At 47.4% G+C, this 72,089-nt stretch overlaps 1 protein-coding gene and 1 long non-coding RNA gene across 2 annotated transcripts; both read right to left on the bottom strand.

Annotated features, from left to right (window-relative positions):
• Positions 1-15,309: 15,309 nt before the first annotated feature.
• LOC148431073 (uncharacterized) lies at positions 15,310-19,060 on the bottom strand. Its single transcript, XR_015877270.1, has 4 exons — positions 18,942-19,060; positions 17,233-17,361; positions 16,739-16,860; positions 15,310-15,484 (listed from the first exon to the last, which is right to left on the bottom strand). It is a non-coding gene; the product is annotated as an uncharacterized LOC148431073 (long non-coding RNA).
• Positions 19,061-27,636: 8,576 nt separating this feature from the next.
• LOC148431074 (ciliary microtubule-associated protein 2-like) lies at positions 27,637-37,126 on the bottom strand. Its single transcript, XM_088466366.1, has 6 exons — positions 37,109-37,126; positions 29,281-29,368; positions 28,629-28,731; positions 28,429-28,551; positions 27,726-27,861; positions 27,637-27,659 (listed from the first exon to the last, which is right to left on the bottom strand). The coding sequence occupies exons 2-5, from the start codon at positions 29,361-29,363 to the stop codon at positions 27,748-27,750; spliced, it is 423 nt and encodes a 140-aa protein (XP_088322492.1). The 5' UTR covers positions 29,364-29,368; positions 37,109-37,126; the 3' UTR covers positions 27,637-27,659; positions 27,726-27,747.
• Positions 37,127-72,089: the final 34,963 nt, after the last annotated feature.

Raw genomic sequence — 72,089 nt, forward strand, 5'->3', positions numbered from 1 at the left:
CTGTTGTCCATAGGGGCTGTGTCCACTCCTCCAAAGTCCATAGGGGCTGGCTGGACTGTGTTGTGCAGTCAGTTGTCCATAGGGGCTGTGTCCACTCCAAAGTCCTGTGCAGAGTCCCAGTCCTAAAGGGGTGCTGTAGTGTTGTCCAGGGGGTGCTCTGTCCATCAGGGGTGCTCCCCCCAAGTGCAAAAAAAATAAAAATTTTCTGTGTTTGTGAATTGTGTGCGCAGTAGCTGCACGTGCATCAACAAAGTAGTGCCAAGCGTGCGCCTGTGTCATAAGTAAAGGGCCGGCTGGCTTGACCGTTAAAGGGTGCTGTAACCCCCAAAGTACACTCCAAACAAAATAAAAAAATATTTTCTGTGTTTGTGAATTGTGTGCGCAGTAGCCGCACGTGCATCAACAAAGTAGTGCCAAGCGTGCGCCTGTGTCATAAGTAAAGGGCCGGCTGGCTTGACCGTTAAAGGGTTCTGTAACCCCCAAAGTACACTCCAAACAAAATAAAAAAATATTTTCTGTGTTTGTGAATTGTGTGCGCAGTAGCTGCACGTGCATCAACAAAGTAGTGCCAAGCGTGCGCCTGTGTCATAAGTAAAGGGCCGGCTGGCTTGACCGTTAAAGGGTGCTGTAACCCCCAAAGTACACTCCAAGCAAAATAAAAAAATATTTTCTGTGTTTGTGAATTGTGTGCGCAGTAGCCGCACGTGCATCAACAAAGTAGTGCCAAGCGTGCGCCTGTGTCATAAGTAAAGGGCCGGCTGGCTTGACCGTTAAAGGGTGCTGTAACCCCCAAAGTACACTCCAAACAAAATAAAAAAATATTTTCTGTGTTTGTGAATTGTGTGCGCAGTAGCCGCACGTGCATCAACAAAGTAGTGCCAAGCGTGCGCCTGTGTCATAAGTAAAGGGCCGGCTGGCTTGACCGTTAAAGGGTTCTGTAACCCCCAAAGTACACTCCAAACAAAATAAAAAAATATTTTCTGTGTTTGTGAATTGTGTGCGCAGTAGCTGCACGTGCATCAACAAAGTAGTGCCAAGCGTGCGCCTGTGTCATAAGTAAAGGGCCGGCTGGCTTGACCGTTAAAGGGTGCTGTAACCCCCAAAGTACACTCCAAGCAAAATAAAAAAATATTTTCTGTGTTTGTGAATTGTGTGCGCAGTAGCCGCATGTGCATCAACAAAGTAGTGCCAAGCGTGCGCCTGTGTCATAAGTAAAGGGCCGGCTGGCTTGACCGTTAAAGGGTGCTGTAACCCCCAAAGTACACTCCAAACAAAATAAAACATTTTTTTCTGTGTTTGTGAATTGTGTGCACTGTGGTTGCACGTGCATCAACAAAGGAGCAGCGCCAAGCGTGCGCCTGTGTCCCATAAGTAAAGAGCTGGCTGGCTCATTTCTTAAAGGGTGGTGTAACCCTCAAAGTGCGCTCCACAAAAAATAAAAAATTCTTCTTTTTTTACTGTCTTTGTGAATTGTGTCTGTCTGTTAAAGGATTACATCGGTGACAGCATCCAAGTAGGCATGTCAGTCCTGTACCTGTACTGGCAGGAAAAAGAGGCAATTTGGAGGTCCCTGTACAAACTGGCTCTATTTTACCTGAGTTGCCCCCCCTCCAGTGTGTACTCCGAAAGAGTGTTTAGTGCAGCCGGGAACCTTGTCAGCGAAAGGCGTAGGAGGTTGCTTCCACAAAATGTGGAGAAGAAGATGTTCATAAAATGAATTATCAACTCTTCCAGGGAGACCAGCCTCCAGAACGTACAGAGGGACCTGTGGTTGTGGATTCCAGCGGGGACGAATTAATACTCTGTGAGGATGAGGATGTACACAACACTGAAGAGGGTGAGGAATCGGTGGATGAGGAGGATGAGGACGACATCTTGCCTCCGTAGAGCCAGTTTGTGCAGGGACAGATTAATTGCCAGCTTGTTTTGTGGGGGCCCAAACGAACCAATCATTTCAGCCACAGTCTTGTGGCAGACCCTGGCGCTGAAATGATTGGTTTGTTAAAGTATGCATGTCCTGTTTATACAACATAAGGGTGGGTGGGAGGGCCCAAGGGCAATTCCATCTTGCACCTCTTTTTTTTCTTTGCATTATGTACTGTTTGGGGCCTAGTTTTTCAAACTGCCATCCTGTCTGCCACTGCAGTGTCACTCCTAGATGAACTATGTGTTTGTGCCGCCCACTCGTTTCGCTTAGCATAGTCATCCAGCTACCTCGGTGCAACCTTTTGGACATAAAAACACTATTGTGAGATATGAGGTGTTCAGAATAGACTGGAAATGAGTGGAAATTAAGGTTATTGAGGTTAATAATAGCATAGGCGCAGAAAAACCAACAATGTACTAGTTAAATGATAGCTACACTCTTAATTGGTTGCTACAGGCAACACCTGCACTTTTTAGAAGTTTTAGTAAATCTACCCCCAAGTTTCTGCCTCTGCTTTCTTAGTAAATCCTACATGTCAATGCAGAGAGAGCATTACAATTATTAAAGGGTATTCTGACAATTTAAAGCCGCTTATAGAATTGCTTTACAATGACTATTTGTGAGATCCAATGACTATGAATGGGTTACCATTATGTACTTGTTAAATGTACTCACTGTGGACTTGTTTTAGAGTTAATGTTAGTTGGTTGCAAGTGCAGCTGCATTGTGTGCCCGGAGATAAATCCGGATCTTGTCCCATATTCAGAGTTGGGCGCATCTATACGACTGCACCTATCCATCCTACCGTGAACGTAGCCGTCATCACTATCAGCGTCAGTCCTATAAATGGTGTAAAAGATCCGTCTGCTATCAGATGGACCTCTGCAAATGCTCAACACTGCTTAGATCACAATTCTGCATATACGCCAACGACACGCCCCTCTGTAAACCTCGTCTACATGCGAATGCCCAATTGCTACCCAGTTACACCCATTCAACCTCTAGTAAAACGTGACTGAGATTTGCATGGCCCAGAATCACCTATAGATACATTTCAGCTCCTGTTGCTAAAAATTGTAAGATCTGTCTGTGAAACTGACTCACATTTAATTCTGAATCGGGTCCTGTCTACTTCAACATTGGAGAGGTGTAATACCAGCATATTGTAATGTTTTGCTTAGGGATTTCCCATATCTAATATTCTTTTATAAATTGTCTTATTTTTTGACCCAAACCTAATCCTTAACTTTTTTTTATTTCATTTTAAAGATCAATAATATTGGAAATTATTGGAAACCTTGGTTTTTCCAACATGTTAAGTCTTATTTGAAGAGTAACCGAAGTGGAACAGAGTACATCCCCCTACGGCATTACTATCACAGACACACACAGAGTATCTTCTGGGAGTTGCAGGTAGGTGTCCAGCTCCGCCAGTGCACAAGTGCTCTAGAAAGATAGGATTGTACCAGTGCTGCTAGTAGGACTAGATTTGTAATATCATGTCGATAAACATCGCCTGTTCCAAAACGTTACAGAAGTATTAAGAGCTTTATCGTTTATTAATAAATTATTTATTAACCGTGTGTCAAAAAATTTGTAATAAACTTTTCTTTTTGTTCTCCCTTTGTTTTAGGACATAGGGCCTGATTCAGACCCACTCGCGAGTGGCTGTCCGCTCGCAAGTGGGTCGATGGTGTGCACTGCGCATGCGCACGACGGAGGGAGCTCCATTGTGCGCATGCGCGAGACGCGACGAGCGAAGGACTTTCCTTCGCTCGTAGTGTCTGATCAAAGGGGGCGTGCTGTCGATGTTGATTGACAGCACGCCCCCTTTGTTGGGCGTGCCAGGGGCATGCCTGCCAGACGGAGGCGTTCCCAAGGGGACGCCTACCGTCAGAAGCCGGCCCCACTGACATCACTAGTGATGTCAGTGGGGGTGATTTTGGCTCTGATAGAGCCAAAATCACTCCTGGCCTTGCGGTTGAGAAACTCAACCACAGGCTTCTGGTCGCACTGGCGATGGTCACGATGGTCAAGACCATCGCAACCATCATCCTGCACGCTTGTATAGGCTGTGGGTGGTGACCCACAGCTATGCGAGCGTCCAGGAGGACGCTCCATAATTATGGAGGTGGGCCCTGATTCAGAGCGAGCGCTCTGGTCAGAGCGTCCGGCTCTGAATCAGGGCCATAATTCCTTTGGGTAATCACCCAGTGTTCCGGTACCTGTTTGGTTGGATGGTTCCTCCAAAAATCTCCTTATTAAAGCTCACCCAGGGCGAGACCATCCGAAGGCTGTATGAGCAGCACCACGTGGTTCAGGATATGCTTGTTCCCATGAAATGCCTACAAAAATCCATCACTGCTTTCCACAAGGAGATTAATGTGAGTTCTAAACAATTATTACTGCAATGTACAGAGAATATGGCAAGCTTCAAAAAAAATACATTTTTGTTATTGATAAATGATTTCCTCTGTGTCCTTTTTTTTTATTGTTTTGCAAAAAATTTTTTTTTAAATGTTCAGACTACTGGATCTGATTTGGATGCTTTTCTTGCCCCAAAACGTTATGTCCCACAATCCTTGAAACAGTCTTCCATGATTATTCCCTACCAGTTAGGAATTGGTAATCAGGGGTGTTCGAGGAGTTTAGGCGCCCAGTGCAAATCGAAAAATGGCGCCCCCTCCAAAAAAATTTGTGGCCTGGTCCTATTGCCCAAGGTCACTTACAGGAGCATGGGCCTGATGCCCACTAATCAGTGCCACAGACCTAAGGCCTGATTACAACCACGGGTCTAGTGCCCGACAACCTGGTGGTCTAGGGAGGGGTTAATGACGGGAAGGCCTCATAGAAGGCTTACCTGTCTGGCGGGAGAGGCTGCAGTGGAGAGCTTCGTTAGCTCTTTTACTTTCCCACTCTCCAGTCCTCTGCTGCATTCTTCTGCTAAATCAGCCACGGCGATTGCATATGCAGCTTGAGAGCCCACTGTGTGCTAAGACACTTGCAGTGTCTGCATCAGGTCAGACCAGCTGTAAATGCTGCGTGAGTGGTCGATGTGCATCAATGGTACCGATGTTTATACAGAAGACCGACAGTGGACGGATGTGAGATAGCAGCAGTGGGAGTCTTTATGTCGGCGGTGCTTTGGCAAGCATTAGCCAAATGCTTGCCAATTAGCGTTCACAGCTGTGATCGCCCGCTGAATCAGGTCCACTGTCCCAGCGCCGGCCACTGATGTGTCCCACTGGGGACACCTCTCACTGGACTGCTGGTGCTGGAATCACACACTCGATCCCAGTGTGTAGCACATCTACACACTCTACATTGCCCTGGCCGGCGGCGCTCCTCTCTTCCGGGCCTGTCATGGCACCCAGGGCACGTGCCCCGCTCACCCTGGCCTCGTTACGCCACTGTTGGTAATGGCTCACCTGTAGACAGATGGTGCCCCTCCTGCTACCACAGGAAGGAATACTTAATATTTTGTGAGAAAGTGAGGCTAGTAAGGAATGGACATTGGAGGTCAGCTGAAACCTGGGTTTTGACAACCCTCATGCACTGAAAACCTGAAATATATCGGATCCCAGAGTCTGAACCCTTTCCAGAAAGAAAAAAAAATTGTGTGCGACACCCCTAATGTGGACAGTGGTGGAACTTGCACCCCACCACCCAGAGATGGAATTACCTCCACCTTTTAAACACACGTCCAATTTTCGCTGGGAGTTCTGCTTGCCCTGTCTACTAGGCCCCAATAGAGCCACACTCTGTAGCCTGTTAGCTGTTGGAGAAGACTCTCTGCTAAATCATTCCCTTATCTATAGTAGGAAGGCAGGTTGCCCTGGGTTGCTATCCAGGACTGCAGGAGGATACAGGCAGGACAAAGTCCTGATTAATCTGCAGGTAGTTTACTCTGACATTTGTCACAGCCATTATCTGCATCAAGCAAGGATTAAGGCTCAAGACAATCCTGTAGATCACTAAAATGATTTAGGCTTTCTAGTTGTCAGAGTAAAAGGACAAAACCCTTCCCTGAGTAGGTAAGAAACAAACAGGAGACCATCCTCATTGGGTAGTTACCATTGGTCCGGTCCATATGCAGGCTGATGTGGCAGGACAATTGGGAGGAAGAAGCACTGGGAGACTGGTTATAGATAGTAGGCACATGCATCTGTAAAGTGCAAGGTCCCCGACCAGTCCGAAACTGCTTCTATAACTCCTACTATTGAACACGTCATGTGTGCAAGACTCAAATGCTGCTGTGTTTATTTGTAGCCTGATTTGTTGCTAACTCTTTTAAATGTGATATACTTAGATATTAGTGAGAGCTTATCATGTTGATGGATCTTTGGTGCAATATTTCTACATACAGTATATCCTGTTTGTATTTCATTTCAGTTGTAGTCAGTGTTAGTGGTATATTTACTGAAGATCATATTTAATCGATTGAAAATCATTCAAAATCCATCAACATTTTTATTGTGTTTTTAAGTATTAGTAAATGTGTGATTTAGCCCCACACACAACATCGATGGTAATCTATTTTGAGTGATTTTCGAAATCAATTAAAATCAACTTTTAGCAAATATACCCCTAATGCTGGGTACACACTAGACGATTTCTCGGAGGATATGGCGAATTGGACGGACATATCATCTGGATCGTGTAGCGTGTATGCACTATGCGCACCCCTGCACAGCGACATGGGGGTCATTCCGTTGACCGTGCATGTATGGCAGATGGAGCGAGCCATCTGCCGAAGCCAAGAGGGTGAACAATGTATCGGTCGGTGGGACACCGGATAGTGCAGTGTGTACGAACTGCCCGGTATATCGTTCCAATCGTACCATCAGGTGTCGCATTGGCGGGTCGGGTAATGTGTACCTGGCTTTAGTGTCAAGAATTCTAGACTAAGGGCCTGATTCCCTACGGATCGCTATTGCGATTACACACACATGTCTGCTGTGAAAATATGCTAATGAATGCAATCGCAAAGCCGTCGTACAGCCAGCATAGAGATGCCCACTACCACTATCTCACATCTGTAATACCTTGCAGTCCTGTGTCTACATTGGGAACATCGAGTAACATCGGCCCCTCACGCACAATTACAGCAGGTCTGACCTTACTCGGAAATTGCTATCCGCATTGCACGCAGTGAGTACTCAAGTTGCGTATGCTTTCGCAGTGGCTAATTTATGCACGCCCATGCAACGGCGTTCAAAAGGACTGGCACGCCTGCGTTTCTCCGACCACTCCCACGTCACCACCCCCAAACACTGACCTCCATCACTCACTCTGCGATGGCTTTCTTTCTGCGTGGGTGATCACTGTGCGATCACAATGCTATCACGCACACGGCGTTTCATACGCAAGTGCAGTACGCCCCATCGACCAATCTGCGCACGTGGTTGCAATTGCGATTCGTGATCAATCAGGCCCTATGAGTTGAGCTTGATGCAGCTATGTCCAGGAGCAATTTTGTTTTTACACTGGAATTTAAATTTGAGCTAGCACGTGCTCTTCCCAACTAGGGGATAAAGGGCCTGGTTCAGAGCTGAACGCTCTGAATCAGGGCCCTCCTACCTGTTTTAGGAGCATCCTCATGGACGCTCGCATAGCTGTGGGTTACCACCCACAGCTTATGCGAGCGTCCATGATGATGGTCGCGATGGTCAAGACCATCGCGACCATCGGGCTTGCGACAGAGACCCTGCAGTAGGGTCTCGCTGCCGCAAGCCCTGGAGTGATTTTGGCTCTATCAGAGCCAAAATCGCTTCCACTGACATCACTAGTGATGTCAGTGGGGCCGGCTTCAGACGGTAGGCGTTCCCATGGGAACGCCTCCGTCTGGCAGCCACGCCCCCGGCACGCCCACCAAAGGGGGCGTGCTGTCAATCAACATCGACAGCACGCCCCCTTTGGTGCGAGACCCGGAGCGATGGAGAGCCCGTCGCTCTCCGGGTCTCGCGCATGCGCACGACGGAGCTCCCTCCATCGTGCGCATGCGCAGTGGGGCAACATCGACTCGTTTGCGAGCGTCCTTTGCTCGCGAACGGGTCTGAATGACCCCCAAAGTTACTTATGGTCGTTTTTAGTCTATTAAAAAAATCGATCAATATCGATGTTGTGTTTCAGAGACTAAATCACATATTTACTAACAGACAATTTTTTATATACATTTTTCAGTGTTAGTAGATGTGTGATTTAGCCCCTAAAATCAATCTTGATTGATTTAGAATTAAAATCGACCTTTAGTACATTTTACCCCTAAATCTCTCTGCAGATTAAGGGCCTGATTCAGAGCCGCTCGTAAGCGGCCGGTCGTTCGCTCCGAGCGATGTTTGCCCAACTGCGCATGCGTACGGATCGTTATACGCATGCGCGAACCAGTCAGTGCGGCTGAAAATCGTTTGTTCGCTAAATAGCGAATGCCTGCTAATGAGTGACAGGAGGAGGCGTTTGTGGGTGGTAACAGGGGAAGGTGCTTGAAAACGGGGAGTGGAGATCCGAACGCAGGCGTGCTTAAAGGTCAAAACGGGTGTTTTAAGGGTGTGCATAATTAATACTGGAGCGTCATTGACCACGTCACTGGGTTATTTTATAGCCAGAACTGCTCGCAAATTTGTGGTAGCAAACACCAGCCACAAGAATAGCAAGCAGTTCATACGCTGGTCGATGTACTCGATTAATCTAATAAATAGCAGACATGACGTATGATGCGAGCGGCCAGGGGGCGTCTCTTTCAAAATTACAACCGCAAGTTTTGTTCGCTCGTTCAGACATAGAGGCGTGAACAGACCGCAAAGAGCGAACGGTTCATTTGAATAGCCACCCCTTTTTGTTGAACGAACGACCGCAAATAGCGACCGGCTCTGAATCAGGCCCTAAATCTGCCCTGTCTGCAGTGCAATGTGGTTTTCCAAGGCTCAAATTCCTTTTTTTGCTTTGTTCCTAACCCTGTATCAGCCCCTTTGTTGGGTTTTAAATCATGTAAATCTAGGGTAATAAACCGTGGTTCTTGGGCTTTTGTCAGGACTCCTGAGTCCCAGGTTGCAGCACATTTATCTTTCTGCTCTGTAACTGTATATTACATTTTGAGGCATATGTTCTTTTCTTTATTACAGGTTTACCCACTTTGGCTTTGTCCATTCATATTACCAAGTCAGCCAGGCATGGTACATCCCAAGGGCAATGAGGCTGAGCCTATGTAGATATTGGAGCATATGGGGAACCCAAGACAAAGCACTTTGATGCCAAGGCTTCAATGCGCCAGTTAGAAATGTTTGTCAGAGATGCTCATGGGTAAGTTACCGATATAAATTCCAGTTGTAGCCTCATTGGGCAGTTACTTTACCTGTATTATTTGCCTGGACTTATTTGGTCAGTATCACAAAAAACTATATTATTCCAGTACAAATGTGCAATACTACACTATTTTACCCTTAATCACTGATCTGCCTATTGAGGAAATGGATAGAATTTTGGGGCCTATTCATCATCGATAAATGGCCCGGTAATCATGTGGAAACGCTAGTTTCCACATATTTTAGTTACCGGGCCATTCATCATTAGGGGTCCCAAATGGGCCACCTGATATTCAGCAAACTCCGAAAACTTTTTGGAGCTTGCTTGCAAGAACAAGCGCCATGTTCAGATGGCGCTAGTTTTCTGATCCCCCGCTCCTTCATATGGGTTCCTATGGGAAGGAGTTCCGGGGATGCGAAGAGGGATCCAAGCGGATCCCTCTGCCGCCTTCTCGCTACCTTTGCACATGCGTAGCCGCGCCAACGTGGAGGAGGTAAGTAATGCAGCTACTTCTCTAGTTGCGATACTAACCGAGGGGACAGTTGCCTTTCAGAGCAGTTGTCCCCGCACCGAAGAAATGATGAATTAAGTTTTCCCCGCTGCGAGTTGGATACTTAAGTATCCCTTGCAGCGAGATCAATACTTAATCATCAGGGACCATGCGGCCTCCGATGATGAATAGGCCCCTAATTGCTGTAGCATCTGTTGTACAGCTGCCGGAAGCATAGAGTGTGATTTGTTTATTATAACCCTCCTGTGGTTGCTTTAACTGGTGCTTTAACTGATGTTGCAACATTAATTTACTTGGGGTCTGATTCATGAGATGTACGGAAACCCGTTTACATACATCTCTGATGTTTTTAGATCTGCGCAGAGACCGCACTACGCATGCGCAGATCTGGGGCTGTGATGTTGCTTGCAGTGCCCCACATGCTGCAGCATGATTGACTTGCTGCTGGCATTTGGGGGTGGCAACAGGTAACGTCCTCGGATGCATCAGCGAATCAGAGAAGCCTACAGGTGACGTCTATTTACAGAAGACGCCTCCTGTGGCATTAGTCTATTATCACACAGCTGCTGAGTACAAAGACGCGGCAACTGTATGATTTCCATCCGTTTCTGACACAGGCCATTGGTGCGCATATACAAGCAGACCAAATGCATATTTACATCCTGTAGTTGTTTATTTGCCTCCAAATGATAATTATTTCTTTCTCTGTTCAGCTTCCAAATGCTGTATGCAGACTGTTACATGAGCCGTGATGAATTCTGGGAGATGTTTGACTCTTCTTTGTATCAGAAGCTGCGAGAGAAACTGAACTGCAAAAACGCTTTTCCAGAGGTGTATAATAAAATCTGTAAAGCCGCACGTCATTGATGGCAAAAGACATAAGCTACAGAAATGGACTGTATACAAAAACCCATACTACAAGCCTTTTCCCAGCCGCTTGTAGGGGCTCTGAGCCTAATATTGTGCCATCACTGACGCAAAGACTCTTTAGAAGCTGCACCTTGTACAACCTTGTGCAATTACACCTTGGCAGTCCCAGAGTAACCTATTGTTGTCCAACGCCACAGATTTTTAGGACCCATGTAATTCAGACATAATAATTGTGATAAGAGGTCCAAAACGGAACACAAGTTTGGGAAATGAAGACCGAATTTCTATCCGGGGCTGAATGTGAGTTTTTTTTTTTCAGAAATGTGAAACCAAATAATGGTAATGTTTGTGTATTGGGAAGTGCCAACAAGCATAATGGTTTAATCAAGTGCTTTGTTTGTTTCTCTATATTTTATTATGTCATAATAAATATTGAGTTGTGTGTAGCCACCTATGACTATTTATGAAATGCATATGAGCAATGCTCGTACACCAATATACTTACAGCATCTGCCTGTACAAATCATTCCGTGGGCCCGATTCAGAGCAAAGCATTGGGCACAATTGCGCATGCGTCCGAGAAGCACTACACGTGTGTCCTGATGGTTACCAGTAGGGATCGCAGATCAATATTGCATAAAGATCCATGCAATTGCAGTGGGGCTCTTGGGCGATGACTGTGGGGTGGGGGCTCACGGCAGCGGTCATGCCCGTGACACTGGCAGCCATGGACCCACTGCAGGTCCAATGGTGCGGCCATGGATTCGCGTTGCAGCCGGTGAGCTTCTCTATAAAACACACATCCGCCGCAGCATTACCCTACAGCCGCTACCTTCCTGCCTCCACCTCGGAGTAAGGCCCGTTACCTCTGTTTGTTATGTTTAGTAACTTCCATAATTATAGAATCTCTCATTGTGCAGTGAGAGAAACATTTCATTGGGTGATCTTCTCGCATCTACATCTATATCTGCCTGTTATCTGCGTACAGCTCAGTCTTTCCATATGACTTTCCATGCAGTTGCTCATCATCTTAAAGTGAGATTAAACTGCTAATTATCTTTGCTTTGCTCTAGAGCTGTGGTGTTTAACTTCTGGGAAGTAATTTGGGGGGAATTCAGGGCCTGATTCAGACCCGGTCGCTCTGAATCAGGGCCGGGGTTTTTTTGTTTTTTTTAGAACGGCCTCCTGGCCGCTCGCATAGCTGTGGGTGACCACCCACAGCTACAGCGAGCGGCCATGATGAGGGTCGTGATGGTCAAGACCATCGCGACCATCGGGCTTGCGATGAGACCCTTGTGGTAGGGTCTCGTGGCCGCAAGCCCCAGAGAGATTTCGGCTCTAACAGAGACGGAATCTCTCCACTGACATCACAAGTGATGTCAGTGGGGCTGCCCCCAAACGACAGGCGTTCTCATGGGAACGCCTCCGTTTGGGCAGCCACCCCCCCGGCCCGCCCACCAAAGGGGGCGAGCTGTCACTCAACATTGACAGCTCGCCCCCTTTGTTGCAAGACCCTTAGCGATGGAGTGCCTGTCACTAGCCGGGTCTCGCGCATGCGCACGACGGAGCTGGCTCCGTTGTGCGCATGCGCTGTGGGCCACCATCGACCCCGTTGCGAGCGCTCAGCGCTTGCGACCAGATCTGAATCAGGCCCTCAGTTCTATGCGATGTGATATCAGGCAGTTACAGGAGTGCCCACATCACAAGTATCCTCTCATCTCTATCTGGTGGAAGAAGAGATTTACGATGCAGGCGGATGCTATATGCCGTTTTGCGACGGTAAAGCGCATGGATGGTGGATAATTTTATTTATTAAATGAAATAACCTCTCTCTTATTGACAGTACCAAGCCTGGCATTCCTGCAGGTCTCGCTGTATTCCATCTCGTCTCTGATGATTACCGGTCATTACTCCATGTATTGGCTCCCCGGAGATCTATGAATGAATGCTGACTCAGAGCTGTGCGCTATTGCTGCCACAGATGAGATTTTCACAGTTGAGGATTTGTGAGAATATGCTAATGGCACAGCGGCCGGGACTTGTACTGAGATGCCCACCTGAGCCATCACACCTGCCGCAATTGCGTGCACATTCGCTGCATCGGACACAGATAATGCAAACATCGACTCCCTGAGTGAGTCTTTGGCCAATCAGAATGTCCACCAGAGCCATGTTATCTGCGTACTGGATCACAGACACAGCTGGAGAACCGCCCGGAACATACCTCCATTTTAGTTGACACTCCCAGTTACCTCCCACAAAATGTTCGCTTCCTGTCCATCACTTGCAAATCACTGCACCGTAATCGCAATTCAATCGCCACGTGTGCTCATTGTGGCTGTGACGCATGCGTAGATCATCGATAATCGCTCAATTGCGTGAACATCAGATTAGCGTACAACTTTGAACCCTACACTTGCTAATGACTGACTTTTGGTTTGTGTACTGATTCCCAGTGCTGTGCTGCCAGCTCCTGACCCCCGGCCTATCCCTAACAACATGTCTCATGATTCTATTGTCACCTCGGCCCAAACTTCTCAGTTGCTGCCTGGAGGAGCCAGGGGGCCACAGAATGTGCATAGCTCACAACAAAGCAAATTATGTCCTTAGGGTGGCCCTGTTCCATACTGGGGTATTCACTAGACCCATCCCCCATGTGAGCCAGCACAAACTACTAGTAGAAAGTGGGTATATTGCTGGTGCTGTGACAGCAGGTGTTTACTTGGTTCCATCAAAGACCACATCAAACTGTAAGTCCTTTTAACAGAATATTACAACTTTCGCACATTTAGTTATTAAAGATTCCACATATATCTCTCTTCTGTGCTCCTGTAACACTTTCATGGGTGCTCTGATGTCCTACAATATGACTTGCAGGATCACGCCACCTATATTAGAGCTTTAAATACTAGGGAAAAAAATACAAAAGAATTGAACAGAGGTACAGGAAAGTGAGAAAGATGTAATTATAAGGCAACCTTGTGGGAAGTAGCGTAAGCCTCCACAACTCTGTGTGTGAGATGTGATGGGTGTAGTGTATGCTATAGTAGATGACTTGGGGGGTGATGTATCAAACATTCTAAAGAGTGGATAAGTTGGGCTTAGCAACCACTCAGCTTCTACCTATCATTTTATAGAATATACTAGATAAATGCTACCTCGGAGCTGATTGGTTGCTATGGGCAACTTCACTTGTCCACTCTTTTTAGAGCAAAAGAGGCCCTCCAGCTGTTGTTAAACTACAAATCCCAGCATGCATTGTAACAGTTTTAGTAGGGCATGCTGGCATTTGTAGTTCTACAACAACTGGGGGGCCGCTTATTGCCCACCCCTACTTTAGAGGGTCTGATTAATTTCCCTCTAACAGTCATAAGTCCTCCTTTTTAATTAATTGTATATCAATTTATGTGGTATGAATATTTGCATTTCCTTACAGTGCATAATTGCAGGCTATACAAAGTTGGATGGAAGCGTAAATACAGCTAATTCAGACAATTCTTTTACCCCAAGTATAGGCTGGTGCACGTGTGAGCTGATGTTGATAAGTAATAAGCTACGCATATGGATAGTGGGCAGGGCAGAGCACAGATGCATACAGCTCTGCTTCCAGGCGAACATACGCATCCTTTTCCATGCACGTAAAGAGGGAGCATCTGCGGTAGAGTTGCGTTCAACTCTGCATTGACCCTGTAGTTTGTGTAGGAGAACTATCTCCTCTATAGACCATGGGGTACATTTAATAAGTGGTGGGTTTGGTTCTGGTTCTGGTTGCGATTGTGGTGGAAAATGAAGGGAAACAACAGATCTGGTATTCTGCCTTTTACAGATATATTTTTCACATAAAAAACACTCACATTTACAACAATAAAATATAGCCCTGCATAAAATCTTTGTTCTCTCCAACCATAGTAGTGCACATCTTCCTACCAGAGAGCAGGGTTATGTCCTGCACCACTAGGAGATTCCTCAGATTCGTTTCCTTTGTCATCCACATAAGTACAAGTAGTGAGATCTGCTTCTACTGTGCTGTCATTCATTTATACTTCAAGTTGGAGGCACTCATGTATATAAAGTGTGGTTTTAAAATTGGATCCTTCTAGTGTGTTAAAGCATAATACTGTGAGTTCTATTCGCTGAAAAACTTACTATGGCTTTCCTTTGTTTACCTCTTTTTCTTGTTTGTTGGGCTTTTAGTATATTATTATTTAATATATCATTAAAATTTGTATTGCAGTATATAATTAGTGGGTTACTTATGTACACCACCATAGTATAACTTCCTTTCTCATTTCATTGAACATGATCATGTTGTAGTTATTAGCGGTAGCACCCTATGAGTTGAATATAAATCTGTTATAGTGTCAATGGTGAAGTTATTTAATCGGAGGGGGATATCATTGCCAACAATTATTATTGAAAGATAACAGCAGTGACTACTCCCTCATAGGACTCTAATTCATTTACCCATCCATGCTGAATCCCTCAATTACACTGAAGGACAGTGTTATGAATTGAGCTGTTGGAAAACCTGGGAGTGCTTCATAAAATAACAAGAGGTAATAACTATTGAATATCTCCTGGAACATATAAGAAACAGACCACTATATATAACAATTATCCTGATGAAAATGAGTAACGTGTGCAATTAATAGCAATAGACAGATTTTTGCATTAAGATGTTAATGATTAATTCCCACAGTTCCTCTTAACACATAAAACATTAGATTATCCATCATTTCAAGTTCTCAGCCAAAATGATGTCCGGTAAGCCTCATCCTCTCTCTCATGTAGTAGTAGATTGTAGTAGAGGACCATTAGCCGGTGCTACTAATGGCTGAACAGGCAAAGTACTGTGTGATCTCTGGATCCGTTCCCTAGAACAACAAACAGTGGAATTAGAAAATATAATGGCCGTCAGAATGAGAATTCAAGTCCATCTTCTTGTAGGGCACAACTTACATGTTAAGAGGATGTATAAACAATACACTACTGAGGGGGACATTTCTGAGACTGATGCACAGATAACAGAACACAAAAGTTGCTGTAACTCAGCAACCAATCAGTTTTTCTAGTACAGTTTGAATAAATTAAAGGCAGCATCTAGAGCTCTTTAGCCTCAGTGAGCCCACTGGTTGCTAATCACATGTTAGTATATATTATACTAAGGATGTGGTTCCCAAACTGGGTTCTGTGGTACCTGGGGTGCAAATAAATTACTTGGGCCACCATATTTGTAGGCTGGGCCATGTGCTACCTGTTAGCCTTAGAACGTCAGAGTGCAGCCAATTACACAGGCTGCACTACTTGTGTGTGGCTGTGCTGTACAGCCCCATCTGTCTTCTCATTTCTCCTCCCTCCTTCTCTGTGCAGCAAAGTGAGAAGAGGTTAATGAGCACCAAATATTTGCTGCCAATACAACAAGGGTGAATGAGCGCTCTGCACAGATTCCTGTCCTGATGGGAGAATTCATTGTTGTCTCTTCTTCACCAGTCCAGCCCTGACTTTGGTCCACCCACCCAAGTTTGTCACATCCTCTGTGTGCATCTCTGCTCCCTCTCTGTGTCCCTATCTGTCCCTCTCTATCTCCAAAATGTAATATGTACCTGTTTCTCTGTCAATCCTTTGTGGGTATATCTCCCATTGTCCCTCATCCCAGCTATTCCCCCTATGTTTTTTGGGGGGGAGATTCATTTAAGTATGAAGTTCCAACTGTGCACACAGCAGGTTATTACTGATGAAAAGTCTAGCTTACTCTTGCTTGCACCTCTATGGGGTGCAAGAAAAAACGTGTTAGGAATTCCTGTCATAGGACCCACATTGTATTAGTGCACAAGGTTCCAACAGAACCTCGAAGCTAATGGAGGAGTCTATTTACTAAGCTTTAGATGGAGATAAAGTGGACAAAGCTAAAGTACCAATCAACCAGCTCCTAGCTGTCATTTTTCAAACACAGCAGTTAGGAGCTGATTGGAATGCACTTGATCTTAGTAAATAGCTCCCCCCTGGCCTAGGGACGCTGTGAAAAAAATGCTGAGGACCTAAGGGGACCATGTACCAAACAAAGTTTGGGAACCACTGTACTAGGGTATGTTAACCATTGAATGCAAAAGAACCAAATTGTAACTCACTTGAAAGCTTTTTCTTTTTCCCGATCAGAGAAAGAGCGTGCGGTTTTTGAGAGAAATGCGGATCGGTAAGTTTTGCCACTTGTGGGTTTGTTGATATCGTATCGACCAACGCCGACTGGGTTCTGCAATGTGACAAGTACAGTAGATTAACTGAATGTGAGAAACAAGGGGACTGGATAATCCGGAGGTTCTAATACTCTGTCTAAGACATAAGCTTTCAATTTGAAGACAGTACTAATTCAGGGTCCATATTCATAAACGTGGCGAACAGAAGGAAAATGCTAAAAGTATTTGAAACTATTTTTATACTATAAAGCAAAAAAATAAAAAGCTTGCTGTAAATGTGAGTGCGAAATACCCATAGATCTCAGGGAGTTACTGTGTAAGTTTGTGCAGAGCAACCCAAAATCTTAGGAAGAGCTAACTTAGGCCGAGTCAGCACCAGTAATGCAGAAATAAAAAGAACATCTATATTCTATGCACAATAAACTTACATTACTTCCAAAGAGGACTCTGCATGACTTTCTGTCAAATCACTTAGCAGAGGTCAGGAAGGGAACCGAGGACTGCCTCACAGAAGCGAACACTGATTTTACATCATAGGAACCAGGACCTGGGGAATGCTATCATGAAAAACAATAGATCAAGATGCGGTGACACACAGTATATTAGTATAACACAGGCATAACAGGCCGCACAGACACTTCCTGTAAGAACTCTTGCTGCGCGTACATAAACATTGCAGATGTTATTGCCTAGGTGTCATTAGTATTGATACTGGAAGCTAGTCACTAGGAGGACTGTCACAGATCACCCCACTAACCATGTGCACTTTATTGCTCCCTCTAGGGACTGATTCTGAGCCAGACAAAGTGGCGTACGTGTTTGCGCTCTTCTGTCACAGTCTCACCTGTGACTTTATGCTAATTCTACAATAAGCACTTGGTGTACAGCCGTGCGCAGGAATGTGCAAGGACTGAGACAGCCACTTTGTGCATCTGTAGGTGCTACATTACTGCTTGGTGCGTCACTGCTAGGTGCAGATTCTCCGTCAGAGTGTGGCCTCCAATGCACGCAATTAAGCATCTGATTCCAAAACCCCTCCTGCGACACACCCGCAAAACTCCCATAACACACCCATAAGATGCATCTTCCTGTGTCAGAAGAGCCACCTCCCAGTTACCGTTCAGGAATGCCCAATACATTTCTGATTCCATGCAAAGGTATCATTGGGTCCTGCGACTTTGTACCCACATACTGTGGGACGCTCAAGCTGAAATTTAAACGCATGTAAAGTTGAAAAAACATTGACCAATGCGAGAATATCGGCATTGGAACATACTCATAATAGGTCTCAATGGGTACATTTACTCAAGTGAGTTTTTAGAAGTGGAGATGTTGCCCATAGCAACCAATCGGATTCTAACTATTAGATTCTAGTTAAATGTTAAGTAGAATCTGATTGGTTGCTATGGGCAACATATCCACCTCTAAAAATTCTCACTTTATTAAATATATCCCCTAGTGTCTTCATTTACCTTTATGTAGCATATGTGGTGTAGCACTTGCATGAAAGTACGTGATCACCAGCCAGCATCAGTGGGCTACTATAATTATATATGAGACGCAAGAGTGGGATGGCCAAGTATAAGCTTCCCCAATATATCATTTCTGCACGATTCATGCTGCCCAATAGACACCAGCACAGCAGTTCCAATGCCTTATTTAGCCCCTCAGTTCCTTCCATCTTTAACATACTGTATGTGCAGTCCTTTTAAATAACCAGCTCTGGAAAGCTGTGTTCTATATGTACAGTACATACATTTTGTATTAAGGAATGTATCAAATTCAGGATTCTGTTGGAGACTTGGATGGACCTTAACAGCAACTCAAACATTTGGGATTCATTTAGATCCATGGGATTCAGCCAACTAAACCCAAATTCTGAGCTTACAGGAATGTTAGTGCACAAAACACTTGTTGCAGCCAGGAGTCAAAATACTATTTTATCATGCTAAGTCTTAATATGCAATTAAGTAATGGAAACATATTATATGGCCCATCCATAGTTGTGTACATTTGCATAAAGGGTGCATTTGTATACATTCACACCCATCCAAGTTTCCATGGTAATACAGGCTAGATTTTGAAGCAGACATCCTGCAAATGGTTTGTACTGGATAATCAAATCCTGAATACTGACAAGTGGCCGGGGACAGTGGGCAAGCGAGCTGTAGAATATCCTGTCCGTTGGAGTTTTTGGAAAGCGATGAATTGTTCCAAACTTGCCATGTTTCTTTTTTTGATCATTTTCAAGATCTTCAATGAATGACTTTGCATCAAAGTATCCTAGCTCTGTCTGATAACATTCCTAGGGATATAATGAAACAGACATAAATACACACACAGAATAACCACCATATTCTGGCCACTTGTTTTTGCCTTTTTGGGAGAATGTAGGTGGGTTGAGTCTAGCACGTGATGTTCTGAAGCTATATCATGTGCACTGTGAATATATTTCATACACTTCTATTAGCACATTCAGTCATATTTTTAACCTCCATCTGTATTGAATCAGGAATACTAGAAGCAGAATTTAGGGTTGGCCATTGATGATTGGCAACCATCGATGGTCTGATGTCGATCATAACTAGTTTTACCGTCAATCGGAGGCCACCAATGGTGAACATCAATGGCAAAATCCAAATGGCTAATGCCGGCTGTGTTCAGCGCATGCGCAGAGTTAAACCATTGATGGCTCAATCATTGATGGTTTCTTACTGATGGTTTGAAACCATTAGCCATGGATAACAGAGCCGTTGTTGGTCGACCCTAGTAGAATTTTGTGCACATGATTGGCGTAGCAGCACTGATAGCAGAAAGGCCGAGTTTTGCATAAAAAAAAAATCCTGTGGATATTCATGTCCCTGATGTCCACTCAAAGCACTAATCTTATAGGTAGGCATGGTATGTAAAACAGTATCTATGCTTATAAAGTAAATGCAAAAAAGATGAGGCAGTTTGTGTCCAGTTCTCCAAAGAACAGGAAACCCAATGTAAGGGCCGATGCAGATTTGAACGTAACTTTGTTTTGCAATTGGCTTCTGAGTGTTTTTGTGCTGTGTATGCTCCATAGCTGAGTCCTATGCAACTCAGTCGCATGACCGCTTCGCAGGCCTATCAACAGAATTGCGTGCTATGCAGAGTAGTGTGTACACAGCGATATGGCTGTTATCAGACTGGTGCATTCATAACAATGGTGTCTATGAAAGCGAGCAAATGCATAGGGACAGTGGGCTGAACAGATGGGACAGCACAGTTGGTATAGTGGTTAGCATTGCAGACTCACAGTTCCAAGATCAGGAGTTCAGTTCCTGACCAAGGCCTTCGGCTCTCCCAGTTTCCTCCCAGACTCCAAAAAACATAGCGTAGATTTACTGACTTCTGATAAAAAAGGACCCTAGTGTGTATGTATGTTCATGGGATACGGACCATAGATTGTAAGAACCATTGGGGCAGTGAAGGACTGAATTGTTCTTTGTAAAGCGTAGCATTATATATTCTAAATGTAAATAAATAAATGCGTACAGCTCTGCAAACAGGTGATCAACCACATTAGTTTCCTGTGCGCACAGTAGCGTATAACTGCATCCAACTTACATTCAACCCCTCATCGGCCCCATAGTGTGAAACTTGTGAGATTATTATATATATAAATAATATAAAATAAGAGATATGGTAAGAACTTACCTTTGATATCTCTATTTCTGCAAGGTCCATAGGGTTCCACAGGGATACCTTGGGTTATAGTCATGGCTTGGCCATCGGGCACCACACAGTTAACTTTGTGCTCCCAGTATGCACTGGGTTCCCCTCCCCCAGGCCAAGGCACCTCAATTCAGTAATAAGCCAAGGCCATAGGAGGAGAGAAAAAGAGAGAAGGAAGTCTGGAATACACAAGAATCACATTCTCACAACAGGGAGACGGAAAATCGGTGACCAGAACCAGACCCATATGAAGCACAGGGCGACAGGGTGGGCTCCTTGTGGAACCCTATGGACCTTGCAGAAATAGTGATAACAAAGGTAAGTTCTTACAATCTCTCTTATTTTCTGCAGCAGGCTCCATAGGGTATCCACAGGGATACCTTGGGAGTTCCCAAAGCAGTATCCTCAATGGTGGGGGCGCTCCTGTGCAGAAAGGAGCTGCCCATGATGGACCCACAGACCTCGTAGAATGAGCAGTAACAGAGGGCGGAACAGGAATGCCCTCATGACTGTAAGCCTCAGAAATCGCCATGCGAATCCACCTGGCCAACGCTTGCTTGTTGGCCGGCCAACCCTTCTTATGGAAACCATAGAGGACGAACAAAGTGTCCGACTTCCTAAGGGAACTGGTACGGTAAAACCGTAGAGCTCGTACCACAAGGTCTTGTGAGTTAAAGGCCGGCACTACAATTTCCCCATTAATGTGGAAACTATAGACCACCTTAGGCAGGAACCCAAGGCAAGTCCGAAGCACTGCCCTGCTGCTGTGAAAAACCAGAAAGAGCCCCCAAATCTGACACCCTCCAGGCGGAAGCAATAGCCAGGAGAAACACAGTCTTAGCTGTGAGCCATTTGAGATCCACTGAGCCCAGTAGTTCAAATGGAGGTCAATTCCCAAGGAGCCACAGTAGGCACAAAGGGAGGCTGTATGCGAAGAGCACCCTGCATAAAAGGTGCGAACATCCGAGAGTGGAGCAATCCTCCACTGAAACCACACAGACAGTGCGGAAACATGTACTTTCAATGAGGCTAGACGAAGACCCTTATCTAATCCTGCCTGGAGAAAAGCCAGAACCCTGGATATCCGAAATACCTGGGAATCGTACCCCCTGGGGCGACACCATTCAAAGAAGGTATGCCATACCCTGTGGTAAATCCTGGCAGAAGCAGGTTTCCGAAGCATGGATGTCTCAAGACCCACGCCGTCAAAGACAGACGACTCAAATCCGTGTAAACACAAGGACCCTGAGACAACAGGTCCGGACGTTGAGGAAACAGCAACAGAGCGTCTATGGAGAGACTCTGAAGATCTGAGTACCAGTGACGTCCGACCACACTGGAGCCACCAGCAGGATCATGCCTCCCTCTTGCTTGAACTTCTTCAATACCCGAGGAAGAAGGGAGAAAGGAAGAAACAGGTACGCAAACTGGAAGGTCCACCGAACCGACAGAGCGTCTACCAGGAGAGCCTCTGCGTCTCTTGTTCTGGACCCGTACACTCTTAGCTTGCATTTGTATCTGGAGGCCATGAGATCTATCTCTGGAAAACCCCATTTGTCCACCAGGAGTTGGAAGACCTCCTGGTGAAGTGACCACTTCCCTGGATGTACATCGTGTCGACTGAGGAAGTCCGCTTCAGAGTTGAGTACTCCTGGAATGAACACTGCCGTATGGAATCTCATGCATGAACACCGCACATTATGCACAGTTAAGCTGCTAACATGACGCTCAGTAGCGAATGCACAATATCCTGCATGCGAACGCTGTTTATTAGCTGCATGCGTGCACATCTGCTCCAAATCAGATAAACCTAACTAGCGTCTTTACATCAATCCCCACATACTCACACATTACATATTCACATACAAGGTTCCAAAAGCTTTAAGGTATAAGATTCAAGTATGCACATTTACTATAATTGCTATGAAATAAAGATTATTTTGTAACTAAGGTTTTATATGTGATAAGTAAGCCATGTTTGGTATTGTACTGATGCATACTCTCTCAACAGTATTCCGGTAACATCGATGTAGAGATCGCAACAGGCATTCTCAACTTATGGACCGCAGAGACTTCAAGCAACAAAATGAACATTATATGACCAACCATTAGGATTTGCATGAGGTGGGAAACCAGAGACCACCAGTTGTTAGAGGCTGGACTGTGTATATTTGAACCAACCTGTTAAATGCCTTGTAACATATGCCCTCTCCTTTAGGACCAATGGTATTAGCAACAAACTTCTCTATTGTGTTGTCTATTTCTGGAGGGTATAAATATGTGTGCTCTGACCCTGGGTTTCGAGTCTTCGTGCTGAATGCTGATTGACGAGGGGTTTCTTGCTGATGCCTACATCTGGTCCAGAGCGCTGCGTATGTATAACTGTACTTGGGTCTGTATAATTCCTTTGCGCTAAATTTGTACTTATAACTAGCGTGTAACTGACTGTACTTTTGCTTGAATAATATTTTGTGCTTTGGAACCACAGGTTCTAGGTCTGGAGTCTTTATTTACTGTATAACTGCGTACGCAAAATAGCGTCGTCCTTAGAGGTTTATAGGCAGGATATCAGAAGGTATAGGCAGGGGTGTATAGAGGTTCAAAGGCAGAATCCTTAATCCGACCATGTGATCCATCCCATCTGAAGAGGATCAGCCTCTGTAGAGGTCTTGAACGAAACTGGGCATATTCCACCATGTCGAATGTCGACACCATGGAAATCAGTAATCTCAATGCCAAGTGAATGAACACCTGGCGACCCTGGAGACAGGAACGTAACCTGGTATGTAGGGCTGAGATCTTCTCCTCTGTAAAGAAGATTCTCTGCTGCTGAGAGTCCAACAGTGCTCCCAGATGCATCATCCTCTGAGATGGCATCAGTGAGGACTTTTTCCAATCGATCAGCCGTGAGTATGCAACACCGATATTGTCAGTTGCAGATGATTGCGAAGTACCTCCGGAGACCCTGCTAGGAAAAGCAGGTTGTCCATGAAAGGTAACAGGCGAACCCCCTGTAACCGCAGGCGAGCCGCCATGACCGCCATTACCTTGGTGAACACCTGCGGAGCCGCGGAAAGAACAAACGGCAGCGGTTGAAACTGGTAATGGTGATCCAATACAGCAAATCTGAGAAACCTCTGAGGAGCCGTAGCAATGGGGATATGCAGGTAGGCATCCTGAATATTCAGGGACACCATGAAATCCCCAGGTTCCATAGCTAATATAATGGAACGTCGAGTCTCCATACTGAATCGAGGGACCCTCAGAGACATGTTGAGAGCCTTGAAGTTGAGAATAGGACGGACAGAACCGTTCGGTTTTGGTACCAAAAAGAGATTGGAATAAGAACCCATCCCCCTGAGGGACGGGGGGACTGGAACTATGACCCCGTCTTGGAGCATAGAACTTACCACTTTCTGGATTTCCAGAGCCTTTGTGGAATGAAGGCCTACCTCCGGAGTGTAGGAAACAAAACTGATGGGGAGGCCTTCTGTTGAAGGAGAGGGCGTACCCGTGAGAAACCACTTCTCTGACCCAGGTGTCTGTGATAATCATCCACCAGTGCTGGGCAAACCAAAGAAGTCGGCCTCCCACCCTGGGGTTCCCCAAGGGGAGGCCCAACTCATGCTGAGAGTTTGCCCTAGGCTTGGTGACAAGGCGTCTAGCACTCCAAGGTCGCTTCTTGGACTAGGGTGTCTTCCTGGTGGCTCCTGATGGCCTGGGAAAAGACTGCACCTTCTGCTTACCTTGAGGACGATCGTCTTTTCAGCCTAAGTAGCAGTCCTAGACGGAGCCTGAGGCGATGGCAGACATGCAGACTTTGCAGCTGCCAATGTACTTACAATTTTATCCAGGTCTGGGCCGAAGAGGACCAGACCATTAAACGGCAAGCCTTCCAGGCCCTTCTTTGAATGCAGACGTGGAATCTAAGAACGTAACCACCACGATCGGCAAGCCGAAACTGCTGCTGCTGAAATCCTGGAAGTAAGCAGGCTAACATCCAACGCTGCTTCGCTAATATAAGTAGCAGAATCACGGATACTACCAGCACCGTCTGCTCCTCAGAAGCATCAGAGGAGAATGACGATTAAAAAGCATCAGCCCATTTTTCCATGGCCCAAGCCACCCAACAGACCTCCATGAGCAGTCTGGCGGATCCCCCGGCCAAAGAGTAAATGGATGTTAAGTAAATCTCTACCTTGCGGTCCGAAACGTCCTTAAATGAGGACATAGACGGCATGGGTAAGATTGCACTCTTAATCAGGCGTGTCACATGGGAATCCACCTGAGGAGGGGTGTCCCACTTAGTGAAGTAATCCTCTGCAAAGGGATAAGAATATGAGTCTCTTTTGGGGCTGAAACATTCTGCCTGGGAATTTCCACGCTTCCTCCATATGGTCCACCAGCTGACCAGAGAGGAAAAACTGACGCCTTACCTTTTAAAGTATGCGTAAGACGATGCAGTCTCAGGGAGACAGTCATCCTCCATAACCCTGCGGAAAGCTTTAATTAGCCCGGATACATAAATCCTGCACTTATACTCAACCGCTTAAGTGGGTCGTTCCGAGTCAGATTCCGGGAGCTCCCCTTCATCTGACATCATCATCGTCATAATGTGGTAACAGTGGCGCTACTAATGGTCTCTCAGCAGGCCGTAGAGCGGGCACCTGCAAAACGTCCGTTAAGTTCTGTACTGTGGCGGACCGAGGGCCTGATTCAGAGACGGATGCTCTGAAAGAGCGCTCGCTCTGGTTCAGGGCGTTTTTTTTTTTGTGCGGCCTCCAGGCAACTCGCATAGCTGTGGGTGACCACCCACAGCTATTGCGACCGGCCAGGCCATCGCGACCATCGGGGCTTGTGGTAGGGTCTTGTGGACGCAAGCCTCAGAGAGCTTCCGGCTCTAATAGAGCCGGAAGCTCTCCCACTGACATCACTGGTGATGTCAGTGGGGCCACCCACAAACGGCAGGCGTTCGCTTGGGAACGCCTCAGTTTGTGAAGCCACCCCCCCTGCCACGCCTCCAAAATGGTGCGAGCTGTCGATCAAAATTGATAGCCGCCCCGTTTTGGTGCAAGACCCGGAGCAACGGAGCGCCCGTCGCTAGCCGGGTCTCACGCGTGCGCACGTCAGAGCCGGCGCTTGCCTGCACTAACAGCGCTATCATCAACCACTCAGATGCTAAGTCTGAAGTGGGAATAGCGCTACCTGACCAAACATTAAGCTGTAGGAGAGGTAGGATGGTGGGGGACCCAGGCTCCACATTCCTACTCAGCGTTGCTGTGCATCCAAGATGGCCACCGTGCGTTCTGTAGGCGGAGCCGTGGGGAAGGATCCCAAGCACCAGCGCGCCAAGCCTCAGTAGAAAGGCAGCTGGTGCAGTGAGAGAGGGGTCTTTCCCATAGTCTAAAACCGGAAAAGCACCCTCTCTGGCAGGCCATTAACCCGCAGGATGCTGGAGCGCTTCCTTAATGCTCCAGCCCCATATCCCTGGTGGTCTAGTGGTAGCGCAGGATGAGTACCTGGCTCCACTAACTGCACCCCTCAGGTAGCCCCCAGCCCTGAGGACACTGGACTGTGCCACAGTGGGCTCCGTCTGCAGACGCCCCCTGTGCTTACCTTGTTGCTCCCTGTGCACCTGACCACAGTCCTGCTAGCTGGGACCCCCAGAAAAGCCTGCCGAGTTCCCTGGTTCAGTACCGGTGGCTCAGCGCCAGCAGGGGTGTAGGTGGGGGTAGTGGGGGCTTCCGCTGGACTGTCCCCACTAGCCGCACTTGCAGTCTTCTTAACTTCGGGGGTGTTTTTGCCAGCAGCCCCCATGCAGTGACCCGACTATGGCCGGGTACCAACTGAAACTGAGGTGCCTTGGCCTGGGGGCGGGGTTATAGGAGGGGGGCCCAGTGCATGCTGGGAGCACAAAGTTAACTGTGTGGTGCCCGATGGCCAAGCCAGGACTATAACCCAAGGTAACCCTGTGGATACCCTATGGAGCCTGCTGCATAAATATATTTTAAATAAACAAATTCAAATGTTTTCTGTATTAGTTCCCTAATCGTAAACAATTATAGACATTCCACCCATAACTGCACCAAGTGGGACAATAATAACACCAATTTGACCTACAATGTTACAAGTTTCTCCAGATAAAGTTGGCCAAATCTGGCAATTTCCACATACAATTTATTCATTTACCACCCCTGCAGTGTCTTTGATCAAGAGGTCATAAAATCTTGTGGGTGGCTGTATTTTATTGTACTGTATTGTATTGTATAGGGTGCAGTTATTCAACCTCACCTCCTGATGGTCAGATCTGCCTTATTCAGAGATGTACGCAAACCCAATGGTGTGAGATCTGTGCATGTGCAGATCTCGTTCTGAGAGATCGCTAGCAGTGCCCCCTAAGCCACAACATGAATGACAAGCTGCGGCAGTTTGGGGACTGGGTGGTCTTGAAAACAGATGTGTCGGCCCCGTTTTTGAGGCACGCCGTGGCCAGTGTCTGCGTCTTGCAACACAGGGTTACTCAGATGGCAGATGTTCCCACAGAGTGAGCCGATGCTGCACCCCTCGGATCTGCAATGCATACAGTAGGCGTCATTTTAAACTAGACGCCACCTGTGGCATAAGCATATTATTGCACAGCCGCTGCATGCAGAGTCGCAGTCTGTGCATTATCACCCATCTCTGATCAGGCCCAGAGTCTTCTGGATTTCCAAGTTGGCCACAGAACAGAGAAGATTGCTTTTTCTTATTTTTTTAAACAAGGGAATATTGTGATCATTACATGGTAGCCATAAATCACAAACAATACTTAAAGAGAAGTATACCATTTATATAATAATTGAAAATAAAAAAGTACAGGCATATACTATTGTATACCTCCTGTACCGTTCGTCATATACTGGTTCCCTAATTTCTTATATTCAGTTTTATACATGTACATACTATATGTGGTCAGCATCTTCCATTCAATGACCTCTAATGGAAGCGTTCCACTTTGTAGCATACTTACAGGTGTAGCAAAGTGTCCGTACAGGATGTGCTGTGATCTTGGCCCGGTGAATAGGTCATAAGGTCCTCTTTTACCCACAACGTGCTTCAAGGTTTCATCTATGGAGCATTTTAGGTTGTAGGTTCCTGGTCCCGGCACACATTCCTGAAATATGAGCAGTGCATTAGGAAAGCAATGACACACGGCCCCTCTCATCCCATAATCACTTACATTGCTGCTTGCTGAGCCACATTTAGTCGTTTCGCTGTCCATTATACCCTTGGAGCTGGCAGACTCTGAAGCCCTCTCTTCTATGAGTGTGTGGATTCCCTGCTTTGCCGTAAGTTCCAGGTCCTGGGGTACAATTCTGTGTGGAGGACAGAAACAGGAATCATGAACAAAATAGATCACATAGCAAACATTCATCTGCATGTGACATCATTCACACACTGCCAGGAAGGGGGTACAGAACTGATTCAGGTGTCTATTTATTAAGATGAGAAAAGTCCTTTCTCTGGTGTTTTCACCAAAGGGCTTTTCTGTGCTTTTATTACATTATTAACAGATTAGCACCAGTGAAATCAGTTTGTGAGGCTTACCCCCGCCCCTATAAATCTCTATGGAGATGGCAGCTTACTGTAATTTATTCAGATTGCGTTACACTGTACCCGACAACGGGGACATGCAAAAATGGAAATACTTTGCTTCGCCAGCGTCGGGTCAAGCTACCGTGTAAAACAGAGGGGGCGCTGCCAGGGCATGCTTATATTACTGTGACCGTTCGCCGGCAGCACTAGGCTGGGAATTGGTTAATCGGTCCCATAAATGCACAGTGTGTACCTAGAACTAGCCTACAGTTTGGCTGACCCACAATGTGTAGAGGATCATTGTGCATATTCCTAGAACTCCTCTATCACTGTTTAACATGCTCTACCTTTAATTCGTCCTTGAATCGCACATCTTTAGTGTTACACAGTCCTCGCACGCTGGCAGGTTTCTTTTCCATTAGCTCCAGAAATGACTTTATGTTGTATCGACCCGGCCCCATGTTTTGCTTCTAAAGTAATCAAGCATACAAACGTTTCAGAAAATTGATTCATGTTTCCCAGAGTGTAAATTACAGCTTCACCTCACCAGCAAACGGTTCCTCTCCCATGTTTCCTTGTACAGGACATGTGGCATCACAGTCAGCCGTTCTGTTTCTTCTGCTTTTCCATCCAGGCGTAGATGCAACTCGCTCCAGAACGAAAGGATTATAGGGATTATAGGTTCCAGGCCCTAAACGTCTTGCCTGGATTAAATCACAGTCTTTTTACAGATACAATTTATGTCCAACATTCACATTCTTACTTAAAAATAAGAAAAAACGTGAAAAATGTTTTCTTTCTCAAGAAAAACATATAGAGAAAACCAGTCTTACCCTATAAAATACAGCCCTGCAATCAACAGAGGCTTAGGTAGATGAGGGACAGAGGGGGTAAGTGGTGTCCTGTGACCTCTAAAAGGACATTATTGTTATTCGGATGTAGCCTTGAACTGTACATCTTTCATAAACTTTCTTGAATCTAAAATCAACTTCATCAACTAGATCTTATTTAATAACATGGTGCAATGAGCATGAACTGTTTCAATCCACAGCAACCAACCAGATATCACTTTACAGGACTCTAGAGACACAAATTAATTTATGTAGTTGCCATTGGCTACTGCATGTTCCCCTCCTAATATTTTATGAAATATGTTCTTTAGAGTTTCTTAGCCAGTGGTGTATCATATATGTACTCACTGTCTCTGAAGTTGCCCTCTTGCAGTAAGGTACTTGTGTGTAGGAACCAGGTTTCTTAAATTCAGGATAAACCGCAGATACATCAAATCTATGGGATAAGATAGAAAATCTAAATGTAACTATTTATGTAAAAAAATGTATTTGTTGTTCACTCATTGGTTCGTGGCTAAAAAGTGTGTAAACATTAAAGAACAGTGGGGCCTGATTCACTACGGATAACTATTGCAATCGCGGCTGCGATTACGCACACAGGTGTGCTGAAACAATATGCTAATGAATGCTATCGCAATGCCGTCGCACAGCCAACATAAAGACGCCCACTACCGCTATGTCACATCCGTAATACCTTGCAGTGCTGTGTATACATCGGGAACATCGAGTAACATCGGCCCCTCACGCACAATTACAGCAGGTATGACCTTACTCATAAATTGCTCGTTGCACGCAGTGAGTACTCAAGCTGTGTATGCCGTCGCAGTGGACAATTTATGCACGTCCATGCAACGGCGTTCAAACGGACAGGCACGCCAACGTTTCTCCAGCCACTCCTCCATCACCACCCCCAAACACCCTCCTGTCCTTCAGTCTGTGATGGCTTTGTATCGATCGCAATGCTAACTCACGTACGCGCACTGCAATGCATACGAAGTACGTACCATCGGCCGATTTGCGATCCGTAATGAATCAGGCCCAGTGACCGCAAGCCATGACTGATTCTACATAAGTAACTAATTGCTTCCTGACCATATGATAGAGGTTCCCAAACTCCGCCATACAGTCCATGTTTTAAGGATATCCATGCTTGAGCACAGGTGATCTACCGTATATACTCGAGTATAAGCCGAGTTTTTCAGCACAAAAAATGTGCTGAAAAAGTACCCCCTCGGCTTATACCAGAGTCAAGTGTAGCGCTGACCGGATGGAGTTCGGTCAGCGCTACACACTGCCAAACACACAGCCGCCGGAGCCGGCTGCTGCGTGTTTGGTGTAATCAGCAGCGGCTGAGAGTCTGTCAGACTCTCAGCGGCTGCTGCTGCTCCCACTGCGGGAGCCATCTTCCGGCTCCCGCAGGACTGTATAAATCACCGGGACTCTTGGAAATGGTTGCACCAGTTGTTTAGCAGATTAGAACTTAGATGCTGATTAAGTACCGCCGTGTGTAAAGTGGAATCCAGTTCCGACTTATATATTAAAGTAGGGTCATATGTTAATTTTTCATATACTGCAGTGTCCAAAAGTTGATTATCTAATTCCTGTTTGTACTGGAGAATATTTTGAATATTCAGGATTGAGGATGTTCATGGACACCATTGTTAATACACCGCTATTTAAGGTAAGCTTCCTTATTTGTCACACTTTTGCACCCTGATGACAAGACCGCCCAGGTCTTGAAACGTTGGCGAATAAAGTCACTTTTCTTCATTTATAAAGACCGTGGAGTGCCGCCTGTAGCTGTTTTCTGACAGACATCGCATTTTTACATACATACACATATATATATATATATATATATATATATATACACACTGTACAAAAAAAATAGGCAGCACTCGGAGACTGGATAAGACTCGTGAAACCCTCAGCCGAGGGACTTTTAATCAATCATAGGTCGACGTTTCGGGGTCTTGCACCCCTTCCTCAGGACAGCAGAATAACACAATTCAAACAAACAGACATATTTATATCATAACTACTCACCACTAAACAGGCGCCATGCACACCTGAGCTCCGTCCAGCAGCCGCACTTCCGGTCGCGGCAAGTCCGCAAAAACCGGAAGTGACAATTAGATATCAGGTCTAAAAAATTTGAGAGGAGAGGGTATCCGGTGGAAGAATTGATTAAGGCTAGACAAAAAGCATTGTCTGAGTAGGGAAGAGTTATTGAGAATTGATCCTAAGGACAAAAAGCTAAATCAGCTACCATGGGTCCATGAATACGATGTTAAGAGCAAATATACCAACAAAAGAGCTAAGAAGTTATGGCCCATTATTACATCTGATCCAGAGCTAAAGTGTTTGCACAATACTAAACTATTACCTAGCTATACCAGAGGGAGAAATATCAAAGATCTGGTGGTTAAAACTGATGTGACAAATTTTTTAAAACCTATGCCTAAGCCCAATTTCTTGACACGTAAAGATGGATGTTTTAAGTGCCTAGGGTGCACGACGTGTTCATATCTTGAGACCGGGGATACCATACTCCATCCATACTCGGGGAAAAGATATAAAATTAAGTGGCCTTTGACATGTACCTCTAGATTCATCATCTATGTTATTATATGCCCATGTGGCCTATATTACATAGGCAAAACTGAATGCCAATTTAAAATCAGAATGGCTCAACATAGATCGGCAATTAGAACAGCTATCTCCACTAATGGTAGTGAACAACCGGTAGCACGCCACTTTGCGCATAACAAACACAGTATAGCGACCCTCAGATATAAGATTATTGACCATGTACCCTTGTCACTAAGGGGTGGTGATAGAGGAAGGAAACTCCTGCAATTGGAGACACAGTGGATCTGTAGATTGGATACTCTTTTTCCTCGAGGGTTAAATGACTCTTTGGGTCTTATTAATTTCTTATAAATTTGTGTAATTTTGGATGGCTTTATATGCCAATGTTGTGGATCTTCTATGACATGAATATGTTCATTAAGGATTGTATATGCATTTAAATTTGGTAGTAGTGGTGTTTTTTTGCCCACTAGATGGCTCCATTTCTCCATTATGTAGTATTGATTTTTTACTTGTCATATTGATGACAATAAGAGGCAATGTCATTAGTGGCAAAATGTTTTTTATAGTGTTACTAATGCATTTTTTATCTTTAGTTATATGTCCACGTTAGAATATGTGTATTTTATTTGAGTATTTATATGTATGTGTATTCACTTTACACTTTTTGTAAGTATCACTTTTTATACACAACAAAGTTTGTATAATCCTTTCTGTGCATGATATTTGTACGCAGATCTTATGTTTTTTACACAGTGTACATGTGCTGAGATATATACACTTTATGGATCTATTGCATTATGATAATGACTAAGTTTGTTCACGATCGCACTGTGTATGTTATTGCAGGTTGCCATGGCGCTGGGTCCCGCCCGGGTGACGTCACTTCCGGTTTTTGCGGACTTGCCGCGACCGGAAGTGCGGCTGCTGGACGGAGCTCAGGTGTGCATGGCGCCTGTTTAGTGGTGAGTAGTTATGATATAAATATGTCTGTTTGTTTGTATTGTGTTATTCTGCTGTCCTGAGGAAGGGGTGCAAGACTCCGAAAGGTCGACCTATGATTGATTAAAAGTCCCTCGGCTGAGGGTTTCACGAGTCTTATCCAGTCTCCGAGTGCTGCCTATTTTTTTGTACAGTGTGTATTGGGGGTGCTGTCCTCCTAATAAGGAAGGCACCGGAGCAAGGTGTGGGCTGTTTGTCCAAGTTACACTGCGTGAAGGAGTGCCGGAGTTGTTGCTTATATATATCTATACACACACACACACACACACACACACGTATAATACGAGGGCAAATAGCACCCTGCCCTCCAGGAGGGCAAAAAGCGCCCTGCCCTCACAGCCTGCGGGTGCCGTCTTCACCCGCGGGACGCAGTGTCCCGCAGGGGGAGAAATGTGCGGTGACCCAGTCACCGCCGGAGAATAGACGCCGGGTAGCATCTATTCTCCCTCTCTGCAGCGCTTGGGGGCTGCCCGGCGTGTCCGTAAGTGCCGGGCACGCCCCCAAGTATGACGAAAAGGGGACGCGTCTTATACACACACCCCCTTTTTGGGCGCGCGCACAACGTTGCCCTCTCTAGCTCCGGCACCCTGCCTGCCGCCGGAGCTAGAGTGAACACTAGGACACTAATATATATATATATACACACCCACACAGGACACTATAGAATTATATATATTTCTGCTGGTGCCTACCTGGTGCTGCAGTACTGTACAATAATATTGGGCAGTTTGCTGCTGGGCGCTGGCAGCCTGGCTCAGTGCTGCATTACATCTGCTGCCTGGTCTGAAGTCTGAGGCTGACGGCGCAGGGGCTAGAGACAGAGCAAAGGCTCCGTCAGCCATTTTTTTTTTTAACTCCATCAAGCATCCAGCTGCCTGATCGCATTGAGGGGGATCAGATATTGAAGGGCGGGCTGAGTGTGAACTGACCTGGCGTCCCGGCAGCCCAATCCACCCCCATCCACCCCCGGAATCAGTCCAGGAGGGGCGCATACATAGCACCAGGACTCAGGGAACATTGAAGACTGGAGGCGGAGCAGCAGACTGGGCCGGCCAATGACATCGCCGGCACAGGACCCAGGCAGCTGCCGCAGCCTCTAGCATTGTGAGCCATATTCAAGTAGAGGTGTAGTTTTCACCTGTCCGACTGTTCGCTTCATTCGCCTGTTTCAGAGGCGAATTTATTCCATGCTCGTCCCCGCTTTTCGCCTAATTCAATTGCAAGACAGGCGAAAACGGAAATAGGCGACTGCGGAACAGGCGAAAAATACTGAAAGAATTGGGGAAATGAGTCTGTACCCCAGAAAAAGATATATTAACCTAGGGAATCAATATAAATGTGTACTAATAGCCCTAATAAGACTATTTTGTGTACTTAAGTTGTGTAAATTGCTTGCTATTAGCGTCTTTGTAAAAGTGGTGAAGAATGGCATAAAGCTGTATTTTTTGGTGAAATTAAGTAAACCAGTCAAATTTGGGGTGCTTGAAAAGGGTGCTAGCATGTTTTTATGTCTCTAAAGTGAACTTTTAAAAAACGTGAAAAATCCACCTGCTGCATGCACCTGCAATCCCAAAAACCCCTGACCCATACTTGGGGACCCCCAAGAAGTCTATTTCGATACTTTTAATGTTTATCCCCCCACTTTTTAAATTCTCACCCCAAAAATGACATGTCTTTTTTGGGGTGTTCTTAGGTTTTTGTTTCTGTTTTTTTTGCAGATTTGTCCTTTGGTGGGCTGTCCCAAGGGGTCAGAGTTTTTTCACCACGTTTACACCCCAAAATAAAGATTTTGCATTTCTTTTCACCAGCTATTGATTGGAGAATCATTTTTGGAGAATTGTTTCCACTTAGGCGAAATTGTCCTGGAATTGAATTTGGCGAATTTTTTTTTAGGCAAATTTTTCACAAAAAAACAAGTGAATATGGCTTTTCGCCTCTAATTGAATTCCCCTCTATGTGTGTCTGTTTAGTTTGTCTTCTCCGCGGTTGGGTGGGAGGGAGCGGGTGTAATGGGCGCCGCCACTGGGATTCACCGGGTCTCAGCCTGCAATAGTGGCTTCTAAGAGAGGGAAGGCAATGCCCTCTCTCCAAGACAGCCTCAGCGGGCCGCCCATCAGGTCCCGACGCTCTTAGGCAGCTGCCTAAAGCTGCCTAATGGAAGCGCCGGCCCTGGAAGTGTCAGCTTATAAAACCTGCCACTACGTAAATAAAGCCCCTATAGTGCGAAGTTAGACTTCAGCTGGAGACTATGGTGTATCCCTTCATGAGTGTTGGTGCAGTATTATATACATCAATTACCAGACCATATTTCAGTTTTTCGGTTATTCCAAAAAAAAATATTTTTTAAAATGCTTTTTGTGCCCTGTTGTATGACACCTGACAGGAAGATCTCAACAGAAGGACAGCACTAGAGCATTTCATGGTAAAAAAATATTTTTCTAAGTTGGTTTAATTTCACTTTATTTTTCTATAAACATTTAGTTCTAATTTTAAGTTGCATAACATATCTGCAACTGCACGTTTAAATGTATTAACATGGGTGGGAGCTTTCATACTGCTAATCCTGCCACTAGCTAAAATACACTATAGGATTTGACGGCAGATAGGAACCACTTGGCCCATCTAGTCTGCCCATTTTATTTTGGTAAAAGAACCGTATATGATGCTTTAGAAACATAGACTCTAGGGAAATAGTGCACATTTATCAACAACATAAAAAATTATATTTCCATTTAAAATTCGATTCGCTGTTTACCAAACATGAAACTGGCATTTCACCTAAAAATTTTCAAAGTGTCTTTTCAAGGTCATCAAGGCAAATTTACATTATTATTGGTAGAGTTCAGTATAAATGGACTTTGTCATTGTGTAATGTCAAAATGCCAAACTATTGGTACAGTGTGGAGGGTCAAAGAGCCTGATTCATTACGGATTGCACAGCGAAAATATGCTAATGTTTGCAATCTCAGTGCCATCGCAGCCTAAAATAAGGATGACCACTTCTCCTTACTCACATCCATAATACTTTGCAAATCTGCATAATCATCGGTAGCAACGAGTACCATCAGACCCTCACGCACACTTGCACAAGGTCAGAATTTGCTAACCTCATCGCACGCAGTGAGATCCCAAGCTGCATATGCCATCGAAGTGGCATTTATGCACGCCACTGTAATGGCGTTCAAATGCACTGGCATGTCTGAGTTTTGCCGACCACCCCCCCAATCACCACTCCCAAACACTCACTCTGTTATAGGCCTGTGTAGTCACTGCGATCGCAGTCCGATCGCAGTGACATTTGCGCACTGCAATGCAAACGCAACAATCGGCCGTCTTCGTGCATAATCGCAGTTGCGATCAGTAACGAATCAGGCCCAAAGTGCAAATAGGGGTGTGTTTACTTAATACAGAGTATTATCCTTTATTTCTTGCGCTGCTTATACATGAATGACTTACACCAATATTGTACCGTGTAAACCTTTTTTTTATCAGGAGACATCTGGGCATTATAGAACAGTTCTCTACTTGAAAGCAACTTCTATTACTATAATTGATGCTGCTATTATTCTAGTGCCATTTCAATTATAATCTATGCGATTCCCACTGTTGTCACATTCTCATTATTGCATATATTTTGCCACATTTTGGACTCAATTACTAAACATTATTTGTCCATATTATCTATTGTAGGCATTATTATTCTTTATAAATGATTGTCTATCTCCCCTTTAAAATACCTTGGGCTCATTTCAGCCATCTACTTAACGCAGGGGTGTATCTAGGGGTCCGAGCACCCCTGGCAAAGTAAAGGACCTGCGCCCCCCCTCCCGCTCCCCTCCTTTTTATAGGAATAATTATACTTTCTAATTATAACTTAAATATTTGCAAATAAAAACAAAATTAATCAGTTTTAAAAGAACTAAAAAACTCTTTATGAAGCTATCTGGGGCTGCTATGAATAACAGGCACACAGGAAATTAACTACTGCACAAACTTCTTACCCAGTTACCCTCCTGCTCATCCCCCTTACTACACTATGGGTGGTATTCAATTGTTATAGTGCTCCCAATCTCCCGTCTAAAGTGACAGGAGATCGCAGGGCGCTTTTCAATTGTTGCAGTTTTTCGCGCTGATCGCGCCCAAAGTGTTCAGGTTTAGCCGTGTAAAGCAGCTTCCCCCGACCAAAGTGCTGGGTGCGACCGCGAAAAGTGATGTTTGGGTGCCCAAACAGGTCACTTTTCGCACATTTCAGCTCGCAACCCGCTGGGGCTGCGAGGGGCGTAACAATTGAATACCGCCCTATAAGGACAAAGCTATCATTGGCTACCCACTCCACTTACTTGGGTTGCAGATTGCTGGCAGGTCTCTGGTGGGCTGGAAGACTGCTGGGCCCTGTCACTGGTAAGCGGGCTGCTGGGCTCCCTGGCTGGTGCTGGCTGCTGGGCTCCCTGGCTGGCAGGTTGCTTGTCTAACCAGATGCAGCATGCAGACTCAGCATAGGGAAGTAGAATCCATGTGCAGGTGGAACGCATAATTCCTTTCTACTTCCCTTCCTGTGTACACACAGCACACGTCCACTCACCACTATACAGGCAATCATTTGTCCAGTAGCCTGTCATTTAAAGTTTGTCCCACCCCCACCATTGGACCTTATCCAATCAGCGTGGGGTGTAGTGGACGGGTGACAGAGAGGACAGAGACAGAGACAACTTCAAGTACTGTATGTAATTTATGTGTTTAACACTTTGCTGCCAGCCAATTTTATGCGTTGGGGAGGAGGATTTGTGCTATAGAAGCTGCTGCCTGTGACTAAGAGCAGACGCTGCCTCTTGCCTGTCTGCTCTAAATCAGTGATCCCCGCAGCAGCAGTACACACACGATACACAGAGCAGTCAGGGAGGAGGGAGGACGGGCTTAGGCTGCTCAGCTCCAGGACAGCGTGTCCTGTCATGCTGCAGCTACATTGTTTCACATACATGATAGAAGAACTAACCAGCCAGCTGCTGTGTGTGTGTGATAGCGCTGGATGTAGATACGCCCCTGACTTAACGATACATTAAAGAAAGTTAGGCTGTAACATTATAGACCTTCTCATACACCAAGGTGTGCTGTTATGTCTCTGTTTGCTTTAGTTTCCCACTGTCCCAAAAGCATTATATTCCCGCAGCCTGTGCGTCCTGGGCTGGACATTTGTACCTGGCCTCCTGGCTGCCGAAGGGAGCTCCACTAAACTTCTTCTTCTCCGCCATACCTGCGCCTGGTCACCATAACAACGGAGACGCCTGTCTCCTTCCCTGCTACTACCGCATCACGTGATGACACTCACTAGCCAATCAGAGCACTGGCACAGTGGTGTGACGTCAGATGCCATGCAGCGTCCTGTGTGTGTTAGCGCCTGTCTCCTCATAACCTGCAGATGATGTCTCCTCCTGCCCTGGCTAGTGGCTACCTGTCAGTGCATTTTACTGTGATTGCTCTACAGAGAATATGAACTGCTTTATGTACCTTCCCACAAATACTGAGCCGGCCCTAGGCATACTAAGCAAATGCCTAGGGCGACTGAAACGCCTTGGGGCGGGGAGGCATTCCAGGGCTCTGATGCTGCCCCCACACCCTTCGCGACGCTGCCTCACCCCCTCCCCTCCCGTTGCAGCTCCGATCGGGCACTACAGTACGGTAGTCAGCCAGTCAGGTGACTGACTGTGAGCCAGGTCAGAAGAATGAGCGTCTGCATAGAAGCTCATTCTGGCTATTGGCTGCAGTAGGAGAGAAGATGGCCGCGGAGGGTATGCTGCGCATGCCCAGTCACGGCCACTCTTCCCATGTGCCTTTGCGGAGCAGAGCCATGTGTGACCTCACGGCTCTGCTCCCAGACTAACCGCCGGCGCTCCACCCGCATTGCCCAGCGCCCAGCCTTTGCCCAGCAGCATTACCTGCATCAAAAAGTAAGTGTAACCTGCGTAGGCAGGCAATGTTGGCAGAGAGGGGGGCTGAGCTGTCATATATATATATATATATATATATATATATATATCCCCCAAAAAAACAACAATGTCATAGATATGTGTGTGTGTATTTATATCTATCTATATATAGATAGATATACATACACACACACAAACATATCTATGATATCTTTGTTTTTTTGGGGATATATATAGATATATATCTATAGATATTTATAATATATATATATGTTGACAATGGATCAGCGGCACTCAGGAGTCTTTAAAAGTTAGTGAAGAAAAGGTGTCTTTATTTCGACGTTTCGGGGGTTAAGTGACCCCGTCTTTAGGAACCTGTGTGTGTTCCTGAAGACGGGGTCACTTGACCCCGAAACGTCGAAATAAAGACACCTTTTCTTCACTAACTTTTAAAGACTCCTGAGTGCCGCTGATCCATTGTCGACTTCATTGAGGGGAGTGATCTCTACCCTCTGAGGGCACCTGGAGCAAGGTATATACCCTGACTAGGGTTTGCAGAGTGCCGGGCCATTTGCATATTATATATATATATCTATATATATATATAATGTATCTCAAATAGATATATCTCAAATATATATATATATATATATATATATATATAGATAGAGATCTCTCTCTCATCTATCTCAAATGAAGTAATTGCAGCACTCTGTGGACTTCAAGGAAATAACCACGGCACAAGGCATAGGGCCGTATTCAATCACCCGATTTTTCGGCGATATTATCGCCATCATGTAAAAATGGAGAAAACTTTCCTTCATTTTTAAAAAGGTGGAAAATGGGCAAAATCCCTATTTTTGTGTAAAAATGTGGGGATTTCTTACAGAGCCCTTTGGACAGCCCCCCCAATGATACTTTGGCAAAACATTTTTACATAAATTGCGTGCTTTGGCGAAAAATGACAGCTGAAATTTATTTATTTTTTGTGAAAAATGCATTTAATGTATTGGGACTGGTATTTTGAAGGGACATAAAGATGCGCCAAGTGTTTTAAACATCGTACGTTGCCGGCACAGGTGGTTTTTTAGTGGTTTTAAAGAACCACCTGCGCCAGCCACGTGCGATGTTTAAAACACTTGGCGCAGCCTTATGGCCCTCCGAAATACCAGACCCGATACGTTAAACACATTTTTTACGGGGAAAAAAAATTTAGACTGAAATTTCAGCGCCTGATTTTTGACAAAGTACGCAATTTACGAAATATGTTTTCGCTAAATTATCATTAGGGGGGCTGTCCAAAGGGTTCTGTAAGAAATCCCCACATTTTTACCCAAAAATAGGGATTTTGTAAATTTTTTCGCCTGCCCTAGGCTGGAGAAAAGGTTTCTCCAGTTTTTAGGTGAAAAATGTCAGTTTTTCGCAGTTTTTCACAAATCGGCCGATTCGCAAACGAAGGCGAAAACGGCCGATTTCGCCTCTGATTGAATACGGCGCTTAATGTTCGTAAAATGATGCATTGTGCTGTGGTCATTTCCTTGAAGTTCATGGAGTGCTGCGCTTCTCTGCGTTTGCGGTCAGCTTTGGTCTCTGGATGTGCACCCTTGCCGTTTATATTTTGTGGCGCCGACCTCTGTCCGTATAGTATATACATACATACAATACTGCGCACCGGCACTCCCACTATCCGTGTCATAGGGCAAGAAGCCCAATACTTGCTCTGGTGCCCTCCAAGGAGGACAGCACCCCCAAAATGTAATAGTAACAAAAGTCAGGCGGCACTCAGAGTCTCAGTAAATCCAATACCCTCACCAGAGGGATTTAATGGTCAATGGTCGACGTTTCGAGGTGATCCACCCCTTCCTCAGGACAACATAACAGTGAAACACATACAACAAGCATATAAACACATAAAACAATATGCACTTACCCCACTGTACAACCATGCAACCATGGATTTACTGAGACTCTGAGTGCCACCTGACTTTTGTTACTAATATATATATATATATATATATATATATATATATATATATATTGTATATTTATATATGTAAATGTGTGTATATATAAAAGATAGCGAGAGCTATAATGACAAACAGCGGTAATCTTTGATTATAACTGTTTTCTCTAGAAAAGATGGCATAACCCCTTTAGCAAGCGCTAAAGGGGTTATACTTCATTGATAAATAGGGGCCTTAGATTGGTGGTGGGATTATTTGATAGGGAGACCAGTCAAAATTTTGCCTAGGGCCAGCTCTATTGTGCAGCCTTAGAAAGTTTACCTTATGTACATATGCTTAGTCTGGGAGCCTCTGTCTGGTCTTTCCTACTGTTAGAATTGCTAGATTACATGTGACAGAGCTAACAGCATCTGACATCTCCTGAGACAGATCTCCCTTGCAGCAGCAATGTCTGTAATAAATCCCTGCTGACAAAAAGTGCTAAAACTCATGGGATAGATGCCTAGTATCGTGTAGAAAGCCCTCTAGACTGGTGAAGTGCAGCAACTCGACATGACATCGATTTCACAAGTGGACGGAAGACTTCTGGAGAGATGTGACCCATGCTGTCTGGATAGCTTCCCACAACTCCCTGATATTTGTAGATGCAGGAATGAACCTCTCCACCACGTCCCATAAATGCTAGATTTGATTTCATGTTGGGAGAACATGGTGGCCACACCATTTGTCAAATCTCTCCAGAATGCTCCTCGAACCAATACTAGACGACTTGGGACCGATGACACGGTGCATTATCCTGCTGGAATATTCCATCATTGTGGGGGTGCATGAAATCCATGAAGGGCTGCAGATGGTCATAAAGCTATGCAACGTAGAGGTTAACGGTCAGTGACATTTTCAGGTGGCCCCAACCCATGCTAGATGAACACACCCCACATCATTATGAAACCACCACCAACCTAGACGGTACCTTGTTGACAACTGGGGTCCATGGCCTCATGTTGTTTGCGCCATATCTGAACCCTACTATCAGCCCGAAACAACTGGAACCGTGACTCACCGGACCACGCCACATGTTGCCAGTACTCCAGTGTCAAATTAGCTACAGTCAGGTGGATAAATATTGGGACATTGACAGAATTTTCATATTTTGGCCTCTATTCACCACCACAATGGCTTTGAAATGAAACAAACAAGATGTGCTTTAACTGCAGACTTTCAGATTTAATTTGAGGGTAATTACATCCAAATCATGTGAACGGTGTAGGCATTACAACGGTTTCTATATGTGCCTCCCACTTTTTAAGGGGCCAAAAGTAATGGGACTATCAACTCAAAAGCTATTTCATAGACAGGTGTGGGCTATTCCCTCATTATTTCATTATCAATTAAGGTCTGGAGTTGATTCTAGATGTGACACTTGCATTTGGAATCAGTTGCTGTGGACTCTCAATATGAGATCCAAAGAGCTGTCACTATCAGTGAAGCAAGCCATCATTAGGCTGAAAAATCAAAACAAACCCATCAGAGAGATAGCAAAAACATTAGGTGTGGCCAAATCAACTGTTTAGAACATTCTTAAAAAGAAAGAACGCACCGGAGAGCTCAGCAACACCAAAAGACCCGGAAGACCACGGAAAACAACTGTGGTGGATGACAAAATAATTATTTCCCTGGTGAAGAAAAACCCCTTCACAACAGTTAGCCAAATCAAGAACACTCTCCAGGAGGTAGGTGTATATGTGTCAAAGTCAACAATCAAGAAAAGACTTCACAAGTGTGAATATAGAGGGTTCACCACAAGATGTAAACCATTGGTGAGCCACAAAAACAGGAAGACCAGATTAGAGTTTGCCAAACAACATCTAAAAAAGCCATTACAGTTCTGGAACAACATCCTATGGACAGATGAGACAAAGATCAACTTGTACCAGAGTGATGGGAAGAGAAGAGTATGGAGAAGGAAAGGAACTGCTCATGATCCAAAACATACCACCTCATCAGTGAAGCATGGTGGTGGTAGTGTCATGGCGTGGGCATGTATGGCTGCCAATGGAACTGGTTCCCTTGTATTTATTGATGATGTGACTGCTGCCAAAAGCAGCAGAATGAATTCTGAAGTGTTTCGGGCATTATTATATGCTCATATTCAGTCAAATGCTTCAGAACTCATTGGACGTCTCTTCACAGTGCAGATGGACAATGACCCGAAGCATACTGCAAAAGCAACCAAAGAGTTTTTTAAGGCTAAAAAGTGGAATGTTATGCAATGGCCAAGTCAATCCCCTGACCTGAATCCGATTGAGCATGCATTTCACTTGATGAAGACAAAACTGAAGGTAAAATGCCCCAAGAACAAGCAGGAACTGAAGACATTTGCAGTAGAGGCCTGACAGACCATCACCAGGGATGAAACCCATCGTCTGGTGATGTCTATGCGTTCCAGACTTCAGGCAGTAATTGCCTGCAAAGGATTTGCAACAAAGTATTAAAAGTGAAAGTTAGATTTAGGATTGTTTAGTTTGTCCCATTACTTTTGTCCCCTTAAAAAGTGGGAGGCACATATAGAACCGTTGTAATTCCTACACCATTCACCTGATTTGGATGTAATTACCCTCAAATTAAATCTGAAAGTCTGCAGTTAAAGCACATCTTGTTTGTTTCATTTCAAAGCCATTGTGGTGGTGAATAGAGGCCAAAATATGAAAATTCTGTCAATGTCCCAATATTTATTCACCTGACTGTACGTCAAGAGCCCAGGTGAGGCGCTGTGTCTGGTGTCGTAGTGTTAATGGGCACTCTGGTGGGTCTTTTGCTGCCATATCTCACAGATGCTAAAGATCGCTGCATTGACCTTCTGCATTTGCGTGTCTTCTGCCAGGGGTGGATTGGCTGTTGGAGTCAGCAGGAAGATTCCCGGTGAGCCGAGGCAGCCTGCAGTGGGGCCGGACCACATTAAATTACACACGGCAGGCTAAAGTGTGAGGCCAGGCATATATTACAGTCTGCAGTCATCCTGCGGGGCTGAGGGGCGGGCTGACAAATGAGGTGGGCGGAGCTAAGTGGGCCGGAAAGTGCTCTACAAAGCTCCGTACACACGGACCGATCAGCCAGCGATAACGATATCGCTGGCTGATCGTCCTGGTGTACTGGATGATCGATATCGATCATCCAGCACACCAATGACTATAGCGAGGTCCCTATAGTAACCTGCTCGATATCGAGCAGGTTGGCCAGCATGCATGGCCGATGGACGGTATCGCTATCGTCCATACGTGCCCGCACATCGCTGATCGTTGGTAGGCAAAAAATGATCGATAACGATATGAACGATATCGTTATTGTTCAAATCGTTCATTTAAATTGCTGCGCGTATACGCAGCATACGTCAGTCAGCCGGTTGTGCTGGGAGGCCACGCTGACAGATGAGCTGGGCGGCAGATGGAGCTGAGGGGTATAAAGGAAGGGTAGTGGATAGATCCCTTTCATTATTTGTACCCTGACATTAGTTACTGTCCAATGTCATTCCTTACTGCACTCAATCCACGTCACTTCCATAGTGTTCACTCTAGCTCCGGCGTGACGCAGGGCCGGAGCGAGAAGGGGGCGTGGTCATCAAAAAGGGGGCGTGTCTATAAGACGCGTCCCCTTTTCGTCACTCTTGGGGGCGTGCCCGGCACTTACGGACACGCCGGGCAGCCCCCAAGCCCTGCAGACAGAGAGAATAGATGCTGGGCGCATACGCCCGGCGTCTATTCTCCGGCGGTGACCGGGTCACCGCAAATTTCTTCACCCGCGGGACACTGCGACCCGCGGGTGAAGACGGCTCCGGCAGGCTGTTAGGGCAGGGCGCTTTTTGTCCTCCTTCTGGAGGGCAGGGCGCTTTTTGCCTTCCAGAAGGAGGGCAGGGCGCCGCGCCCCGCTAAAACAGCCTAGCGGGAACGCTACTTCCAAGTACATATATTGAAGGGGATCTAAACACTCCCATAAAGGAAAGTAAAGGAAGCGCCAGGGCACAGATCTGACAGATGGGCTGCTGGTGCTGATGATCGCAGCTGCAGCCTGCCTCTCGCTCACAGCCACATGTCTCTGTCTGTGAGTCAGAAGCCGCTTGGGCTGGGATCGTTAGCACCAGTGGCCCCTCAGTTTTGATCATTAGACCCAGCCAGATTTTAGATGGGGGCATTGGTGGTGTGTGCTCTCCTCCCCCACTCTTGCAGGGGACTTTAGTCTCACTGTCCGGCTGAGTTTCACTTTCCTCTCCCGACTACTCTGCATGATGCCCCACCCCAAGGTCCCCCACAGCTCCTCCTTTCTCCTCCGCCCCCTACTTCCCCTCGCTGGGCTAAATAGAGGCACTCAGACGTTCCTCACCTGTGCCTCTCCACCTACCCACCCCACGTGTTCCCCTAAACCGCCACCAATGTGTGCCTCTGCCACCGTTATATGCTGTGCCTCTGCCCCTCCCCTTACAGGTATGCCTCATTCCTGTTTCCCATCCTTTGCCACATTTTCCTTCTGTCCTCCTCTATCTGTGCCTCTGATACTTCCCCCTGCTATGTCTCTGCCCCCTTTGTCATCTGTACCTCTGCAACCATCTCCATTTGTCCCTATGCTTCTTTCCCCATCTAGTACCTCTGCTACCTCATCATGTGTGCATATTCCACCTCCCCATGGCTGGTGTCTGCCATCAGAAGTGGTGCAGACCATAGAAATACAGGTGTGTACAGCACCACTTCATTCATCTAAAGGATGGCAGCTAAGCACAATGTTATGTTAATAATAATTTTATATTTCTATTTTATGTATTTTATTATTATTATTATTATTATTTTATGACCGGACAGGAAAATTAAAGGAAAGGATGGCGGTCCACAGATCAGCCATCCGGGCAGCACTGGTGTTAGTGAACAACCGGTGGCAAGCCACTTTCTAGAATATAATCATCCCCTTACATCGCTAAAATACAGAATGATAGACCACATCCCTCCACTTAAACATAGGGGTGATCTGGGCAAGATGCTGCTTAGACGGGAGGCACAGTGAATTTTAAACTCGATGTTGTCACTCCTTGGGGCCTAAATGTAAGTATTTCGTACTCATGTTTTCTGTGACAGTTAGACTGGCTTGGACGGCTGGGTTGCAGACCAGAGAGAGGTGCCTATGGATGCAGTCTCCTGGTTCGGTCCCCATACATACTTCTGGCCAATATGTTTCTTCTGGGACTATTCCCTCATTGACATCAATGATAGTGACATGAATATGTGTTGCTTTCCTCATATGGTGTATACTACATACTATACTTTTTGATATTATATTTTTCTTTATGGCTGCTCTATCCTATTGACAGGACCCCCGGCAGGAGGCTGAGCATGGTGAAGGGGAGCACATATAAATGGTGAATACACACTTATTCTTTATTTCTGATGAAAATGTTGGTTTAAACATTGAAACGTTGACATACCAAAGGCTGCTGTTTTATTCTTTTGAGAAACCCTGAGTGCCGCAGTCAATACCTGCATACATCCTCATGTTGGAGACATGACATAATGAGAGCAGCGGGGTGAAGTATAGAATTAGAGAGAGTGCCGGTATGCACTGAAAAAAAACAGCACTTCAAATAACTATGCCAAAATGTAATTTATATATAATGCATGCTCATAAAACAGCCTCCAGTATTATTCTTCAGTCACAAATCAAAGTGCTACATGCAGAAAATACCAGTTAATACTTAACGGACTTCATCTGCCTGGAGCCGATACAACAGCAATTGATCATGATATATAGATAGCCCGACGGCCGCTTCGGTGGCCACTGGCATATTCATCACGGGGCAAATCACAGTTAAACAATAACACACACTACTTGTTTTTAGTGCATACCGGACTTTTTCATTTATCACCTATGACTGAGCACCCATCATTCATTTGATTATTGAGTATGCAGGATTTGACTGTATCTTTATATATATCGTGGTCTGGCGCTTCAAATACCAAACCTTTAACTGCAGACGGTGCCTTCACATAAAATCCAATAAGTATGTCATAGGTGCAGCACTCATCCATAAAGAACCACTCCACTCACAGTTCGTTTCAGTGCTTTAATGCACTATCTTCAGGATGCAAAAGAAGACTAATATAGGGTTAAGGTGCATACACATAGTCAGATCTTCCTTCAGATCTGTACAATAACGATTTTAAAAATCGTTCATATCTGAAGGAAAATCTGACATATCTGACATGTTGGTCAGATGAACGATGCGCGTTCCCGCTTGTCAGATAACGATATCTGACATCTGATGTCTTTGCAGTCAGATTTGGACGATTCCATTCATTTTAATGCAGTCAGAAATCATTCAAATCATTGGTAAAATTGTTTAATTGTTCATTTGACACATCTGACCGTGTGTATGCACCATTAGAATACCTAGCGTTCCCGCTAGGCTGTTTTAGCGGGGCGCGGCGCCCTGCCCTCCTTCTGGAGGGCAAAAAGCACCCTGCCCTCCAGGAGGAGGGCAAAAAGCACCCTGCCCTAACAGCCTGCGGGAGCCGTTCTCACCCGCGGGACGCAGTGTCCCGCGGGTGGACAAACATGCGGTGACCCGGTCACCGCCGGAGAATAGACGCCGGGCGCATGCGCCCGACGTCTATTCTCCCTTTCTGCAGCGCTTGGGGACTGCCCGGCATGTCCGTAAGCGCCGGGCACGCCCCCAAGTATGACGAAAAGGGGACGCGTCTTATAGACACGCCCCCTTTTCATAACCACGCCCCCTTTTCGGACGCGCGCGCCTTCGTCGCGCGCACAACATTGCCCTCTCTAGCTCCGGCGCCCTGCCTGCCGCCGGAGCTAGAGGGAACACTAAATACCATAGATTATTATGGTACCATGATGGGATGGAATTTATCCTTATCTTTTCTCTGACTATTACCCTAACATACAGGTGTATTCAGGGGGTTTCCAATGCCTCACTTCTATAGAACTAAGTATTTGTGAGGTTTGTCACATACAGGAGTTCGTTGCACTGTGCCATATTTGGGCTGTGGGCTCATGCTGCTTAGCCAAGCATAAGACAAGACCAGTATTTTGCATTGCTACTAGTATCCTACAATAACACAGAGGTTGCATTATACCCAGTGCCATATTGTGTGCAATTTACTCTGCAGCTATGTTTAGCAAAGGCAAGAGTAACAACAGGCATCTGCTCACATACTGCTATCTTGCAAGTTATGTGCTGCAGGCTTAAGTGAGGAGGATTTCATACAAGATGGGCTATGTAGTAAGTATTATACTCCACCTGGCCCATCAGACAGAGCCGGTGCTAGGGCCCTCCTGAGCTTAATTTTCTCCAAGGTACTAGCCACTATTGCGGACCGCATAGCGGATCTGGCTGTAATTCCCCCTATGGGGTTATCACAGCAGGCAGTAATGTCCCCTTTGGGGTTGCCTCAACAGGTTCAGGCGATACAAGCCCCCTGTACTGCCACCATGGGTAGATGTACTTTCTAACTCGGTGCAGAGTCTGGTGGCTACATCTAATGGCTTTCACTCCATGTTGCAGGGTAAGAAGCCCCTTCCCAGTAACCCCTTTAAGCGTCCTGTGGTATCGTCACAGTCCACGCAACTTTCAGATTCTGAGGTATCATCCGATGAGGTAAAAGATGCTGATCTCTTTAAACCTGACTCCCTTCTGGAGGAGAATGAGAGTCGGGCAAAAATAATATTCCTGCTTTGGTGCGAGCTGTCAGATCCATCTTATTAATAGAAGATGACGAGCCAGCCACTAAATCCAAGCACCCGCTGTTTAAATGGCAGAAAGGGACTTCAGCAGATTTCCCTATATCGGATCAGCTAGCTGAACACATGGCTGCAGCCTGGCAATCGGTCTGGTAAGAGGTTTCAACCACAAAAATAGCTAACTTCATGTTACCCTTTTTCTGTGGCTCATTGTGCAAAGTCAGAAACACCCCCTGTGGATTCCCATGTTACGTGTTTAATTAAAATACGTTGCCTATTCCTACAATTACTTCCTTGAACTACATAGGAAGGTGGAAGATTGCCTGAAATCGATATGCTCTCTTTAAGGGACTGTTGCCCGCCCACCCATGGCTATCACATGGGTAGCTAAACCTATAGAGAGCTGGGCTGACGCACTTGAAAACACTTTTCCCTCAGAAGCTTCTAGGAATCAGATGTCTTTTGTTGCTCACATTCGAGATGCAGCTTCCTATATTGGTGAAGCAACCTTAGATGCCAGTCTCCTAACCTCCACAGTTTCGGCCGCCTCTTTGTCTGCCTGCCGTACCCTGTGGCTGTGATCATGGAAGGCAGATGTGGATTCCAGGAAAGGCCTTGAAGGATTACCCTATAATGGGGAGATCTTGTTTGACCCATTGACAAATATCGTAACCACGTTGGTAGTATCAAAAGCGGCATTTCTGCCTTCAGCTACCTCTACTACAAGGCCTCGGACTATGGCCCTGATTCAGAGCCGGACGCTCTTTCAGAGTGCTCGCTCTGAATCAGGGCCTTTTTCTTTTATTTGTGTGTGTTGGCCTCCTGGCCGCTCGCATAGCTGTGGGTGACCACCCACAGCTTTTGCGAGCGGCCAGGTGATGGTCGCGACCATCGGGCTTGTGACGAGACCCTTGAGGTAGGGTCTCGTCCATCGCAAGTCCCAGTGGACTTCCTGCTCTAATAGAGCAGGAAGTCCACCTACTGACATCACTGGTGATGTCAGTAGGGCTGCCTACAAACGGCAGGTGTTCCCTTTGGAACGCCTCCGTTTGTCAAGCCAACCCCCCCTGCCCACCTCCAAAACAGGGCGAGCTGTCAATTATAATCAACAGCCGACCTGTATTGGTACCAGACCCGTAGCGACGGAGCACCCGTCATGCGCAGGGGCCAAACATCGACCCGCTTGTGAGTGCTATGCGCTCGCGAGCGGGTCTGAATCAGGCTCTAAATCTTTTTAAGTCCTTTCCTCCTCAAGGAAAGCCTAAAGGAAATCCTTTTCTAGGCATTTGGCTTCCACGAGGGCTCCCCAAAACCAGAACCAAGCAGACGCCCTGCTTCAAAACCCGAGGATAAACCCCTTAGCCTGGTGGGACGGGCCTCCCTCTAGGGGTTCCCAGAGAAGGAGGCCGACTTCTTCAGTTTGCCCAGTATTGGTGTCAAACCACCACGGATGCTTGGAGACCATGAGAGAAGTGGTCTCTCATGGGTATGCCCTCTACTTTCTCAGACTGCCTCCCCACCAGTTTTTATACAAATCCAGAAGGCCATACAGTACTTGCTGCAAGCAGGGGTAATTGTGCCAGTCCTGCTATCTCAGCGAGGGACTGAATATAATTCTACTCTTTTTGGTTCAGAAGCCGAATAGGTCTCATCGGCTTATCCTCAAATCCCTGAACAAATCCCTAAGGGTGCTAAGGTTCAGGGTGGAAACCATATGCTCCATCATCCTAGCTATGGAGCTGGGAGACTTTATGGTATCGCTGGATATTCAGGACGAGTACATACATGTACCTATAGCGCCCTCTCATTACCGATATCTCCAGTTTTCTGCCCTTTGAACTGTCCACAGCTCCATAGGTGTTTCCAAAAATTATGGCTGTCATAGCAGCCCACCTGCATGGTCAGGGTGTCCGACTGCTACCATATCTGGGCGACTTCCTGCTATTAGCAGAATCCCCAGAGGGGCTTAAAAAGCCATCTATAGCTAATCATTGCTTTCCTTCACAAGCACAGTTGGTTAATCATCTGGAAATAAGGGCCTCCCTGAATCCCTCACATAGAATGATTCATCTGGAGGCCCTGCTGGATTCTCAGGATCAGAGAATTTTTCTGAAATCAGACAAGATCTCCACACTTCGAGTACGAGTGCACAGATGTCTTCACAGTCACCGAGTGTCGATCTACTCAGCAATGCAAGTTCTGGGATCCATGTTGTCCACCTTCGACATGGTGGAATATGCTCAGTTCCATTACAGGCCTTTGCAGAGGCTAGTTCTCTCCAGATGGAACAGGTTAAGACATCGGATCAAAGCTCAAACGATGGTGCTCTCTCCGGAGGTGCTTCTGTCTCTATCTTGGTGACTACAGACATCTATTCTAATCAAGGGTTCGCCCCTTTTGGATCCCGGACTGGGTAATCCTAACAACGGACTCTAGTCTCCGGGGCTGGGGCGCAGTGACCAGTCCGCATTCCTTTCAGGGCCGTTGGACATCAGTCCAATCAACCCTGCCAATCAACATATTGGAACTTCGAGGTGTCTACTGGGCCCTCAAACTAGCCCAGCACATACTTCACGGAAAACCTGTACAGGTTCAGTCCGACAATGCCACAACAGTGGCTTACATCACTCACAAGGAGGCACTCAAAGTCGGGCAGCAATGACAGGAGTGTCACACATTCAAACGTGGGCTGAGGGTCACCTTCCAGCCATCTCTGCTGGGTTTCTTCCGGGAGTTCTCAATTGGAAAGCAGACTTCCTCAGCCGTCACGACGTGTATTCCGGGGAATGGTCTCTTCACCAAGTGGCATTTCAACTCCTAGTGAACAGATGGGGCCTCCCAAAGGTGGACCTCATAGCCTCCCGGCACAGTCACAAACTACCAGTGTACGGGTCCAGAACAAGAGATGCCGAGGCAACCTTTGTAGACGCATTATCAGTGAAGTGGACCTTCCAGTTTGCGTACCTATTCCCTCCAGTCTCTCTTCTTCCTCAAGTTCTTCGCAATTTCAGACAAGACGGAGGCACTGTCCGGCTAGTGGCTCCAGCTTGACCCAGGCGTCATTGGTACTCATATCTTTGGAGTCTCTCCATCAACACAGTTCCTGCTGCCTCAACGACCGGACCTGCTGTCTCAAGGTCCTTGCCTTTACCCGGACCTGGGTCGTCTGTCTTTGACAGCATGGCTCTTGGGACATCCCTCCTAAGGTCCAAAGGATTCTCTAGCTCTGTCATCAACACGATGCTTAGAGCACGTAAGCCAGCTTCTGCTAAGATCTATCACAGAGTGTGGCATAGGTATTTCCAATGGTTTCGTCCCAGAGGTTACGACCTCCAGGTGTTTTGGATTTCCAGAGTCCTGGCCTTCCTTCAAGCTGGATTGGACCCTGGTCTCATTGAAAGTGCTTGTCTCTGCTCTGTCAGTATGGTTCCAACGTAGACTTGCTCCGCTAACGGATATCCACACCTTCCTCCAAGGTGTCTTATGGATTCAACCTCCCTTTGTCCCCCCAGTGGCTCCTTGGGATTTTGCAGTAGTTCTTTGGGCCCTCCATTTGAAACACTAGAGTCGGTGGAATTCAAGTGGTTGACGACTAAGACTCTTTCTCCTAGCAATTGCTTTGGCCAGGAGGGTATAAGAATTGGGGGCGCTTTCCTGTCGTCCTCCCTTTCTGATATTTCACCAGGACAGGGCGGTGCTTCACACTCATCTTGGTTTTCTACCTAAAGTTGTTTCTAATTTCCATATTAATCAGGAAATTGTTGTACCGGCCTTTCAGTCACCAGACCTCACAGCTGGTGAGGCCTCCTTGGATGTGGTCCGTGCTCTCAAAATTTATGGGACCGGACCGGTTCCCTTCGGAAATCTGATTCCTTATTCGTACTCTTTGGATTTCACAAGAGGGAATGGCCAGAAAACAAACACACTTTGGCTAGATGGCTTCGTTTGGCTATCTCTGAGGCTTATACACAGACGGGCCTGCCTGTTCCAGTTTCTGTTAAGGCTCATTCTACTCGGTCTGTGGGCTCCTCGTGGGCAGCTCGCCGTGGTGCCTCGCCTGTCAGCTGTGTAAGGCGGCTATGTGGTCTTCCATCCAGACCTTCCTGAGGTTCTATGCTTTTGACACCTTCGCCTCTCAGGATGCTTCCTTTGGGCACTGGATTCTACTCTCAGCGCAGGAGCGTCTCCATCCTTAATTGGACTGCTTTGGGACATCCCCAAGGTCAACCCTGTGGACCCCCTATGGACCCTGACAAAGAAAATGAGAGATATGGTAAGCACTTACCCTTGTTATCTCTCTTTCTTCGAAGTCCATAGGGTCCACAGGGCACCCGCCTTGACGCACCTGGCTTCATATGGGCTGTGTTACTGGTCACTGGTTTTCCATCTCACTTTCTGTGAGTATGGTTCTTGTGTGTTCCAGTCTTCCTTCTTTCTGTTGTTCCTCCGCCGGCCTTGGCTACTTATCAACTGAGGTGCCTGTGGCTCGGGGGCGGGGTAAAAAGGAGGATGGACCAAGTGCATCCTGAGAGCTAAAACTTTTAACTGTGTGGTGCCCGTGGATCCAGATCCAGCTATACCTAAAGGTCAACCCTGTGGACTTCGAAGAAAGAGAGATAACAAGGGTAAGTTCTTACCATATCTCTCAAGCGGGTGTAGCCAGGCTGTATACAAGGTGACTATGCTGGGAGGGTATGGTGAAGGTGTGTAGCCAGGCTGTATACAAGGTGACTCTATGCTGGGAGGGTAGGATGAAGGGGTGTAGCCAGGCTGTATACAAGGTGACTCTAGGCTGGGAGGGTATGATGAAGGGGTGTAGCCAGGCTGTATACAAGGTAGGGTCTTGATCATCGCGACCATCAACCTGATTGCTCGCTAGAGCTGTGGTGGTCACCCACAGCCCAGCGAGCGGCCAGGAGGCCGGCTCATAAAAAAGTAGCGGCCTCCCTCATTCAGAGCGAACGCTCGCATTTTGCGAGCGGCTCTGATTGAGGTCCAGTGTTTCGGTCAGCACTGATCGGGAGGAGCCCGCCCTCATATCATGTTCCTTAGCTGGAGAGAGGCCTGCCTCCAATGAATTCAGCAGCCTCTGTTCAGACAGCTGCCTTAGACTGACGGCTCGGCAGTCCCACCCCACCGGGCCACAATGCCACCAGTGCTCCCGAGAGGGGGGGGAGCGGGTACTAATTACCCGACCCCTGCCTTGATGGAGGGGCCCGGTGCTGCCTCCCCCTCCCTCTTACATTAAAGCAGCAGCCACAGCAGTCTCCAGTGCCTGTGGGGAGAGCAATCATACTGATTGCACCCCCCTCCACTGGCTATGTGCCGGGTCTCACAAAGCCCACCTCCGTGGCGCTGCAAAACTGTGTTGTTTTTTTCTCTAAGGGGGTGTGGCCATGCCTCCCGCAGTTAGGCCACACCCCTTCCCCATGGCCCGGTGCGGCTCTCCTGACCGCCACACCATGCCATGCCACTCCACTCTCAACTCTGCTCCTGGACCTCAGCTCCTGCCTCCCAAATCCCAGCTGAGGTGCTCTGGAGGCTGCTGTGGCTACGGATGCTGCTCCAGTGAGTTTGCGGGGACCAGGCATGCTCAACAACCCAGGTAAGTACTCCCTTCCCTGTGTCTCCACCCCCCTTCAGCCAAGTGTCTCTCAAACCCCCACCATCTCACTGACCCCTTCACCGTCCCCAATCCCATTGTCTCCCCTTTCCCTCCACAACCATCTCCCCAATCACTGCTCCACCTCTTAAAAAAACCCAGCCAGCCCAGTAACAGTGCCCACCCCATTGAGTCCAGTGTTCCCCCTTCCCACCCCCAATCTCACTGCCCTTCATTCCCGTCTAGACAGGTGCACCCCCATCTCACTGTCCCTTCTTCTAGCCCAGTGTCCCTCCCATATATCACTCTCTCTCTCCGCCCCCACCCGATCATTAGGACCACTTGGTTGGGCACGGATCCCGGCGGACAAAATCCCAACGCCGGCATCCCGACAGGGTTAGGATACCGACATCGGTTGGTCTGTATCCTAACCCCCCCTTTCCCTACCCCTATACCTCCCCCTCCCACCCCCGCACCCTAAACCTAACCCTCCCCCTAGCGCCTAAACCAACCCCTAACCCTCCCCCAATGCCACTACTTACCTTTGGGATTCCAGCGCCGAGATTCTGTCAGGTGTTGGGATTCCGGCGCCGGCATTCTGACCAGCGGAATACCCACAGTCGGTATTATGACCGCATCCCGGACCGCTGGTAGGATTAGAAAAAAAGGCCGGCGGGTCAATAATCTTCATTAAAACATCAATTCTTAAAACCATATATACAAATGGCACCAAATTAGCAAATATATTTTATTAATATAAAATTGTTAGATCAGAGAAACTCACATTTTGCCCTGCCCCAAAACTTCTGTTATTGTGGGATTATCTGGTTGAATCGCTATTGCATGATGATGATGTTGGCTTTATTCCTAGGCAATCGGGCGGCTTCCGCACCATTTGAACACCTGCATGGATAGTGAATACCGACACTGCCAGTCCAAGAAGGATCTATTCTTCAGAGGTTCCCCCGTTGCAGAGAAACCACAATACAATTAAGGTGTATTTTTATTTAGTACACACAAAAAATAGTTAATTTTTTTTCCTTCAGACATTTCACCCCCTGGCTCTACTTGGTGTAGGCCCGTCCATGCAAGTAGTGAATAGTGCTGGTTGCTATCACTGTTAGCCAACGTGTGCCACTTTATGAAAATTTTCCAGGGTCACTTAAGTTTTCCAATCCGCCCCTGCACTTAGTACACACTAATAGGAATAAACCTATTGTAATAGGTAGCCTATTCAGCTTGTAAGAGTCTGGTAGCATGAACTATAATAATTGTTTTTCTTTTCCTTATGTAGTGCATAACACAGTTCGTGGGCATATATTGTCCTGATGAAAGAATACACCAAATGCCTTTAAACTGAATATTTTATATACTGGCAGAGATTATGGGCTTCATTCAGAGGCGGCCGTACGGTCTACTAGTGATGTCAGTGGAGAGCTTCCGGCTCTGACAGAGCCAGAAGCTCTCCGGGGCTTATGACAAGTGAGACCCTACCCTAGGGTCTCGTCGTAAGCCCCGATGGTCATTACCCTAGCGGTCATTAGAGCTGTGGGTGTAAACCCACAGCCTAACGACCGAAACAGGCGGCCGGTCAGGATGCAAGTGGCCACCCAGTTTCTGAACGACCGCTTGCATCCTCCGACCGCCTCTGAATGAGGGCCTATATGTTTAGATTTTGAGGATATACAATGTTACATTGTGTTACATTCTAATTGCTATGCTGCGTACACACGGTACGACAGCAACGATCAGATAACGATCAGACGATCGTCTGAATGTTCTGCATGTGCTGGGTCGGGCATCCAGCACATGCAGCAGACCCTCCACTACTATAATGACCCCCGATCAACAATCACTGGTCCCTATAGTAAACAGGCTTACCTGGTCGATATCGGCCAGGTCTGCCTGCTTGCACAGACGACGGTAGTTCGTCGTCAACTAACATATGTGGACGCGCATCGTCCATCGTATGGTCGTTAGCAGGGCCCAGAAACTGTCAGATTTTAACAATAACGATAGGATCGTTATCATTGAAATCTGACATGTTATCGTACTGTGTGTACAGGAGATTACTCATAGGTCATCCTTAATGTAAAGCTGGCCATACTCTAGTGCGATTTCAAGCCGATTGCCCGATATGCGACACGTCGTACGATGAATCGTGTGGAAATCGTGTACTTTTTAAGGTAGGATACGATGCGATGCGCGCTCCCGCTACTCTTAAAATGTATCATATGATCAGATGTGCAGCCCATATTATCCGTCGTATGCTGATCGTGCTGTGCTTTTCAGTATGCGGTGCATCATGCGTTCGAGCTGCGTCATTTGTTAAAAAAAAAATAGACACGGGGAGATCCATGATGCATGCATCTGTCTTTAATAAAATAAACACAGTTGCAGGGATGGTTCAGTGAGAAGGTACAAGTTTTTGTACCTTCTGGGAAATACTTGAGGGATTTTCTTGCCTCAATGTGCTTTTTTTTTTTTTTTTTTTAAACAAATATTTTTAATAAATTTTCTTTTATCAATAGAAAAGAAAAACAAAGTACATATAATAAAGAAATAAACGATCAGTATTGTACAGCATTACATACAAATCAGTACAGTAGCAGAGTATCTGACATTCCGGCAAACATCTAAAAAATATTTCTATAGTACATACTTTAAAGCAGAGGGTGAACAATTACAATCACTCAATTTTTACATTATCACTCTTGCATGTATGACTTACAAAAATACTGTGTGAAAAGCACTTATAAATAAACGGCTGACGAGGCATTCCAAACACAAAAACTAATAAATCATAATCACTATTAATTAGAGAGGGCGTGACGGGATCTCTGCCACAAAGACCAGACTTTATTAAATTTACTCGGACAGCCACGTTTCTGATACAAATAGCGTTCATGGGATGTTGTAAAATTAACCAAGGCGACCCAGGATGCAAAGGTGGGCGGATCAGGGGCCATCCACATGAGGGGAATACAAACCCTTGCCACAATTAAAAGGTTAATGACATATAATTTATGGGAACCAGAGAGTGAATCCTCCAAGTCCAGGCCAAATAAACAGATACGTGGAGTTAATAGAGGTACATGAATACCCGTATCTCGCACACCAGTAACCACACTAGTCCAAAACAAAGCAATACAGGGGCATGACCAGAGGAGATGCCAGAAATCAGCAGACGGAGCAAGGCGCTTGGGACAGGAGTCCACGGCAGAACCTCCAAACTCAAAAAGTGTAAGTGGGGTCCAATGAACCCTTTGCAGAATATACAATTGTATCTGCTGAAATATTGTATATGCCGTAGCCACCTGAGGAGACCCGATAACAATCTTCCAGTCATCATCAGACAGTACCCAGATCATTGTCCCAACGGGCTCTAAGGCCAGCCAAACTCCCTCCTCCCCCAGAAGACAAAAGTAAGGAATAGCCTACCGAAACTGTTCTACTAGAGGGCAGAGTACGCACCAATAGGCGCTTTGGGGCTTCACTAAAGTTAGGAACTGCATCCCTCCACTGCACAGAGAGCATGTTGAATCTGGAGGTATCTATAAAAGAAGTGAGCTGGGAGACCATATTTGGAGGACAAATACGTAAATGAATAAAGAACCCCATCTTGGTACAGCTGCCCAATAGCTACCACTTCATATGACCTCGAAGCCTCTCTACCCTGTAATCCCCTGACCTCAGAAATAGAGAGATTATCCCAAAGTGGGGAACATAGATCAATTGGAGTCTCCCCCAATAGCTTCTCCCGGCCAGCCACACTCTACGAGCCTGTTGCAGCAATGGTGGACACCGTGAGAGAGGTGTACAAGCCAACAAAAATTGTAAGGGGGAAAGCTTCAGGCCCGCTTTTGCAAGGAGAGCCAAGGGAAGATCTCCCCGATCCACCGGAGTAACCCACTCCCTCATCTGGGACATCTGAGCTGCTAGGTAGTAAAGATATAAATCAGGCAACGCTAGTCCACCTTCCCCTCGAGGTCGACAGTGTCTTATAAGCTATACGTTGAGCATTATTTCCCCAAATAAATGAAGTTATACAGCTGGTAATCATCTTAAATTGGGACAAAGGGATGTACATCGGAGAATTTTGTAATATACAGTCAGGTGCATAAATATTGGGACATTGACAGAATTATCATATTTTGGCCTCTATTCTCAGCAGGTCTGCTGTTTCAATGTGTGTCGGCGCTTCGGCCGCCTCTTAGGGGTTCCCAGCAGGACCCCTCTGCTGTTTCAATGTGGGTCGGCGCTTCGGCCGCCTCTTAGGGGTTCCCAGCAGGTCCCCCTCTGCTGATTCAATGTGGGTCGGCGCTTCGGCCGCCTCTTAGAGGTTCCCAGCAGGTCCCCCTCTGCTGATTCAATGTGGGTCGGCGCTTCGGCCGCCTCTTAGGGGTTCCCAGCAGGTCCCCCTCTGCTGATTCAATGTGGGTCGGCGCTTCGGCCGCCTCTTAGGGGTTCCCAGCAGGTCCCCCTCTGCTGATTCAATGTGGGTCGGCGCTTCGGCCGCGTCTTAGGGGTTCCCAGCAGGTCCCCCTCTGCTGATTCAATGTGGGTCGGCGCGTCGGCCGCCTCTTAGGGGTTCTCAGCAGGTCCCCCTCTGCTGTTTCAATGTTTGTCGGCGCTTCAGCCGCCTCTTAGGGGTTCTCAGCAGGTCCCCCTCTGCTGTTTCAATGTTTGTCGGCGCTTCGGCCGCCTCTTAGGGGTTCTCAGCAGGTCCCCCTCTGCTGTTTCAATGTTTGTCGGCGCTACGGCCGCCTCTTAGGGGTTCTCAGCAGGTCCCCCTCTGCTGTTTCAATGTTTGTCGGCGCTACGGCCGCCTCTTAGGGGTTCTCAGCAGGTCCCCCTCTGCTGTTTCAATGTTTGTCGGCGCTACGGCCGCCTCTTAGGGGTTCTCAGCAGGTCCCCCTCTGCTGTTTCAATGTTTGTCGGCGCTACGGCCGCCTCTTAGGGGTTCTCAGCAGGTCCCCCTCTGCTGTTTCAATGTTTGTCGGCGCTTCGGCCGCCTCTTAGGGGTTCTCAGCAGGTCCCCCTCTGCCGTTTCAATGTTTGTCGGCGCTACGGCCGCCTCTTAGGGGTTCTCAGCAGGTCCCCCTCTGCCGTTTCAATGTTTGTCGGCGCTTCGGCCGCCTCTTAGGGGTTCTCAGCAGGTCCCCCTCTGCCGTTTCAATGTTTGTCGGCGCTACGGCCGCCTCTTAGGGGTTCTCAGCAGGTCCCCCTCTGCCGTTTCAATGTTTGTCGGCGCTTCGGCCGCCTCTTAGGGGTTCTCAGCAGGTCCCCCTCTGCCGTTTCAATGTTTGTCGGCGCTTCGGCCGCCTCTTAGGGGTTCTCAGCAGGTCCCCCTCTGCCGTTTCAATGTTTGTCGGCGCTTCGGCCGCCTCTTAGGGGTTCTCAGCAGGTCCCCCTCTGCCGTTTCATTGTTTGTCGGCGCTACGGCCGCCTCTTAGGGGTTCTCAGCAGGTCCCCCTCTGCCGTTTCAATGTTTGTCGGCGCTTCGGCCGCCTCTTAGGGGTTCTCAGCAGGTCCCCCTCTGCCGTTTCAATGTTTGTCGGCGCTACGGCCGCCTCTTAGGGGTTCTCAGCAGGTCCCCCTCTGCCGTTTCAATGTTTGTCGGCGCTACGGCCGCCTCTTAGGGGTTCTCAGCAGGTCCCCCTCTGCTGTTTCAATGTTTGTCGGCGCTTCGGCCGCCTCTTAGGGGTTCTCAGCAGGTCCCCCTCTGCTGTTTCAATGTTTGTCGGCGCTTCGGCCGCCTCTTAGGGGTTCTCAGCAGGTCCCCCTCTGCTGTTTCAATGTTTGTCGGCGCTTCGGCCGCCTCTTAGGGGTTCTCAGCAGGTCCCCCTCTGCTGTTTCAATGTTTGTCGGCGCTTCGGCCGCCTCTTAGGGGTTCTCAGCAGGTCCCCCTCTGCTGTTTCAATGTTTGTCGGCGCTACGGCCGCCTCTTAGGGGTTCTCAGCAGGTCCCCCTCTGCTGTTTCAATGTTTGTCGGCGCTACGGCCGCCTCTTAGGGGTTCTCAGCAGGTCCCCCTCTGCTGTTTCAATGTTTGTCGGCGCTACGGCCGCCTCTTAGGGGTTCTCAGCAGGTCCCCCTCTGCTGTTTCAATGTTTGTCGGCGCTACGGCCGCCTCTTAGGGGTTCTCAGCAGGTCCCCCTCTGCTGTTTCAATGTTTGTCGGCGCTTCGGCCGCCTCTTAGGGGTTCTCAGCAGGTCCCCCTCTGCTGTTTCAATGTTTGTCGGCGCTTCGGCCGCCTCTTAGGGGTTCTCAGCAGGTCCCCCTCTGCTGTTTCAATGTTTGTCGGCGCTTCGGCCGCCTCTTAGGGGTTCTCAGCAGGTCCCCCTCTGCTGTTTCAATGTTTGTCGGCGCTTCGGCCGCCTCTTAGGGGTTCTCAGCAGGTCCCCCTCTGCTGTTTCAATGTTTGTCGGCGCTTCGGCCGCCTCTTAGGGGTTCTCAGCAGGTCCCCCTCTGCTGTTTCAATGTTTGTCGGCGCTTCGGCCGCCTCTTAGGGGTTCTCAGCAGGTCCCCCTCTGCTGTTTCAATGTTTGTCGGCGCTTCGGCCGCCTCTTAGGGGTTCTCAGCAGGTCCCCCTCTGCTGTTTCAATGTTTGTCGGCGCTTCGGCCGCCTCTTAGGGGTTCTCAGCAGGTCCCCCTCTGCTGTTTCAATGTTTGTCGGCGCTTCGGCCGCCTCTTAGGGGTTCTCAGCAGGTCCCCCTCTGCTGTTTCAATGTTTGTCGGCGCTTCGGCCGCCTCTTAGGGGTTCTCAGCAGGTCCCCCTCTGCTGTTTCAATGTTTGTCGGCGCTACGGCCGCCTCTTAGGGGTTCTCAGCAGGTCCCCCTCTGCTGTTTCAATGTTTGTCGGCGCTTCGGCCGCCTCTTAGGGGTTCTCAGCAGGTCCCCCTCTGCTGTTTCAATGTTTGTCGGCGCTACGGCCGCCTCTTAGGGGTTCTCAGCAGGTCCCCCTCTGCTGTTTCAATGTTTGTCGGCGCTTCGGCCGCCTCTTAGGGGTTCTCAGCAGGTCCCCCTCTGCTGTTTCAATGTTTGTCGGCGCTACGGACGCCTCTTAGGGGTTCTCAGCAGGTCCCCCTCTGCTGTTTCAATGTTTGTCGGCGCTACGGACGCCTCTTAGGGGTTCTCAGCAGGTCCCCCTCTGCTGTTTCATTGTTTGTCGGCGCTACGGACGCCTCTTAGGGGTTCTCAGCAGGTCCCCCTCTGCTGTTTCAATGTTTGTCGGCGCTTCGGCCGCCTCTTAGGGGTTCTCAGCAGGTCCCCCTCTGCTGTTTCAATGTTTGTCGGCGCTTCGGCCGCCTCTTAGGGGTTCTCAGCAGGTCCCCCTCTGCTGTTTCAATGTTTGTCGGCGCTTCGGCCGCCTCTTAGGGGTTCTCAGCAGGTCCCCCTCTGCTGTTTCAATGTTTGTCGGCGCTTGCGCCGCCTCTTAGGGGTTCTCAGCAGGTCCCCCTCTGCTGTTTCAATGTTTGTCGGCGCTTCGGCCGCCTCTTAGGGGTTCTCAGCAGGTCCCCCTCTGCTGTTTCAATGTTTGTCGGCGCTTCGGGCGCCTCTTAGGGGTTCTCAGCAGGTCCCCCTCTGCTGTTTCAATGTTTGTCGGCGCTTCGGGCGCCTCTTAGGGGTTCTCAGCAGGTCCCCCTCTGCTGTTTCAATGTTTGTCGGCGCTTCGGCCGCCTCTTAGGGGTTCTCAGCAGGTCCCCCTCTGCTGTTTCAATGTTTGTCGGCGCTTCGGCCGCCTCTTAGGGGTTCTCAGCAGGTCCCCCTCTGCTGTTTCAATGTTTGTCGGCGCTTCGGCCGCCTCTTAGGGGTTCTCAGCAGGTCCCCCTCTGCTGTTTCAATGTTTGTCGGCGCTTCGGCCGCCTCTTAGGGGTTCTCAGCAGGTCCCCCTCTGCTGTTTCAATGTTTGTCGGCGCTTCGGCCGCCTCTTAGGGGTTCTCAGCAGGTCCCCCTCTGCTGTTTCAATGTTTGTCGGCGCTTCGGCCGCCTCTTAGGGGTTCTCAGCAGGCCCCCCTCTGCTGTTTCAATGTTTGTCGGCGCTTCGGCCGCCTCTTAGGGGTTCTCAGCAGGCCCCCCTCTGCTGTTTCAATGTTTGTCGGCGCTTCGGCCGCCTCTTAGGGGTTCTCAGCAGGCCCCCCCTCTGCTGTTTCAATGTTTGTCGGCGCTTCGGCCGCCTCTTAGGGGTTCTCAGCAGGTCCCCCTCTGCTGGTTTCAATGTTTGTCGGCGCTTCGGCCGCCTCTTAGGGGTTCTCAGCAGGTCCCCCTCTGCTGTTTCAATGTTTGTCGGCGCTTCGGCCGCCTCTTAGGGGTTCTCAGCAGGTCCCCCTCTGCTGTTTCAATGTTTGTCGGCGCTTCGGCCGCCTCTTAGGGGTTCTCAGCAGGTCCCCCTCTGCTGTTTCAATGTTTGTCGGCGCTTCGGCCGCCTCTTAGGGGTTCTCAGCAGGTCCCCCTCTGCTGTTTCAATGTTTGTCGGCGCTTCGGCCGCCTCTTAGGGGTTCTCAGCAGGTCCCCCTCTGCTGTTTCAATGTTTGTCGGCGCTTCGGCCGCCTCTTAGGGGTTCTCAGCAGGTCCCCCTCTGCTGTTTCAATGTTTGTCGGCGCTTCGGCCGCCTCTTAGGGGTTCTCAGCAGGTCCCCCTCTGCTGTTTCAATGTTTGTCGGCGCTTCGGCCGCCTCTTAGGGGTTCTCAGCAGGTCCCCCTCTGCTGTTTCAATGTTTGTCGGCGCTTCGGCCGCCTCTTAGGGGTTTCTCAGCAGGTCCCCCTCTGCTGTTTCAATGTTTGTCGGCGCTTCGGCCGCCTCTTAGGGGTTCTCAGCAGGTCCCCCTCTGCTGTTTCAATGTTTGTCGGCGCTTCGGCCGCCTCTTAGGGGTTCTCAGCAGGTCCCCCTCTGCTGTTTCAATGTTTGTCGGCGCTTCGGCCGCCTCTTAGGGGTTCTCAGCAGGTCCCCCTCTGCTGTTTCAATGTTTGTCGGCGCTTCGGCCGCCTCTTAGGGGTTCTCAGCAGGTCCCCCTCTGCTGTTTCAATGTTTGTCGGCGCTTCGGCCGCCTCTTAGGGGTTCTCAGCAGGTCCCCCTCTGCTGTTTCAATGTTTGTCGGCGCTTCGGCCGCCTCTTAGGGGTTCTCAGCAGGTCCCCCTCTGCTGTTTCAATGTTTGTCGGCGCTTCGGCCGCCTCTTAGGGGTTCTCAGCAGGTCCCCCTCTGCTGTTTCAATGTTTGTCGGCGCTTCGGCCGCCTCTTAGGGGTTCTCAGCAGGTCCCCCTCTGCTGTTTCAATGTTTGTCGGCGCTTCGGCCGCCTCTTAGGGGTTCTCAGCAGGTCCCCCTCTGCTGTTTCAATGTTTGTCGGCGCTTCGGCCGCCTCTTAGGGGTTCTCAGCAGGTCCCCCTCTGCTGTTTCAATGTTTGTCGGCGCTTCGGCCGCCTCTTAGGGGTTCTCAGCAGGTCCCCCTCTGCTGTTTCAATGTTTGTCGGCGCTTCGGCCGCCTCTTAGGGGTTCTCAGCAGGTCCCCCTCTGCTGTTTCAATGTTTGTCGGCGCTTCGGCCGCCTCTTAGGGGTTCTCAGCAGGTCCCCCTCTGCTGTTTCAATGTTTGTCGGCGCTACGGCCGCCTCTTAGGGGTTCTCAGCAGGTCCCCCTCTGCTGTTTCAATGTTTGTCGGCGCTTCGGCCGCCTCTTAGGGGGTTCTCAGCAGGTCCCCCTCTGCTGTTTCAATGTTTGTCGGCGCTTCGGCCGCCTCTTAGGGGTTCTCAGCAGGTCCCCCTCTGCTGTTTCAATGTTTGTCGGCGCTTCGGCCGCCTCTTAGGGGTTCTCAGCAGGTCCCCCTCTGCTGTTTCAATGTTTGTCGGCGCTTCGGCCTGCCTCTTAGGGGTTCTCAGCAGGTCCCCCTCTGCTGTTTCAATGTTTGTCGGCGCTTTGGCCTCCTCTTAGGGGTTCTCAGCAGGTCCCCCTCTGCTGTTTCAATGTGTGTCGGCGCTTCGGCCGCCTCTTTGGGGTTCTCAGCAGGTCCCCCCTCTGCTTTTTTTCTGCGTGATTATTATTGTTTTATTCATAAGTACAGTGTATAAAGTAATGTGTTACTGTACAAATAGATTATTTGTCACTGTCATCAGTTTACTGCCTAATTGGAGCTTGCACTCTACATTCCCTCTCTCAGAATGTATACACACTAAGGTTTTGAGTCCCATCTCCAGTACACAGGAACCTCATCAGAGCATGTTTTACAGATATTTTCAGTATCACAAGTGAAATAATTTGCACCTTTTGTGTGAGCCAGTAATTAATACACCTGTGCACCATCTAGGAGATCCATAAAACATGCACTGTCAGGGGCCACTGAGGAATGGAGGTGGGAAACAGTGCCATGGGGTACATTTATAAAATAGCAGTATGTTTTTGGTATGTGGGAAGAAACCAGAACAGCCACAGGAAACCCTTATATAAACACCGGGAGAATATACAAACTCCACACAGATAGGGCCCTGGTCATCATATATATATATCGTATATACTAACTATATTTTGCAATATTTATAGCAGATAGAAATTCTGTCTTACAGTCATTTTTTAAGACTATAAATTGTAATGCAAAAGTTCACATATTATTAAACGCCCTCTGAAATGGCAAATCAGTCAGGAATGTGAGTGCAAGCTCTTGGTTCTTGGACCCGAATAAGGGTTTGAGACAATTAGTTTCCCTGTAAGAGGTCACATATTACAATGATGAAAATACAGAAGGATAATTATGATACACATAGTAATAGCTGCATTACAATTGTAATTCTTATTCTGTCCGATTACAAGATATACTCAGGATATCAAAGATAAATATTAGAGATGAGGGGTTCGGTTATGGATCGGATCATCCCCCCAAAATCAAATCTCAGAACGAGGCAAAATGTCATCTTTCACGGACATCTTGGCACAGAAGATAATGTTTTGCCTCGTTCTGGACTCAGCGGAAAGACACTAGCAGATGTACCCAGCTTTGCTCAGGTAGCTATTTACTGTTTCCATTTCCAAGATGGAAACAGACCTCTCCAGTAACACATTAATCCTAAATGTGCGGATCGGTTTTACTCGGATTTTAAAAACGGCATGATATTGGCTATCCGGCTGTGACGTGTTTTTGATAGCCAATAAGATAAATCCAAACTAATCCGAACTTGCGGTAATGTGGCAAAAAGAACCGAGTAAATCCGAACCCGCACATCTCTAATTGTTATGCATCATTGCCATAGTAAGACATTACCCTCCCTCACCTATGTACTAACACATTCCACTCCCTCACCTCTATAGTAAAACACATTACCCCTGCTCACCCCTTTAGTAACACATTCTCCACCGTCATCCATGTTGTAACTCATTCCCTTCCTTCACCCCGTAGTACACATTTGACATTTCCTCTCTCACCTCTGTAGTAACGCAATCCCTTCCCTCACTGTTGACGTAGGGGAGCCACACCAACTGCCAGTGTTGAGTGGCAGCAGTTGGAGTGACAGTTGGTGTTTGAATTCTGAACTGTGCTGCATGCACGATGCGATATACTGTGTGTGTATAGTATATATATATATATATATATATATATATATATAAATAAATGTTTAAAAAATGTGTATCGTATCACATATATGCGGTAACCTTCCCGAATTACCCCAGCCTTTCAAGAAGAAATTCCCATACTGGTCACTAGGTTTAGGCAACTTATTTTTTGTAAAGTGTTGTCACCGTGACGCAACAGTTAATTTTGCACTAAAGGTATTTTGTAACTTAAGTGTAATTTTTTTACATTGATTTTTGTAATTGTATTGATATGTGCATTGCACTATATGTACTAATCTTTTAGTTGATTGATACAACAATTTACCTCAATACCAATAAATGAATGTATGGTTTATACAATGAGGATAAGTAACTGAGTTTGGGCACTGTACCTCAGGGTGCGTCTCACAGCCGGAAGCCGTCCTCTTCTGTCTGACCACTCATCAGCGTTGATAGGGCCCAGTGTAACTTCCAGCCCCGCCCCCTCAGTTGCCAGATATCTCTGCCCACAGCCTGTCACTCTCACTGGCTCCACCTTAAATCCTACCCTCACATCTCTGACACAGCCTTCTCCTGCGGGTGACCTCTGGAAGGAGACGCTCAGGATGGTGGTTCCCTATACAGCAGCGCATGCAGCTGCCAACTGCCGCCCGTGTGCTGAGAGTTCCGGCTCCTGCCTGCCCACTCAGGTCTCCTGCAGCTGCTGCAGCACTTGCACAATAATGTAAAAGGAGCATTGGGCACTACCATTAATAGTATGGGGCAGCTCTCATAAGTCCTAGCCATATGAACCTCTTTTTAGTACAATTATATTATATACTACGGCTATTGGGTCATGATTCCAGCCGCAGGACAGATTAGATCTACATTTGTGTATTTGTAAATTCATTTAGACAGAGAAAAATGCAAACAGACCGACTCTTTTTTTGCCAGGTTATCACCCCCTCCCCCCCCCCCCCCCAATGATAAATTACCAGAAAAATAAATCGTAAGTTGCAAATTTTGGGCAAAAAAAAAAAACGTTGAAAAAAGATTGAAAGCTATTTTTTTTCCAGGAAATGACTGTTCCATGTAAATTGGGGGTACGTTAAAATGGGTACAAGTATATTTTCATGTTGTAAAAACACAGTTTTAAAAACTTAAAAAACCGCCTGCTGCGACTGCGTGCGATGTTTAAAACACTTGACGCATCCATATCGCCCATCGAAAAATCAGACCCAATACGTTCAAACCATTTTCAAATGTATTTATTTTTGCCCAAAATTTGAGCTTCTTTTTTGGCTAAAGTGCGCAACTTACAATTTTTTTTACGGTAATTTATGATTAGGGGGTATCCACAGGGTTCTGAAAGAAATCCCCACATTTTTAGGTAAAAATAGGGATTTTGCATTTTTTTTGCCTGGTCTGGGATGGAGAAAACTTTTCTCCAGTTTTTTTTCGCCTGTTGTCGTTTTTTGGGCGGAAACGCCCGTTTTCACAAATGGCGATAGAAACGTTTGTTTTCGGTGCTAATTAATTCAGGCTCTGAGTGTCTATTACTGCATATTGCAAATATATATTTACTACTGCATCCTGGCACCCAATGTAATTGTTATATTTGGAAATCCTTAAACAGACGGCACTTGTACAAATAAAAGAAACATGAGGCAGGGTAAAGTGGGTTAATTTGCCTCATGTTTGTTTTATACTTGCAATATGCCACCTGTTTAAGGATTTTATTATGTCCTGTCACTATGTACAGTAGGAGCTATAGGACGTCACCATGACATTAGAATATTGAAGGAGAGTACCGCTGATACAATATATTCTATATCTATCGATATATACATAACAGGGCTGCTTAACTGGAAAAATAGATTCAGGAAATGGGGGTGGAGCTATAGAAAGTTTTTCTATAGCTATTATATACAGGGCCGGATTAACAATGGGGCGGGTGGAGCTACAGCTCCAGGCCCCAAATGAAAATAGGCCCATATGAACGAAAATACCAGTGCTGACAGTTTATTACTTTTTTTCTGTCCCATCAGCTTTAGCAGCATTGCAAAGTCTAATTCCTACTCTCCCCCAATAGTCCCTAGCCACGCCCATTCAACCCACTAACCCCGGCTGTCCTTAGCTTATCCCCTGCCCATTCACCTCACTGAAGTCCCAAGCCTCATCTATTCAACTTCGCTGACCGAAGCCCGGCCTTAATGCTGGGGAACCTTTCAGTGTTTTTAGTATGCAATATGTAAGTGTGGGGATATTAGATAAAAGATGCTAGTATGCGTCGTGCATCTACGTGTTTGTGGAGTACACCGTGGTACGTGTTTTGCGGGGTTGGTCATATTATGTGTATTAATAAATGTGTGTATTGTTTTAGTAAGGACTTTTAACAGTGTTCTGTTGCGTAGGAAACGCACAATGCTAAATAATAACATAGTGCTGTATATTTACTGATACTATGTGGGATTCGCAAAATGGCCCTGTGTGACTTTTCGCAAAATGGCGTCATGCAGACTTTAATTTTAACAGATTCTGGGCCTGATTCAGAGCCAGACTGTCTGAAAGAGCGCTCGCTCTGAATCAGGGCGTTTTTTTTCTCTTCGTGCGGCCTCCTGGCCGCTCGCATAGCTGTGGGTGACCACCCACAGTTATTGCGAGTGGCCGGGTGATGGTCGCGATGGTCGAGACCATCGCGACCATCTTGGCTTGCGACGAGACCATTGCGGTAGGGTCTCATTCCCGCAAGGCCCAGTGAGCTTCCGGCTCTAAATAGAGACGGAAGCTCACCACTGACATCACTCGTGATGTCATTGGGGCCGCCCCCAAATGGCAGGCATTCCTTCGGGAACGCCTCCCTTTGGCCAGCCACCCCCCATGCCCGCCTCCCAAATGGGGCGAGCTGTCAATCACCATCGACAGCTCGCCCCCTTTGGTGAGAGACTCGGAGCAACAGAGCACCCGTCGCTAGCCGGGTCTCGCGCATGCGCGCGTCGGAGCCGGCTCCGGTGTGCGCAGTGGCCAAACATCGACCCGCTCGCGAGCCCATGGCGCTTGCGAGCGGGTCTGAATCAGGCCCTCTGTCTCAGCCAATCATCCGGCTTCGACAACTGCAATCGCAGTCCTGATCGCAGTGGAGTGTTCGTGCACTGTGATGCATACGCATGTGCAGTACGCAACAATCATCCCATTGCGTGCGTAATCGCAGGTGCGATGCTTGCTGAATCAGGCCCTAGGTGTGCTCCCACACACCGACATCGGGGTCGTTCCATCATTCGTGCATGATGGTCGTTCACCGGATCGTGTAGATATATCGTTCCATCGGATGATCAGGCATTGTGTAGGCGGGTCGCCTAGTGTGTACCCAAACTTTCACTCCCTGGTGCCAACCCTCTCAACACTGGTGGGTTTGACTTTTGTTGGGTTATGGTAGCAGCAGGCAGATAACAAATCCTAGGTTAATAAATGTGGGCTTTACACACAGGTCATATTTAAAAAAGGGATCATAGGGACTGATTCAGAGATGGACGATTTTGTACAGTAGCTGTGACTTTGGACGCAGCTGCTGTGCAAAAATAGTCTAATGTCTGCAGAGGAAGGAAAAGACGCCTCCTGTCGGCATCTCAGATCCGACACCTGCAGGATCAGATCAGCATCGTGACGATCACATCCCCCAAAATGGCTGCAGCCTGTCAATCTCTGCGTGCAAGGACACAGGGACCATTCTGCACATGCGCAGTTTCCCCGCCTTTGGAGATGTGCGCAAACCATCAGGTTCGCATAAATATCTGAATCCGGCCCATAAAATTGCATCCATTTTCTCCGGCATTGTCTATGCCCTTCAAGCCCACATAGAGATCAGTTATACTTAGGGAAGCCAATCCTGGTATCAGCGGGAACCCTGGGATTTACAGTTACAAAGTCTGGGATTTAAATTCCAGGATTGGTGCCTCGACTCACGGGATTTTCGGGATTAACTCAGTGGCCACTGCGGAATGCTCCAGTGCAGGCTGTGCGGCTTTTTTCACCCTGGGCAGCACCAGTCCAGAGGGCTCAGACGCTGCCCCCGGGCCTCCTACAGCTATGCAACTGTGTGTGACGTCATAGGGGTCATGCTGCGCAGACGTACGCCTCAAAGTGGAGGTTGACTCTCTCTGTCTGAGCCTGAGGACTGCAGTGACTGTGAAAGAACCACGGTGACACACTGCTTGCCTGGTCCTGTACTCTGCAAAATGACTATGCTGTGCCTGTAATTGTTCTTCTTGAGGAGGGTGAGTCAATGTGTGACAGTAACACACACACAGACGCTCACAATTTCTTCTCAGTGTGGGCTGAGTGTGAGGGCTGGGCTGGCTGGCTTCCTGTGACTGTTCTGTATATGGGGGCCATGATGGGGCTTGGAGGCCATGAAATAATTATTTTTTTCTGTGGGGCTGGCGGCCTATTTTCATTGATAAACTCAATCCCGGGATTACCGGGATTGAGATTTTTTTCAATCCCGAATCCTGGGATTAAAAAAATGAGGCGGGATTGGCTTTCCTAGCTATACTCATTATTACATTTAGTCCCAGGGCCAGCATCAGGGGGGTACTGCCGGTACTAATGTGCTGGGCCCGTACTCAGAGGGGGGCCCGCAGAGTGCAGATGATACAGCCTGTGAACGGCTTGTTATGCTGGGTACAAATTAGACGATGTATACCTAGTGCAATGGGACCTAACAACATCCTCGACGGGCGATGTCGCTAATGACCTGCGGGAGCGCACATCATGGGTACACACTAGACAATGTACCCGATATGTGGCTCCGATCTGCGGGAACGGGCGATATATCGTCTAGTGTGTGTACCTAGCATTAGTCACAGACACATGTCTGCTTGTGAGGACAAAGCAGTTTGCAGCTAGGATCAGTGGTAAGCTGTGGGCCCCCCTATCAGTGTCAGTCACTGTGACTACTGGCTAGCGGAAGATGTGTGCCCCTTCTCATAGGAGAGCAAAGCAGAGGCTGCAAGACTGCACAACTTAAGGTGGTTACACCCTGGACGATGTGTACCTGGACAATAGATTGGCCCAACAGGTCGAGATATAGTACCGCGAGTGCACATTAGAGAGATGTAATGAACAAAAGAATGATCCCTTGCTCCGTTCTTCATTACCTGCAGGGGCGTATCTATAATGGATGCAGGCCCCTGGGTCCAGGGGGGCCCCGCATTGCACACCCTGCACCCATAATCTTACCTCTCCGAAGTCCCATGTCGGCGCGGGGGTCCGGCGCTGTAAAACGACTGGAAAATGGCTGCGGCGGCCATTTTCCCGTCATTTGTGCATGCGCAGTACAGGAAAAATGGCCACCGTGGCCATTTTCCCGGTGATCTGTGCAGACACTGTAGACTCTGGGCATACTCTAGTACCCAGAGTCTATAACTCTGGCACTGGCAGCGCAACGCTCAGTGCGCTGCCGGACGGAGAGGAGGGGGCCCGTGTCGGAGACTGCACGCGGGCCCCCTCCTCTCTAGAAACGCCCGATTACCTGCAATGGCGCCGCAAACTATATCATCTGGTTGACCGAGTAGCATGGCCGACCAGACGATATCGCATGCGACCACGGGAGGGCATGGATTGGGTGTACACGCGATCGTACGATCCGGCCGATATTTCATTCCGATTTGTTTTCGTAAGAGACATGTCGTGCCGACATCATCCCAGCTTTATAGTGTCTCTGCATGACCTGTCCATACTTCTCCTCTGCAGGGGATGATCATGAGACAGATAAATCCCCTCTCCCCACCCCCTCTCTGAGTCCCCGCCCCTTCCTGCTTTGCCTGTCCTCCCCAGCAAGCTGAGTGTGAAGCCCCGCCTCCCTGCACCCTTCCAGTCCCTATCCCGAGTCCCCGCCCCTTCCTGCTCTGCCTGGACTGGCTCTCTCTCCTGCAGGCAGCATGTGAGGGAAGACACTGAAGGTGCCCACACATATAGCGACATTTTACACGATCTGGCCGATTTCGACGAATCGTGACGACGAATCGGGTAAAAAAAGTACAAATCGTGAGTTTATACTCACGGGCACGATGCCGATGCACGTCCTCGCTCGTCGTACATCGCATTTTCTGATCTGCCGTGCTGTAGGGCAGATTAGCCAACCATGAACACGATGGAAGCAGATCGTGAGGGTTTTTTCCCTCATGATGAATCGTACGATTCATCACACAATGCGGAATTTGACTGACAGAAGCCTGGACACGCCCCATCGCCATCTTGTGCAGCATCGTGTATGGAGCAAGACAGTCGCACATTGAGGAGCCTGCACACTGGATTCTTGTTTTGGACAAGTTTTGGTGAGTATTGGTACAGTTGAAATACAACCACATTGACCACCAATATGTGCTCCCCACTGCCCACCAATGTGTGCCACCAGGTAATAAATGCATGACCCAGCCACCGCCTACCGTATTGAGGCGGGCAGTGGCTGGGTCATGCATTTAAGCTCCCACTGCCCACCAATGTGTGCCCCCAGGTAATAAATGCATGACCCAGCCACCGCCCGCCGTATTGAGGCGGGCGGTGGCTGGGTCATGCATTTAAGCTCTCACTGCCCACCAATGTGTGCCCCCAGGTAATAAATGCATGACCCAGCCATCGCCCGCCGTATTGAGGCGGGCGGTGGCTGGGTCATGCATTTAAGCTCCCACTACACACCAATGTGTGTAATATAACAAAAAAATAAATAAACACGTATTTTACAAAATAATCACCATACATTACATTTAAAAACACATTATTTAAAGCTGGGGGTCTTCTACCTTTCGGTCTCCAGCTGTTGTGGA

Source organism: Taudactylus pleione, unplaced genomic scaffold (genome assembly GCF_031769625.1).
Source record: "Taudactylus pleione unplaced genomic scaffold, aTauple2 ptg002941l, whole genome shotgun sequence".
NCBI lineage: Eukaryota > Metazoa > Chordata > Amphibia > Anura > Myobatrachidae > Taudactylus > Taudactylus pleione.

Coding starts and splice junctions, on each gene's coding strand:
- LOC148431074 (XM_088466366.1), bottom strand. CDS start 29,363: ATGTATCTGCGGTTTATCCTGAATTTAAGAAACCTGGTTCCTACACAC. Junction 28,552..28,628: donor GGGAGAGGAACCGTTTGCTG/GTGAGGTGAAGC, acceptor TGATTACTTTAG/AAGCAAAACATGGGGCCGGG. Junction 27,862..28,428: donor GATTCAAGGACGAATTAAAG/GTAGAGCATGTT, acceptor TCCTCCACACAG/AATTGTACCCCAGGACCTGG.